Source organism: Phascolarctos cinereus, unplaced genomic scaffold, assembly GCF_003287225.1.
Source record: "Phascolarctos cinereus isolate Bilbo 61053 unplaced genomic scaffold, phaCin_HiC Scaffold_5;HRSCAF=322, whole genome shotgun sequence".
In the NCBI taxonomy this organism is placed as follows: domain Eukaryota; kingdom Metazoa; phylum Chordata; class Mammalia; order Diprotodontia; family Phascolarctidae; genus Phascolarctos; species Phascolarctos cinereus.
In genome coordinates this window covers 221,083,052-221,155,140 of record NW_027555958.1, presented here as the reverse complement: position 1 = coordinate 221,155,140, position 72,089 = coordinate 221,083,052, and positions in this window count along the sequence as shown.

Here is a 72,089-nt window from a genome sequence, read left to right as displayed (position 1 = left end):
GAAGAAACTGAGCTAGGAGGATACCATCTTAGACTGAGGCTAAAATTTTCCTCTCAACTTATCTCGATATAGACTTCCCACCAGTATCATATTCTCTCTGAGTAGCTTGTGGCATTTGTCTCAGAGATGGTGGATTATTGATTATTGATAAATTATTATGATCCATCAGACAACTCAAAATAAAATAATTTACAATCCTATGAGCTTTCACTTCAAACAGCAAGTTTCACTAATCACAACTTAGGAAAAACTCTTCCAGGATCTATGTCTCAAATTTAAACTTGTCCTGGTGTAAAAAGCCAATTGTTAGAGATTATTTCTATATACCTGCAAATTCTCAGCAAGCCATAACTCAAACAAGCTTTTTGGCATGTTTACACATTAAAGCAATAACCAACAATAGCTAAATTGTTTTAGCAGTAGTCAAATTATGAAAAGTTGCTTGACATAACTGATACAAAAAGTTCACCAATTTGAAGCTTGAAACAAAACCATTATCAATCAGGTGACTTCAATTTTGTTAAATGCATTTCCAAATGACTTTGCACAGAGAATCAACATCTCACCATTAACAGTTTAAACTCAACCTTAAAAGAGCATGCTTACCCAAGTTACAAAGCTAGCTTCTTTACCTTGACCAATCCTCCTTCCCTCTCTCCCCATGGCTACTGGGGGTTGAGGTGGGAGTGAGAGGGTGAGCAGGATGTGCTGAACCTGGGTGATGCTTCCAGGCAAAGGTTGCCCAGGGCCCGAGGCCATTGCCAATGGGGCCCATGCTTTAGCTGATGCTCCTCCCCACTCTTTCCTTTCACCAGGTGGTGGAGGGTGAATTAGAAGGTAAGGAGGGGAGGGTGAAACTCTCTTCTTCTATGAGAGGGGTAAACAAAGATACCCTCTTGACTCAAGGGAAGGGAGTGGGAGAAGGGCGTGACCAGGGTTGGAAAGAGATGTTTCAAAATTCCTTAATGATCAATCACAAAACCTCCAGAATCTGCTAAGAGATTTTAGCTGTTCTAACTTTCCCCTGTAGCCTCCTTGAAGGAGGGTCCCCAGTGTAGAGAGAAGGGAGTAAGTAAGCATCAGGGAACCAAAAAGCACCTGCAGTTTTAATAGTTCCCTAGAGAGAATTGATAGATAGGGTGTCTGTCGTTATCCTTTGTGCTGCAGAAGGTGCACACAGGTCCACGGCCTTGAACCGAGCCAGTGCACTGAGAGCCTTAGAGTGTCAGGTTGAGTGTGAGTCAGCCTCATAACTGTTTGCCCCAAAAGCACCTCCAAGCACTCCTAGGGGCTTGGAGAGTGACCTCAACTGCAGGGTAAGAAAGAAGGCAGGGAAGGCTTACACACCTTCCAGTCTTGTCTGGAGAAGAACTTGGTGTTAGGTCCCATACAAGCCACCAAAATGTTGAAATTTAGAGGTTTAAGGGTGCTGGGACCCCAAAATCACAATATGTGGGTCCTGCCCAAATGAATTGACCCAAGCCTTCTTTCAGCCAAAGACAAAGTTTATTAAAGATCTGCCATATTGGCCAGACTCTTAAGGAATCTAAGCATTTGAATTTGCTAATGCAAACAGGACAGATCTTAAGAATCTGAGCCTGTTGCAATTTCTAAATTAGGTTTTTGGGGTTATCCTCTGCAAAGTCAGTACTTTATTTCTTCAGCTAATCTTCTTTTAAGGCAACTTTCTTCTCATAGCCTCTCTTTCCCTCTTTTTCAGGCTCCTCCCTTTCCCCTCCCCTCCACCTCCTCCACTTCTTCTTCTTCTTCTTCTTCTTCTTCTTCTTCTTCTTCTTCTTCTTCTTCTTCTTCTTCTTCTTCTTCTTCTTTTTTCTTCTTCTTCTCCTTCTTCTCCTTCTTCTTCCCTGCTTTCTGTATTTAGAAGTTCTGGGCAATTGTCTTTTATGACTTTTATTATTCCTTGAATTGTGGTTTTCAGGGGGGGGGTTGTTTGTTTTTTGTTTGTTTTGTTTTTTTGTTTGCATTTGTCCTGTTCTTCAAAGGAATTTACTATCCTTAAAAGTAGTGGTCTCTTTAAAATTGTCTTTATGTATCCTGTCCTGAAGATCAGTATTTTTTTGCTTGTACAAAAGTCAAGTTTTTAAAAAAACATTATTACTTTTTTACTTCTCTTCCAAATTGTCCTTTAGTTCAGCATATTTACTTTCTTAATCAGTTTTCCCCCTCCTTTGTTTCTGTTGAAATATACCATCGTAGATTTAAGGTTTTTTCCCCCTGCAAATTATTTCTTCTATGTGGGCCATAAATATTTCCTCCATAATTTTTATTTCTCTCCTGAAGTACTTGGCAATATCCTGTTGTGGAAATGCAAGTGATCTTGTGCTTCATTAGGTACTGATTCATTTTCTTTTGTCTTTAATATATATTCAAAGATCCCTAGGCTTTTTTAGGTGACTTCTGGGCCATAATTCTTTTTGTTACAAATACCTTCCCTGATGTGTTTATCTGTTTGTAGTCAAAGTGTTTAACTGCTTTTTTTCCTTCTGAGATGTTTCATAAATGTCGACCTTTTCCCATTATCATTTTCCTTCTGTTACTTACTTTCTGACTCCTTTTTTGATGATGGTTTCCCTGGAGGATAGACCTCAAAGTAGTCTCAACCTTGTATTTCCTGGGGAATTTACTCTTCACTGACCTTGGTCTGTGCCCCAATTCACTTCTGGTGAAATGAAACTAGTCTGAACTGGAATGCCAGTTCTTTTTCCTTTAGGTCTAAGGTGCTGCTCCATGATAATGCCATTGCCCAGTTCTTTTTCTGTTCTTCATTTCTCTGACTTAGCACTCTCTCAGTATATAATGCCACTAGTATGCTATAGAAGGTAGTTCAAGCTTTTGGATTTCAGCTTTGCCAGGAATAGCATGTGTGTGTGTGTGTGTGTGTGTAGTTGATTTCTGTTTTAAGCCTGTGGTTGTGTATCACTGATAGTCAAAAATGGAGCACTCAATGAGAGTAATAGGGATTAAAGATTAGCCTTCTTTATTTAATGTTTTACCCCTTTATGGCTGTTGACATCAGAGACCACGGAGGCAACTAAAATTGCTCTATCATTTGCACATAATCCCTGCTTTAGTAGGGATTAAGAGGTCATGAGGATTGGATAAAATGTTTAGTCCTTTATATTGATGGTCATGTGATCCTGAAACCCAGTGATCTCTTAATTACCAAATCTAAAGGTATTTTCTTATTCTACATCCTTCTTGATCCTTCTATAAATTTTAATGCTGTCAATCATCATCTCCTCACAGGTACACGTTTTTCTAGTTTTTTACAACATGTCTCTCTCATAGTTTTCACATTTTCCTGACTACTCTTCAGTCTCTTTTTCTAGATTTTCATTAGGGCCATGTCTGCTAAACATGGATGTCATACAAAGCTCTCTATTGGGCAATAGCCTCATTTTGCTCTATATGAATGTTTTTGATCTCAACAGCTCCCATGGGTTAATTTTCATTTCTATGCACATGATTCCCAGATTTATATATGCAGCCTTAATCTCTGTCCTGATCCACAGTTGCAAATTAGCAACTACCTTTTTAACATGTCAAATTGAATGACTAATAGACATCTCAAGCTCAACATGCTCAAAACAGAACTTCTTGTTCCACACCAGTCCTCCTCTCTTCCCAACTTTCCTATTACTATCAAGATAACCATTTTCCTTCCAGTAATCCAAACCCACATCCTCGGTGTCACCTTTAATGCCTAATAGAAACTCCACCCACACATCCAATCTGTTTTTAAGTCCTGTTTCTACATTCACGTGCCTCCTGTAGCCCCTTCTCTCTACTCTTACAGCAGCCGTTCCAGTTAAGAACCTCATCATTTTTCACCTGGATTGCTATAATAGTCTTCTGTCTAACTCTCTCACCCTTCTGATGCATACTCCACTCAGCAGCCAGTGATTTTCATGAAGTTTAGGTCTGATTACGTCCCTACCACCATATGTCCTTCTACCTCCACAACCATGCAATAAACTCTAGTTGTTTGTGATTATGATCAAATATAAAATCGTTTGATATTTTTATATGTACCATATTTTATATAGATGTATTATGCTTTATGTTTATACATATTATACATCATGTACATATACACATTCTATATACATACTATATATTATACACATATACACATTATACATACATTTATACATATATACTTTATTATATGCACTTTGAGAAAAGGGATTTTTTTTGTTATATTTTTCTTTAATCCCCAATATCTAGCATAGTATCTGGTAATAGTAGTCACTTTGTAATCATGTCTTATTGATTTATTGATTGCTTTATTGAATCCAGTTATTTGTGAACATGTTTATTTGGTTTTAACTTGATTCTAAGTTCCTTGAGGGGTACAAACCATATTCTTCTTATATCTTCCATTTGTGCTAACAGCACACATTGAAGGCAAATCAGTAAACATTTACCAAATTTATAAATCCATGATTTACTTTATCCATATAAAATAATATGTATTTAATTCTGTTATTAATTTAATGCATTTATATTTACTTTTTAAAGAAGTTTTATTGATATCCTTTTTTGGTAATATCAGTTATTTGATATATTTTTTTTTCCATTGCAACTTCAAACTAGGATGTCTTCCCTTATAACACAGAAAAATAATAAAGTAAAACCGATAGACACTGATATGGCTTCTGAACTTGGAGGAAATATTTGGCAACAAATTCTCCAACTCTCCAAAGTGATGTGATGAAGTACGTACTCTCGTATGTTCTCTAGGAAAGTAGTTATACTTAATTTGTTATTCTTTAGGTTCATATTAATGGAGCCATTCTGTATATTGCTTCCCTGGTTCTGCTCTCCACACTTGAATCAATTGATGCAAGTCTTCCTACATTTCTCTGAATTACTCATATTTATATTTTCTTGTAGCACAATATGGCTGATACTTTCATATACCACAACTGTTCAGTCATCTTCCAATTGGTGAGCACCAATTTCATTTCTAGTTCTTGCTAGCCATATTTGTGTGTGTGTGTGTGTGTGTGTGTGTGTGTATATGTGTGTGTGTGTGTATGTGTATATATGTATATACATATATACATATATATATAAACAAATATATGTATATACATATATACATATATATATATGTGTATATATGTATATACATATATACATATATATATAAACAAATATATGTATATACATATATACATATATATATATATATATATATATATATATATAAACAATCAGAAAGATAATTGTATTAATAGAAATGAACTATATCAGAGTTGGCCAAGTGTAAATAATCAAGTTACTAAAAAGATATCTTGGGTCAAAGTTGATTTGTTGGTACTAGAGGAAACAGTTCTATTTCAGCATTAGAGCAAAATTCCTGATCCAAATATATGCAGGGTTTTTTTTTGTTTTGTTTTGTTTTAACATGTTGGACCAAGATATAATTGTTCTAGAAGATTCATATATCCAGGAATTGGACTATGTACAGCCTGCACATTATCTGAAACTGATGTTTCTGCCGGGGGGCAGCCAGAAGGAAGACTGGCCCCTGGCTAAGCCAGGAGGTGCTATGCAAAATTGAACTTTTCATACCTTGGAAATCTTTGGGTTGTGCTTTAGACTTCTTCCTCTAGATTTATTGAGTGATAGTGAATGGAGGGATTCAAGCAGCAAACAACATCAGTCAACACATTCATGGATTATTAACGAAATTAAGAGACTATAACATCATCAAAAAAGGGTAAATATTAGAATAGATAATTTTAGAGAGTAAGTTTGCGCTGCATGAACTTTGAAGACAGAACTGACATTAATTAGGAAAAATATTGGCTTGCAAATTGGAGGAATGATCATTAACAGTTATCTACAGGCTTAATTTCAAAAGGTACCAAATTCTATGGAATTTCACTGTGCACAAGTGTGTAAAGCTACAGAGTCCTAATATGGGAGGTCCTTGCTCCATTCAGCCCCATACTTGTCAGGCACCTCTTGAATAGTAAAAGAATTGAGCTTAATGAGGCTGATTCTCCTCCAGGCAAAGGGTGACTGGTGCAAGGTTATGCTGTTAGGAAACTTATGTCCTTCCCATACTCAGAAGGCTTTTCTTAGACCATGTGCTTCCTTGTGGAAGAGATGGAGGGGGCAAAGACATGGACTATATGTAATGTTCACTCCCTCCTTACCCTACCCCATCCTCCCACCTACATTTAATGCATAGAAATCTTGACATGAAAAGAACATTTCATATCATGGGCTACAGTGGCAAAATCATTCTTGGAGTTCACAGGACTTATGCCTGGATTGAAAGTTAGGAAAAGATCTCATGTGCTCACTGTTACTATATACACCATCATTCCATCTGTTGCACATACAGGCATGAAAGAAGTATTTTTTGAATTGAATTATTTGTAAGTAACTATTATTTATTGATGCTAAATATTTAACTCCAATTTATGTTTTTGAATTATAATGGTCTATACATTTTTAAAAAATCTTTTAAATTGTTTGGCAAAGTAGAAACCTATGGTTTGTTTACTTCTTGTCAGAGTGGGAGTTGCAGGAAATAACTTCTTTACATAAAATAAATCATTTCTTTCTTTCCCTGCCTCCCTCTCTTCTCCCTTTCTTCTTTTTTCTTTCTCACTTCTTTCTCTTATCTCTTTTTTTCTTTCTCTTCTTTCTTTACATTTCTTCTTTTTTTTTTTTTTTTCTGTCTTCCTTCTTCCTCTCTGGCTCTGCCTCTTTCTCTCTTAGAATCTGTCTTCCTCTGTCTCTGTCTCTCTATCTTTGTTTTTCTATCTCTATCTCTGTCTCTTTTTCTCTCTCTGTCTGATGGTTGTTGAAGGAGAGCATTCTTGTTAAGATTGATTTTCTTTAATGGACACATTGATTTCCTATCTAAACAAAATTATGAGCAAAATTACCTCATATGTCAAGTCATTTTCAACTCTACTCTATAAAAGTTTTCATTCTTTCCTAGGGGAAGATTTTGAAACTTGCAGTTTACCCTGAAATTCATGAAAATGTAGAGCCCTTTGACAAAAATATTACATTAGATAGAAACTGTCAAGCCCCTATACATAATCCAGTGGAAAAAACAAAAATATCTTTACGTTTGCATCAATGCAATCATGGGGTGGAGTTGGAAGAAGAAAATGATTTTTTTCTAATTATGTCTTTTCTCTATATGATTATTGTTATCTAAATTTCCTGCTGAATTTCTGTTTTATCTAGGTAAAGAGGAATTCTGGAGGTTGGTCTTCTGTCTTTGCTGTTTGGGTTGTGTTTGTATGATGTTTTAGATTATTATCGTAAGCTCTCTCTCATGGGGAATCTCCATATTGCTTCTTTGGGGATTTAGCAATTTATCACTTTTGCATCATTGCACAAATTAACCACAACATTCCATCCTTCTCTGGTTACCTTTGTGGTTGTAGATGGATAATTTCCTTAATGGATTGTGCAAACCGTTAGCTAGGGAATGTCTTAATGACTGCAGGGTGATAATTGTCTTTCATAAGCAAATTTAGCGGGGATGGGGAGGGCCCAAGAAAGTCTGAAAGGCGATTTCATTCACCCAGGTAGTCTAGGGAAAGGTAGCGCTTAGGGCACTGCTGCTTTGAAAATCTCTCCAATGCAGCATTAAAAGAAAGTAACATGTTTCTTTCCTAATGTGGATCGAGTATTGGTGAAAGGTAACAAACTGCCAATTCCAGAGAGAAGAGGTTCGTGTCCATCCCAAGAAAAGTTACAGGATTGATCGTGTCAGAGCAAGCTCCTGTCTATCCGAACCCCGCTCCTCACCCCTTTCTTTCCCTGTCCCAGCTCCCACTAGCCCTTCTCAACACTGCTCAGAAGAAACGGAGTGCCTTGGAAAATCCAGCCCGGGATCCATTCCCTGCAGCCTGATCCCTTCTTGGCCTCTGCTGAGACTACCAACAGGGGAACTAATTAGTGCCAATCCGTGATGTGCACCCCGGTCCAGGAGGACTTGATCTAAGGTCACTTCTTTCACAGCTATTTTCAATTCACAGCTGTGAACATCTCTTAACCAGCCAGAACTTATTCCAGTAATGATGTGTCTTGCCGCGGATTCGAACCGGTGACCTAGAGGTAAAAGGCTCAGTAATGAATCCCAGGAGCCACCCCACAACAGCCTTAGTTGAGACTTGCAAACCTGTGACAGAAATCATGCCTCCTTTCCCAGCTGCATATTTTCACCCTCCTGGCCTGTTCGCCATTTCTCTCAGCATAAGCAGTTGCAGACTTTACTTAAGTGTTGCGTCTCTCCGCGTGTTCATGGCTGTGCGTGAAGCATCACTCATGCCTTATTTCAGCAGGGTGAAGAGTGGGTAATTAGCATCTTTCACAATTAGCCGCAGATTTGCTTTGCTAATTTCATTCCATGATGAAGGTGCTAACTTGGCGCGAAGCTGTAATGTGCTGGGTGATTTATTGAATCTCCTCTGACTGAGAGTGGAAATCACCAGCTCGGTCTTTACTATCTAGAAAGTTAACAGCATCCATTCATTTGTAAGAGATGGTATTTGAAACCGGGATGCTGGTGTGATTGAATGCATGGATATGTAATGAAGTCAACTCAGATCGGAACCTTCCTGATTAAATTGTATTAAAATGATGTTGCAGTTCTCAGAAAGAGGCTCTTAAGAAAGAAATATAGGCATATCCTTGAAGAAAAGTTGCTTGTCATTAGCAGTGTCACTGGGGGCTATGGGGAAGAAAGGGGTACCTGTTTCTGAAGCAACAGATAGGAGGTAATATCAAGTTATGGAGTCTTTTACCCCAAAGTGGTTATATAATTCTTTTAGGGGCATACAAGGAAAATGTGTCAAGTTGTAATTTGGTCCTTATTCCATTCATCTACAGCAAAGTTGTTTTGTATAGCTGCTGAGAATAATACTAATCTTCTAGTCAAGAGAATATTGCCATTTCATATACGCCGGCCTGACAGCAAGAGACCTGTTGCTTTTCCTCTTCTGCTTTGAGTTATTCAATTATCACTCATTATAATGGAAGGAAAGAAGGAAAACAAAACAGAGAAAAATAAGAGCAAAGTACAGGATAGGAGGTGACCACTAAGTATGGCAGAGTAAGAGAAAGCAATATATTCCAGGGCTCCTGCACAATTCCAATAAAGATTGAGGAAGCATGTGCGAATATATAATTATCAGAAATATGAGAAGAAATGTTAGTGATTCATTTTTGGTATCCATGTCAGAATAGGAAGACAGCAGAGGCCTGCAAGCACCGGAAGGGGTTTCAGATCCAGGAAGGCTTCATACAGAACTTTCCTGCCCTGGGATTGGAAAGGGGTTTGTAATTATTTGGTAGAGCAAGGGGTGGTCATGGATTCAACAGAGAAGGGACCTCATATTGTGTACCATACACAATATAGGGATAAAAGCTAGATCACAGAACTGTTGCTCGTATTCCAGATATAAGTTTGGGATTCAACATGAACTAATGAAGGGAACTACATGTAGTAGTGGACTCTTACATGGGCCTTGCAGCTATGCCTATCAGAACAAAGAGTGTTCCAGAGGGGATCAAAGAGAAATGGATCCCTGCAGCCACATATTGACTTAGAAAAGCACCAATTAACATTATCTGTGGGGTATTACATTTTTTATTTATTTTGTTAAATATTACCTAATTACCTTTTTGTCTGATTGGGCTGTACTCCAGAGTTTTCTCTCAGTGGGATATGAGTTCGATTCCTCTGCTCCAGACACCTAGAGCTGGGTCAACAGCAGCCTACTGAAGCTCCAAGCAAGAATAAGCTCATAGTAGTATCAGCTGGACCCAAAGTGCTATATAGAGCTTGCAAAGCCCAGATTAGGAGAGAAGAAGTCAGACTTTGTTTTTGCCACAGACAAAACTTCTTAGGGAGTATAGAAAGTTTGCAAATCCCCAGCCTGAACCACCTTGACATTCTGAAAGAATATAGCACTTAGTACCTGGAGGAAACAGTATCAAAACTCCAGAGAATGCAAATCAAGAACAAATAAGACCTCAAATACTGAACTAAATTTCCTCAAGTGGGGAACTGATCCTGGCCCTAAAATGAAGTTCCTGTTCAGGAAATATGCCTGAAAGAATAAGGAAATCAAAATGACTCTCATTATGAAGAATATTATGGTGTCAGGTACATCCAAGACTTACCCTCAGAAGAGAATAACTCTAAATCTATAAATAAAAGCCCAAAGAAAAACGGAGAATGGACACACGGTCAACTACAATTTCTGGTACAAATGAAGCAAGATGTTTTGGCTTTTGGATTTAAAAATGATGTAAATGAAATAGGATTATTAAAGAAAGAACTGGGAAAAGAAGTGAGAGATTTGGAGGAAAACTTCAAAGAATTAACAGCTCAGTACAAAATGTTTATTCTTACCTAAGTAAAAATTAGAAGGAAACATAAATTTATCTTAATTACTAAGGAAAAAAATAGAACAGACTTAAAAAAATTATTAAGGAAGGAGAAATAAGTTAAAACTCATTTGACTACTAGAAAACTGTGACCAGAAAAAAGATATCATATTTTAAGTCATGAAGAAATAAAAGGTATTGATAATCCTTTGAAAATAAATGAAATAATATAAAGTGAGAAGAAACAGGAAAACAATTTATACACTATGAATAACATTGTAAAGACAAACAAATTTGAAATAGGTAAGAAGCCCAATCAATCAATACAATGATCAACCAAAATTCTACAAGGCTAGGGGTGACGAAAGGTGATGGACTTAAGATGAAGATCAAGACATATATTTTTGCATGTAGCCAATGGAAGAATTTGTTTTGCTTGACTATGTGTGTTTTTTTCTTCTTCTTTCTTTTCTATAAGGATGGAAGGAAAAAAGATGAGAGGGAAAGGTCCTTTAGATTGTAAGCTCTTTGAGGGCAGGGATTGCCTTTCAAAAATGTGTTATCCATTGTATAGCACAATGCTTGGCATGTTGTTGTGTGGTTTGTTCTTCATGCTCAAAGAAGACCATGACATCATGGAGATGAGGACATGAATTCTGACTGAATTGAACTTGAATGAGAGAGAGCTGTGCAGTCACCAGCCTCACTTCCTCCTCCAGAGCCATCTGGGTCAGTTGGCCAGATACAGATCAGAACAACTGGAGATGGCCCAGGATGCAGCAGGAGACCTTGGAAATTTTAAACTAAGGTCTTTCCGAGTTCTCACTTTGAGTGAGGCAATGCTCATTCAGTGACTAGGCCTATTTAAGAAATGAGTCAAGGGATAGTCCTTTCAATAAAAAAAATAAAAAAGGCAATTTCGAGGTACCACATAATAACTATCAGATTGGCTAATATGCCAAAACAGGAAATGATAAATGTTGGAGAAGATATGGGAATAATACCTTGTTGGTGGAGTTGTGAACTGATCCAACCATTCTGGAGAACAATTTGGAACTATGCCCAAACGGCTATAAAACCCTTTGATCCAGCAATACCATCACTAGGTCTGTATACCAAAGAGATCATAAAAAAGGTAAGAAGATCCTCACGTACAATACACACACACACACACATACACACACACACACACATATATACATAGACATACACATATATCTATACATACATTATATACATTGTATATACAATATATGCAAAATATATAGCAGCTCTTTTTGTGGTGGCAAAGAAATGGAAATTTAGGGGATGTCCATTAATCGCGGAATAGCTGAAAAAGTTGTGGTATATGAATCTAATGGAATATTATTGTTCCATAAGACATTGTGAGCCAGCAGATTTTAGAAAAACCTGGAAAGACTTGCATAAACTGATGCTGAGTGAAGTGAGCAGAACCAGGAGAACATTGTACACAGTAGCAGCAACATTGTGCGATGACCAACTTTGTTAGACTTAGCTCTTCTCTTGGCATGTCATAGGCATTTAATAAATGTTTAGTGGATTGGATTGTTATCTATGGAAGGGAATGAGAAAAAGAGTATTTGTGTGTGTAACGAAGTATACCTTCTGGAGGCTTTTACATATAAAAAGCCTATGCATATGTTTATGTCACTGCAAGAACATGACCCTAGGAGAAATGGTTTCTCATTTTTAACTATATGGTTCCAGAAAGAATGACTATAAAGATGTAACCCAGCCCAGGAAACAAAATGTGGTCTCCCACTTTCCCACTACATATGTGTGAATATAGAGATATAGATATATGTGTGTATATGGATACTTGCTAAATAAAACATTTAAAAGAAAAAGGACAGAGAAGTAGAATAATGTGAGAAGGGAAAGGAAATGTGTAACACATTTGTTGAAGATCCAAAACAAATTGTTTCACTTCAAGGGTCCTTAAAAATGGTCATACTTTGTTCAATTGTATAAATGCATGACACATTGTATGTTGACAAAAAAAACCCTTTTAATTCTTGAGTTCTTAGTTTTTGGAGGGAGTTCTTTTTTTAGGGGAAGAAAGGACATAGGTATCTTTAGACTATGTTCTTTTTATTTATAATTAATAATGGCTAAGTAGTCACATGCATTGGTTCAGAATCATCCGTACTTTAAGTCCAAGTTAATGAAATCTTACCTGCACAAGTCACAATCTCTACATATCTGTTAAACTCTATTTCGGATGGTGAGTAAGAAGTTTTAGAAGAGGGGTATTTGGGAGGAAGGTAGAAGGAAATGAGTTGAACAAGATATTGGGTTCTCATTCTATTATCTCCTCTGAGGTACCAAGAGTCAACTGCCTCGCTATACAATAAGAATCATATCACCATAGGCCTGGTAGTTCAGCTCTGTTACTATTCCCCTTCCTAGCCTATTTCCTTTGTTCCACTCTAATCTGAAAGCTTCATTTCTCACTTCTGTTCCCCAGGATCAATTAGTCCTTGCCTTTGAATTTAGAATGGCAGAGTTGTAAACTGACATGTTTGAATTCAGGTAATGTTTGTATCTTATTTTTCCACATCAGAAACAAGGTCACGTTCTGTTCAACTTATTCAATGAACATTTATTAGAAACTTATAGTGTTCAAGGAACTATTAGAAAAGGAAGGTACAAAGACTAAAAACTGCACAAATCTGGCCCTCAAGAAGCTTATAGTTTAAGGGGAATGGGGCAGAGGAATGGCAAGTATGCCAAGGAGCATGATACAAAGTAGAATATAATAAAGGCAAAAGAAGGGCCTGGACAAAATGCTCTAATAAATGTGTATTTGATGAGATCATTTCCAGCTCAGCACATTAGGAAACTCCTCATTTTGCAATTGGAAAATTGAGATCCAGGGCAATTAAATGATAGGCAGATAAGCCAAGATTTCCCTGACTCCAAATCCAGTGCCTTTTCCATTATATGCACTGACAAGAAGCTCCATGTTTATTTATTAAACTACTTAGGGAAAGAGATAGATCTGGACCTGTAAGTTCATTGGTATAGGGGAAGCCTAAATGAAGAAATTCCTTCTACAAAGGGAGATTAGCACTATATCTGCAACAGTCTTAGTTGTCTAGCAATGAGATTTTCATTGTCTTTCCTAAGATCAATAGTCAAGACAGTATATATCAGAGAGGGGACTTAAACACGTATTTTTCTGATTTGGAAGACAACTCTATCCACTGTGCCATGCTTATCAAACTACTTAATCAGTTATAGATCACATGCCCATACTCTGCCCCAAATTAAAAAAAAATATTCTGGAGTGTATGTAAGTCAGGTAAATAGAGCAATATATCCCCAATCACAATTTAAATTAATTGGTTTAAAAGATCTCTTGGTGAGGATTTGTGAAGTTCTGGTGTTGTAGGTGCATCTATAAAGCCAGAACCTTCTTAGTTCAGGTTTGGTGTTAAGAAGAAACGAGGCACTCACAAGTCACTTAATATTTAACAAAGGAGGACATTTGTTGTAATAATCCTTGAAACAAGGATACAATGACATCTAGCTTCTCTGGATACAAGTCCCTTTGTCTCATCCGGAAATGCCTCTGGTCAGTCAGTCATCTGGGTATAGTGACTGTCATAGTCTTAAGTACCTACTAAGACTTAGAGGCTCTAACGAAAGGTAGATTGGACCATTTTTGCCCCTAGACCAGGGAGCTGCCTCAGGGAAGTTGGAGCTAATCAGGCTGCATGGAGGGAGGAAGATTTCTCTTGGAAGTTAAGGAAGCTGCAGCAGGAAACCACTGGTTCTATCAGATCTGGAGAGGGGCAGGAAAAATATAGCTGAGTGCCTTTGGAAGTTTGGCTATGCTGGAAACTTGGACCTGAAGAGATCTCTGGGAGGAGAGATAGATGGGATAAAGAGAGGTCTCTTAGGGCCCTGTGCCAGAAGATTAGAGCTTTATGTGCCAGAGCACATCAGGAAACAAACTGACTGGGACATAGTTTTGAGCTGCCTTCTGTAAGAGGCATAAGTAATGACTTGGGTGTAATTGGCAGAAAACTGTAAGTGTGAATTGCAGTTGCAATGCCAGCTGAGGCCCATTAGCCTAGCATAGATGAGGTGAGTTTGAAAAGCAGACAACTCTCAGAAATCTCTGGGCCAGCAAGCATTTTCTAAGGTGTTGCCACTCCACAGACTTCCATTTGACTCCTTTGTATCCCTTATGACCCAAGGCTGGCAAATTGAATGGCACCCTTCATCTGCTCTTTTTGGCATGTCACATTCAGATTCCCTTTCTTCCATTAGGGGCTGAATCTTGGCAAAGGATTACACTTGGTAAGGCCCTAGCTCTGCTCTAGTTTTAGTACTTCTCACTTATGCTCTTGCCTCCATTGTATGTGTTGGCAACTTCTAACTGGACCAGGTTGTAGCTCAGGAAACCTTGCCCACTCCTCTCATCTGTCTCTGGCCAGGCTATTCTTATAAGTCATGGCCTGCTTTTACTCAGTGTAAGAATTTATCAAATATATTGCACAATTACTGTCAGGGAAATTAGGAGAATCCTGAAAAAACAGTTTGGGATTTTTTTGGTAGGTCTGGTGGAGTATAATCATGATTATTAAGGACAAAAATATAAAATAAAAAGGTGGATAATAAATTCAAAAGCTATTTCATAGGAAACTCTAGTATTGACATATTGGCTCCCCCCAATTTTTCCTATTGTAGTACTCCAAGCCCTTGTCTATGTTTCACTTCCATCTGTCTCCCTGGTCTCTCTAACATGAGTGCCTTATCTAATGTAATGGCATGTACTTCCTTTATTCATTCATTCATTTAAGCATTTATTAATGACCTACTGGGTACCAGGAACTGTCAGCTGCTAGGGATAAAGTGAAAATGAATTAATCTCTATGCAAAAGCACAAAGATGAGAGATGGAGTATTATGTATATAGAATAGCAGATAGGACAGTTGGGCTACCATGTAAAATGCAGGAGTTGGAAATATGGCATTCAATCTGTAAAGATAATTTGGATTTAGAATATGAAGGGCTTTAAATGTCAAAAGGATTTTTAATTTTTTCATGAATCAATAGAGAGTCACTGAAGTTTCAAAATAGAGGAGAGAATTGGTAAAACCTAGGTTTTAGAGATATTTTAGTACTGTGGGAAGAATGGAGTAGAGAGGAGAGAAAGTGAAGGCAGACAGAATTAATAGGAGTATATTGCAATACTGAAGTGAAAGGTGACAAACGATTGAAATAAGGTGTCATTTTCTTCAGTGGAGAGGAGGGGATAGGGGTGAGAGATGTTGTGGAGATAGAAAGGAGAGAACTTAGAAACTGATCGGTTTTGAGGTTGAGGGAAAGAGAATAGTCAAAGGTGACTCTGAGGCTCTACCCCAGCTCTAAATCAGCATAGCATCCTTGTTTTTTTCAAGTTGGCTCCCTTAAATAAGAATTCATAGTGCAAGCAATATACTATGAACAGCAGACTGTGTGTTTAAATGCAAAGGATTTAGGATAGACATAATAGGGCTTGGATGGTTTGATTAGAAAAAGACTGAATTAGACAATTGATTCCAAAGTGGGATAATAGAAAGAACACTGGGTTTAGCATCAAAAGCCTTGGCTTCAAAAACTGTCTCTGTGCCTTGTTAGCTGGGTGAATCCGGCAAAGTCACAACTTATTACCCCATTTTACAGATCAGGAAACCAAAGTAAAGAGGAGTTAAGTGAACTACCTAGAATTTACACAGCTATTATGTCTTAGGCTGGATTTGAATTCATGTTTTCCTGACTTCAGTCCCAGCTCTCTATTCACTGCAACACCTAGGGGCCACTGCTTATCTGTAAAATGAGGATGATAATAACTGTATCATTGACCTCACAGGATTCTTGTTTTAATATGTGTTGAATTCTGTGTATCATAAATCAGAATCTAAATGCCAGATGATATTATAGGTCAAGACATTTCTGATATCAGCACCTTTCTCTCTACCTGCACTAACAGAATTTTTAGACTATTCCTTTTACTTATAAGTAAAAATGGTTAATTAGTACATATGTTGGTTCAGAATCATCCATAATTAAAAAAAAAGGTTTTAAGTCTAAATTAGAATAGAGAAGCAGGGGTGTCTTGGAGTTTGTACCAAGGCTGAAGAGCCAATTTTTAAATTTTCAGTGTGAGTACATGCATCTCTGAAGTTAGAAAAAGATACAAAGTGAGTATTTATTGTTTTATTGGTTGTAGACTTAAGAAAAAGGTGGAGAAAACGATGATCATGCAGACTGAGTTTAAAGGTGCATCAATGTACTTTTTTTCATAGATCCAATTCTTAAATATTTACCACCACATTACTGGCATACCCCAGTGATCTCTAAGCTTTCTTTGAATTTAATCAATAAAATGTGTTAAGTACCTACTATGTACCAGATACTCCGCTAATGCTGGAATTTTTGATCCTAAGATTCAATAATTTTTATTTTCTAATTCATCAAGAGAGAAACACTAAGGTAAAGAAGAGGATCTCTGAAGTATTCACTTTCTTTTTGTTATGATTATTTCTAATTTATTTGTTTATAATAATTAAAAAAATAAATTCTGAATTCCCTCCAGTCCTCCTCAAGAAGGCAAGCAACAAGATATCAATTACATATGTAAAATCATGTTTATCCATGTTTCAGAAAAAAGCGCTCAGAGTTCATTAGTCATCTCACTGGAGGCAAATAGCATTTGAGTCCTTTGGAATAGTCTTAAATCATTGTATTGGTGAAAATAGCTAAGTCTTTCATAGTTGATAATCATTAATTATTGCTGTTGCTATGTACAATGATCTTTTTGTTCTGGTCACTTCACTTTGCATCGTATAAATTTACATTAAGTCTTCCCAGGTTTTTCCTGAAGCCATCCTGCTCTTCATTTTCAAAGAAAGAATAGTATTCCATCACAAACATGTATCACAACTTGTTCGGCTATTTCCCAATTAATGGACATCTCAGTTTCCAATTCTTTGCCACCACAAAGAAAGCTGATATAAATATTTTTGTACATATATGTCCTTTTCCTTTTGGTTTTGATAGGGATACAGATTGGGTAATTGTATTATTTGGTCAAATGATATGCACAGTTTTATAGCCATTTGGAATTACTCTCAAGGTATCATCTAGTTGTTGTTGGACCAGTTTACAATTCCACCAACTATTCGTTAGTGTGTTTACCTATTTTCCCACATCCTCTCCATCATTTGTCATTTTTAATAAATGTGATATGGTAACTCAGAGCTATTTTAATTTGAATTCCTCTAATAACTCGTGATTTAGAGCATTTTAAAAATATGGCTTTAGATAACTTTGATTTCTTCTTCTGAAAACTACCTCCTCACATGCTTTGGCCATTTATCAGTTGAGGAATGGCTCTTTTCCCTAAAGTCGACTCATTTCCCTAAATATCTGAGAAATAAGGTCTTTATTTGGCTATAGTATCTTTTAGCAAAATATAGTTTCCCTGATTGTCTTTTAATTATGTCTGTTTTTGCTTTTGCTTTATCTGAGATCACAATTGCTGCCTTCTTTTTTTTTTACTTTAGTTGAAGCATAACTAGATTCTGCTCCATCCCTTTATTTTAACTGTGTATATCTTTCTATTTTAAGTGCATTTCTTTTTTTTAATTTTTATTTATTTATGTATTTTTAGGCAATTGGGGTTAGGGCCACACAGCTAGTAAGTATCAAGTATTTGGTCTGAGGTCGGATTTGAACTCAGGTCCTCCTGACTTCAGGCTGGTGCTCTATCCACTGCACCACCTAGCTGCCCCTTAAGTGCATTTCTTGTAAACAACATGTTGTTGGGTTCCAGTTTCTTAATCCGTTCTGCTATCTGCTTCCATTTTAAGGGTGAGTTCATCCTTTTCACATTCACAGTTATGATTACTAATTGTGCATTCCTTCCATCAAATTTTCTTCTGTTTATCCTTCTCTCTCTTTATCATGTCCCTCCTTAAAAGTCTCTTTTGCTTCTGATCACTGCCTTTATCTGCTCTCACTTTTATCAACCCTTCCCTATTTCCTTTTCTTCCCTTTCCCTCCTACTTCCCTGTTAGGTAAGATAAATGTCTTTTTTTTTTAATGAAACCAAAGATTTTATTTGAGTTTTAAACACCAGCTACTTAGAATTAGAATAGATTAGCTCTCAGCTGGTCAATTTGGCTTGAGGTTGCTATTTTGTCTGGGGATCTAAAATTGGGTGAATTTTCAATTTTATACTTGGAGTACTGGTTAGCCCAATTTTTTTGGGGGAGGCTGGATAACCTAATCACCTCTATGTAGGGTACAGTTGAGATTAAGTGTTTTTTTTACATAGTCATAAGACTATCCTTCCAACAAAATAACAAAATCACAATGTGATTTAAGAGGAATTGAGAAACACCCAGCTTTCTTATCTTGCTAGGTATGATGGATTTCTATACCTAAATAAGTGTGTATGTACATTTTTACTTCTTTGATACAATTTGGATGACAGTGAGATTCAGTCATTTCCTGCCAACCCTCTACATTTTCCCCTTCACTGTAAAAATTCTTCCTCACATAACTCTTATGTGAGATAATTTTCCCCATTTTTCCTCTCCCTTCTCCTTCTCCTGTTGAATCCACCTTTCTCACTCTTTCATTTTTTGTGGTCCTCCTCACATACTCAACTCATACCAATGTTTTCTCTTTATGTAGACTCCTAACTGCCCTAATAATGATAAAGTTCTCAGGAGAACTTTTTTTTTTCCAAAATAGTATTGTATACAGCTTATCTTTATTGAGTCTCTTATGATTTTTCTTTCATGTTTACATTTTGATGCTTCTCTTGAGTCTTGTATTTAAATTTCAGATTTTCTATTCAGCTCTGGTCTTTTTACCAGGGATTCTGGAAAGTGCTTTATTTAATTTAATATTCGTCTCCACCCTGAAGGATTATTCTCAGTTTCGCTGGGTAGGTGATTCTTGGTAGTAATTCTAGCTCCTTTGCCTTCTAGAATATTATATTCCAAGCCCTCTGCTCCTTTAGTGTGGAAGCTGCTAAATGTCATGTGATCTTGATTGTGGCTCCATGATATTTGAATTCATTCTTTCTGTCTCTTTGCAATATTTTCTCCTTGACCTGAGAGCTCTGAAATTTGGCTATAGTATTCCTGGGAGCTTTCATTTGAGGATCTCTTTCAGGAATTTCTACTTTACCCTCTTTATCTAAGATATCAGGGCAGTTTTCTTCTTATAACTTCTTAAAATATGATGTTTAGACTCTTTTTTTATGAGGGCCTTCAGGTAGTCCAATAATTCTGAAAATTTCTCTCCTCAATCTATTTTCCAGTTCAGTTATTTTTCCCAGCACAATATTTCACATTTTCTTGGATTTTTTTTCTTTCTTTTGATTTTGTTTTTATTTTATGTTGATGCCCTATAGTCATTAACTTTCAGTTGCCCAATTTAAATTTTTTAGGAATTATTTTTTCAATGAATTTTTGTACCACCTTTTCCATTTGGCTCATTCTACTTTTAAAGGATTTTTTTCCTTGAGGGAATTTTCGTGCCTCTTTTACCATTAGGCCAATTTTGTTTTTTGAGGTGTTATTTTCTTCAATATTTTTGTGCTTCTTTTACCAAGCTGTTAATTTTCTTTCATTGTTTTCCTGTATCACTCTTGTTTCTTTTCCAACATTTTCTGTACCACCCTTATCTAAGTCTCCCTAGAATTCTTGTTGGGTTTGTGTTCAATTAGTATTTATATTAAAAGCTTTACTTGCAGCTCTTTTCAAGTTATTGCCTTCAGAGTTTTTATCTTGGTCTTTCCTGCCACCATAGAACCTTTTTATGGTCAAGTTCTATTTTGTTATTTGCTCATTTTCCTAGTCTATTTATTGATTTGGAACTTTATCTTGAAATTGGAATCTGCTTATCTGGGAATGGGGAGGCACTGTCCCAAGCTCCAGGCTTTTTTGTGCTGTGATTTTCAGGGCTCTTTTTGGGGGGAGGGGGCTGAAATTTTTGGTGTTTCCATGGTAGTATTATCCTGTGAGATTTATAGTGATTCTCTCCTGGTCTGCACCATGATCTTTACCCAGAAAAGGACCTTGATTTCCTATGGCTGCAAGAAGTAGCACTCCTCTCACTTTTGGAACTGTGCCTATAGCCAAAAGTGTTGGCATTCCTGTCTGCCTTGGAATTCCAACCAGGGCCCTGGTCTCTTCTCTCCACTCTGGAACTGTGACCCAGAACTGCATGTGGGCAATAGAGATGCCAAACAGTGCCAGGTCCTACACTCAGTGCCAGTAAAGGGTCCTCTATAATCTGTCTGACCAATTGTCCAATCCATTTGCCATCTCTGGGTTGAGAGCTTTAAAAGCTGTTGTTGTTACTGTCATCACTACCTCCAGGGCCCACTGCTGATGCTGCCACTCCATGAGCTGCAGGGCAGCCTCCACCCCAAAACTACAGACTTCTCTTCCCGACCTCCTAAGTTGTCTTAGGCTGGAAAAATATCTCACTCTGACATTTTGTTGACTCTGCCACTTCAAATTTGATGTAAGGTGTTATTTTAAAGTGTTTTGGAGAATAAAGTTGGGAAAATTTGGCTGGGTTGCTGCCTTCATACTTCCATATTTTCACTTTCAATACACTCAGACATCATGGCAGTGATAAGTTGACTGATGACATATACAGAATAGAAATATGAATGAGGCCACTTAGGGTACTCTCAAAACAAGTTAGTAAGAATCAGAAGTAGCCATTAAATGCAGCTATAGTTTTTTTTAATTATTATTTCCCTAAATCATAATCTTTGTCATATACATAAAGTGTCCCTTTGGTGGTCTCATCAAGCCTATGTGCCCTTCCTCAGAGGTTTCATGGGAGTATAATATTTTTAAATGCATAAAATAAAATATAGAAGACTACAAAAGAAAACAATTATATTGGAATCAAGATGCACTTTTCCCAATCAAGTTAATTGGCCCACCTAAAATCTATCCATGGACTCATTGTCTGGTCTTTGGATTCCCATATGTGAAAGAATCATAGCCTTTGAGACCAGAGTGTGTGTTTATGTATGCACATGCATGTGTGTGTGTATATGTGTGTGTGTGTACAGACTGACAGACAGAAAGATAGAGACAGAGACAGGGAGAGACAGAGAGGTAGACACAGACAGAGAATAGGAATTAAGGCAGTAGCTTTTAATGTTTAGTAGTGGACACAGGTAGCAAGATGAGTGCCATTGTTGAAGGATGCTGTTGCTACCCTCCACTATATATTGATGCCACCACCATGAATACTGATACTTCTGTTGTTGCTGTTGCTGTTCCTGTTGTTCTTGTTACTGTTTAGGTCATCCACTTGTGTTTTCAAGGTTTCTGCTACTTAACTACCTGTATTACGTTAGACATGCTATTTAACTTCTCTCAGCCACAGTTTCCTCATTTGTAAAATGAGAGAAATGGACAAGGTGAATGAAAAAAGCCCCTTCCAGTTTTCCATCTATGATCTTTTGACTTCTTTTACTTAAAACTTTAAGTTGCTTTTATGAAAACAGAAAAGAACATTTTGGAATTATTAAGTGCTTTGGAAAGACTGGATAGAGATTTTTTGGTTCTGCTGCTTTTGCTTTGAACTCTGGAAATGTGGTGGCTATAGTGAAAAAAAAAGTGAAGGAAAGAAACATCTAATCTCTGTTCTAGAGCCACAACCCTTCCTAAACTAGCTGTGTGGCCTTGGGCAGGTTATTTAATTTCACTGGGCCTTAGTTTTCTCCTCTGTAAATGTTGGAGCTGCACTAAATAAAACAGTTAACATTTATATAGCTATTACTTTATATATCTTTTTTCATTTGATTCTCACAATACCCCTATGAGGTAGATGTACTTATTATCTCAGTTGTGACTTGCCCATAGTCTGAGCCAAGATTTGAACACAGGTCTTCCTGATTCTAAGTTAAGTGTTCAACTTCTATTTAAACACTGAATATTCACATTGCTAGGTCAAATTCAATCTCAAAGCAGAAAAGTAGTCAGAGAACTCAGGATACATGTGCATTGCTCACTGATGATATGAAATATTATGGCAAGTGATACAGAGAAAGTCTGCTCTAGTTAGGTTCAGTTGTGTCAGTGTAATAGTGATATAATCTATCTCTAGGAGAGAGACATTGCAGTAGGACTCAGGTTTGGCAGCCAAAGCCACTTTTGGATGTGGGTCAGTGTTGACTTCTCCACAGAGTTCCGAAATTGGATAGGGGAAAAATGTTTCTTTCTAATATCAGTTTGTGATACCTCAAGACCTTTTATTGATTACACTAGACTGGACTCTCTGCCAAAGGGACAATTTATAACATCCATAATGTTAGTGCCCAGTGGGGGTGGGCGGGTACAAAGGGAGGAACTAGACATTGGTTGTAGAATGCTAGTTACAACTCTGCCAAGAGATAGACTCTGGGTTGCACCATGCTAGTTGCAATTCTTCCAAGAGAAAGGATCTATCCCCTGTGCCACTTCACATACATGGCCACAGGTATTGAGACAGCATGTGGCAAGCTAACCTTGTGGCCCAGGTCAGTGAACAGCAGCACATGCTCAGCAATAAGGATGCTATGCTAGAGTCTATGAGGAACCAGTTCTGTTTGCCTGTTTTGCACAGCAATGTCCTCAATTTCTAGATGCCTTGTTCAACAGAAGGAACTTTGGACACTTGGAGTATTTTAGCATTGAAGGGAGGTCAAGGTAATACAGATTAAAATCCAAACTCCTCTAGTTTGGCTTTCAAGAGTGGATACAGATTTAAGGAAATGAATAGAATTTTAGATAAACTAGATTTGATAGATATCTGGAGAGAACTGAATGAAAACAGAAAGGAATGCACTGTACATGATACCTTTACAAAGATTGACCATATATTAGAGCACAAAAGTTTTATAGCTAAAAGCAGAAAAACAGAAATATTAAATGCTTCCTTCATAGAGCACAATGCAATGCAATTATATTTAATAAGGGACCACGGACACATATAAAAAAGCTAATTGGAGACTAAACAGCCTAATCTTAAAGAATATATGGATTGAAAACAAATAAGAGAAAGAATAATTTAATGAAAGAGAATGGCAATAAGGAAACAGCATATCAAAACCTATGGATGTAGCAAAAGCAAAGGAAGATTTATATTTCCGAGTGCTTATAACAATAAAAAGGAGCAGTGAATTGAGGATGCAATAAAAAAAATATGCAAAGAACAGGTTAACAATCTCCCAATTGAACACTAAATTGGAAATCCTAAAAATTAAAGGTGAGATTAATATTATTCAGTGTAAGAAAAACATTAAATTAATAAATAAAACTAAGAGTTGGTATCATGAAAAAAAACGATAAAACAGATAAGCCGTTGACTAATATGATTAAAAGAGAGAGAGAAAAAAATCAAATTACTAATATAAAAAATGAAAAGAGGGCCTATATCAATAAAGAAGATGAAATCAAAGCAATTATAAGGAGTTATTTTGCCAATTATATGCCAATAATTTTAACAACTTAAGTGAAATGGAAGAATATTTGCAAAAATACAAACTACTTAGGTTAGTAGAAGAGGAAATAGAATATGTAAACAGACTTATTTTAGAAAAAGAAATTGAAGATACCATAAATGAACTTCTTAAGAAAGAAGCACCTGAACCAGATGGATTTACAAATGAATTCTAACAAACATTTACAGATGAATTAATTCTAATATTAAATAAATTATTTGGAATAATAGGCAAAGGAGTCTTACTAAATTCCTTTTATGAATCAAATATGATAATGATACCTAAACCAAGAAGAGTAAAGAAAGAGAAGGAAAATTATAGACCAATTTCATTAATTATGGATGCAAAAATCTTAAATAAAATACTAGCAAAAAGATTACAATGATATATTACAAAGATCATACATTATGACCAAACAGAATTCATCCTAGGAATGCAGGAATAGTTTAAATATAAGGAAAATTACTAACATAATTGAGTATATCAATAATAAAAGTTACAAAAATTGTATGATCATATCAATAAATGTAGGAAAAGCATCTGATAAAGTACAACACTCATTTCTACTAAAAACACTTGAAAGTAAAGGTGTAAATGGACTTTTCCTTAAATTAATACGAAGTATTTACTTAAGACCATTAGAGAGAATTCTTTGCAATTGAGATAAGCTAGAAGCCTTCCCAGAAAGATCAGGTGTGAAACAAAGATGCCCACTGTCACCAATATTATTCAATATTGCATCGGAAATACAAGCAGTAGCTATGAGAAGAAAAAATAGAAGGATTCATAATAAGGAATGAGGTAATAACACCATCTCTTTTGCAGATGATATACTTGGAAAATCCTAAAGACTCAACTATAAAGTAAATTGAAATAGTAATTTCAGCAAAGTGGTGGGATATAAAGTAATCCCACATTAATCATCAGCATTCCTACATATCACCAAGACGACCCTGTCAGAAGAGATTGCTCGATATACCCATTTCAAATAACTTGACTATATAAAATACCTGGGACTACACCTACCAAAAGAAACCCAGGATCAATATGAACAAAATCATAAAAAAACTGTACACAAATAAAATCAGACTTAAATAAATGGAGAAATATTACTTGTTAATGGGTAGTCAGGGCCAATATAACATAAATGACAATTTTGTCAAAATTAATCTGTATATTCAATACTATCCCAATTAAATTACAAAAAAAAAATTACTGTGCTAGAAAAAATAACAACAAATTTATTTGGAAGAACAAAAGTTCAAGAATATCAAAAGAAGTAATGGGAAAAATGCAAAGTAAAGAGGTTTGGCAATATCAGATCTTAAACTATATTAGAAGGCAGTAATTATCAAAACTATCTGGTACTGGCTTAGAAGTTGAAAGATAGATCAGTGGAACAGAGCAGACATACAATGTGGAGCAGCAAATGAATATAGTAACCTAGTGCTTGACAAGTATAAAGACAAGTTTTTGGGATAAGAATTCATTATTTGGTAAAAAAAAAAATTGGTAAAGCTGGAAAGCAGTGTGGCAGAAACTGGGCATAGACCAACATCGTTCAACATTTACCAAGATAAGGTCAAAATGGATACATGACCTAGAAATAATGGGAGACATTACAAGAAAAGACTTATGAATAGGTGAACAATTAATGAAAAAATGAGATAGAGAGAATTATGGGATGTAAAATGAGTAATTTTGATTATGTTAAATTGAAAAGGTTTTGTACAAATAAAATAAATGTAGCCAAAATCAGAAGGAAAACAGGAAACTGGGGAAATTTTTTTTTCAGGTGGATAAATGGGAATCCTTCCCCAGTACTTTATTTTTTTTTGATTTATCAATTTATTTTGATTTATCAACAATAACTTCCATATGCTTTTGAGTTTAAAATTTGTCTCCCCCTTCCTCCCCAGCATCCACCCCAAGACTGTGCACAATGTAATATAGGCTATGCATTTACAATCCTATTAAACATATTTTCAAATTAGTGAAGTTGTAAGTAAAAAATTAAAACCAATAGGAGGAACCATCAGAAAGAGGAAACAAAACTCAACAGAAGAGAAAAAAAAAGATAGTGATTCACCTTTCACAGTTATGATTACTATCTGTGTCTTTTTCTCCACCCTTTTTTCTCCTGTTTTTACTTTTTTTCTCCTCTCTCCCTTCACCCCCTCACCAGTACTTTGCTTTTGACTACAGCCTCCTTCAGTCTCTTCTCCCTTCTATCATCCCCTTCCCCCCTCTTCCCCTTTGCTCCCACTGCTTCTTCCCTCCCTTCCATCCCCCTCCCTTTTCTTTCCCCTTTTCCCTCCTACACCCATAAGGGCAAGTTAGATTTCATACCTAACTGATTATGTTATTCCCTTCTTGAGCCAAATCTGATGAGAGCAAGGTTCAAACAATGCTCACCCCCTCCCTTCTTTCCCTCTGCTGTAATAGGATTTTCTGTCTTTTCCTGTAATGTAATTTACCCTTGTCTGCCTCCTCCTTTCTCAGTATTTTCTAAGATCAGACTAATCCACTTACTTGGATCCATTTAACACACTTGATTAGATATTTTTTATCATTACATCAAAGTCAACTAATATTCACCCCCTTTATGTATACTCCTTTAACATGGTGTAATAACAATACAGTTCTCAAGAGCTGCAAGTGTTGTCTTCCCTTGTAGGGATGTAAACAGTCTGCCCTTATTAACAATATTTTGTTATCTTTCTGTCCCATTTACCTTTTTATGTCTTTCTTGAATCTTGTACTTGAAGATCAAATTTTTTGTTGAGCTCTGGTCTTTTTATGAGGAAGTTTGGAAGTCCTATTTCATTGAATATCCATCTCCTCCCTTGAAAAATCATGCTCATTTTTGCTGGGTAGTTGATCCTTGGCTGCAATCCAAGCTCCTTTGCCTTATGGAATATCATGTTCACACCCTGCAGTCTTTTAATGTAGAAGCTGCAAGGTCCTGTGTAATCCTGACTGTGGTTCCATGATATTTAAATCGTTTCTTTCTGACTGCTTGCAGCACCTTCTCTTTCATCTGGTAATTTTGGAATTTTGCTATTATATTCCTTGGCGTTTTCAATTTGGGATCTCTTTCAGGTGGTGAGTGGTGTATTCTTTCTATGGTTATTTTACCTTCTGGTTCTAGGACTTCAGGGCAGTTTTCCTTTATGATTTCCTGAAAGATACTGTCCAGGCTCTTTTTTTCATCATGATTTTCAGGTAGTCCAATAATTTTTAAATTGTCTCTCCTATCGATTTTCCAGGTCGGTTTTTTACCATGAGGTATTTTAGTTTTCATCTATTTTTTCATTTTTTTTGTTTCTGTTTGACTGATTCTTTGTCTCTCATAGAGTCATTAGTTTCCATTTGTCCAATTCTAGTTTTTAACAGATTGTTTCTAGTTTTTCAGATTGTTTCTTCTGTTTTTGTACTTCCTTCTTCAATTGGCCAATTGTGTTTTTTAGGGACTTGTTTTCTTCAGTGTACTTTTTTTCCAATTGGCCAATTGTATTTTTAAGGACTCTTCTACCTCTCTCATTAGACTTTTAAAATCCTTCTTGAGCTCTTCTAAGAAGGCTTTTTGGGCTTCAGACCAGTTCATATTCCCTTTTGATGTTGCAGGTGTGGGTTTGTTGACAATGTTGTCCTCTTCAGAATTTCTGTCTTGATCTTCACTCTTCTCGTAATATGAATCTATGGTACGTTTCTTTTTTTACTCATGGTGTTTCTTTATTCCCTGGCCTTTAAAGAGATTGAGCTCTCCTGCTGGGGAACAGAGGGCACTGACCCAAGCTTCTTGTGTTGGAGACCTAGGTCTTGGTCATTGGCTTTGTGTGCTGGGGCCTCTTATGTTGGCAATTGGAGGCTGCAGAGTTCTGGCAGCTTACCTTGTGTTGGGCTGGAATCAGCAAGGCTGGAACTTTCAGGCAATTCTAGGTTGCCTGCTTTTCCTTTCCTTTAGCTTTCTTCAGCTCCTTTTAGATGGGGGTGTTTATCTGCCTGGGTCCCCTTGCAGTGCTGTCTCCCTCATTTCTGCTAATGCACTGGGAGATTCCTTTGAGGTACAGTGCTGAGGCACCTGGTGGTTTTATGAGCTGGTTTTCACCAGTTTGCCCTGCCCACACTGAGGTACTGGGAGGTCCAGGTGTTGGTGTTTGCCTGTGGTACCACCTGGGCTTCAGGATCTCTTCCTGGTTGACAGTTGGAGGTTCTGACAGCTTACCTGGTGTTGGGCTGGAATCAGCAAGGCTTAGACTTTAGGAAGATGTTAGGTTGCTTTCTTCAGCTCTTTTCAGATGAATACTGCAGGGTGCCTATCTGCCTGGGGCCCTTTGTAGTGCTGCTTCCCTTATTTTTGCTGAGGCACTGGAAGACTCATTTGCTGGGCTGCGGCACTGCTGCTCCCCGTCTTTCTTCTAGCTCAGGTGTTCCAGAGTTTTTTTTTTTTCTGGAGTGATATTTTCTGGATTTTCAGAGGTTGATAGGGGAGAGTAAGAGCGACTACCTTTTTACTCAGGAAATTTTTTATAGATACTTCTTCAGATAAAGGTCTAGTATCTGAAATATATGAAGAATTTGGTCAAATGTATAATAATGTGAGTCATTCCCAAATGATAGCCAAAGAACATGAACAAGCAGTTTTCTGATGAAGAAATCAGTTTATAGTATTATGAAAAAATACTCCAAATCATTATTGATTAGGAAAAAGCAAATTAAAACAACCTTTTGATATCATTTTATACCTATCAGGTTTGCTAAAATGATTGAAGGGGAAAGTGACAACTGTTGGAGGGGATGTGGAATAAATGGAACCTTAATCGATTTTTATATTCACAGTACCAAAATTCATGGAATATAGCTAAAGTAATGCTTAGTGGAAAATTTATATCTCCAAATATATACATCAATAAATATATAATGAACAAATCAGTGATTTGAATGTGTAGCTAAAAAAAAAACAACAGAAAAAGAACAAATTAAAGTCCCTAGTAAAGAGAAAAATGGAAATTCTGAAAATCAAAGAAGATAATAATGATTGAAAGTTAAAAATCATCAAACTAATAAATAAAACTTGGAGCTTGTTTTAGGTAAAAGAATAAAACAGATAAGCCACTGGTTAATTTGATTAAAAAAATAAGAAAACTAAATTAACTATATCAAAAATGAAAAAGGTGAATGCACCAATAATGAAGTTGAAAGTAAAGCAATTATTAGGAATTTTACACAGTTACATGCCAGTAAAATTGACAACATAAATGAAATGGATGAACATTTACAACTGTATAAACTGCACAGATTAACAGAAGAGGAAATAGAATACTTAAAGAGCCCTAACTTAGAAAAATAAATTAAACAAGCAATAAATGAGATCCCTAAGAAAAATAAATCATAAGCAGATGGAGTTACACGTTATTTCTATTTACAAGTTATTTAGGGAACAATCCCAATACTATATAAACTATTTGAAAAAATAAAACTAGGTAAAGGAGATTTACAAAATTTCTTTTACTATACAAATACAGTTTTGATACCTAAACTAGGAAGAAAAAAGAGACAGGCAATTATAGATCAATTTCTTTAATAAATATTGATTCAAAAATTTAAATAAAATATGAACAAAGATATTATAGCAATATATCACAAATATCATATATTATGATGAAGTGGAATTTATACCAGGAATTTAGGGCTGATTCAATATTAGGAAAACTCTCTGCATAATTAACCATATAGTAACAAAAACAAGAAAAATCATATGATTATATCAATAGATGCAGAAAAATCTTTTCACAATATACAACATCCATTTCTATTAAAAACACTTGAAAGCATAGAAATCAATGGAGCCTTTGTAAAAATGATAAATAGTACCTACCAAAAACCAAGAGCCAGCATTACATATAATGGGGATAATTTTGGAGCCTTTCCAATAAGATCAGGGATGAAGCAAAGATGCCCATTATCACCACTATTATTCAATATTGTATTAAAATGCTAGCTATCGAGAAGTGGAGCCAAGATGGCAGAGTAAAGGCAGGGATTCCCTGAGCTCTCCCCTAGACTCCTCCAAATATCTTTACATAATGCCTCTAAACAAATTCTAGAGTGACAGAACCCACAAAAAGATGGAGTGAAACAATTTTCCAACCCAAAATAACTTAAAAGGTCACCAGGAAAGGTCTGTTGCAACAGGTGAGAGAGGAGCACAGTGTAGCACAGGCCATGCCAACATAGACTTTGCCCCAAGAAATCAGGAGCAGGCCTCAGGGTGACTGAATGAGTGGGAGCAAGGGCAGTTTCCAGATCTCTTAACCCACAGAGTATAAGAGGATCAGAAAACAGTTCAGAAGGGAATTTACTGGAGTCCTTTTGCTGTCACTAGGAGCAGGACTTTATTGTGTTGCCTATACCTGGATCTAGGTCATAGTTCTGATCCCTAATCCCAGTGGGAGAAGGGGCATTAGCACAGCAGATCTTGCTGCCACAGAGGAACAGGACCCTAGTCACAGTTCCAAAGTTGAAAACAGTACTTGTGGTCATTCACAAAGCATTGCACAGTACAGGAAAATAGTAAACGCACCTCTCCTTAGATCATACCACCTTGGAAAAATCTAAAAACTTACAGGTCTCCAGAATTACCTCTGAAAATAGTTGCACAAAAATCTTAAGCTTGGGACAGTGCCCCCTTTACTGGGAAAGCAGAGCCCCACTTTAGTATAGAGTTAACAGTCAGGAAATAGGCTGAAAAAATGAAAAAAAAACACAACAGAAAAAATTGTGACCACAGAAAGTTACTATGGTGACAAGGAAGATCAAAACACACACTCAAAAGAAGACAACAAAGTCAAAATTGCTGCATTCAAAGCTCAAAGAAAAAAAAACGTAAATTAAACTCAAGCCAAGGAAGAACTCAAAAGAATTTAAAATATCAAGTAAGAGAGGTAGAGGAAAAATTGGGAAGAGAAATGAGAGTGATGCAAGAAAATCATGAAACAAGAGGAAGCAGCTTGGTAAATAAGGCACAAAAATACTAAAGAAAATAACCCCTTAAAAACCAAATTAGGCCAAATGGTAAAAGAGGCATAAAAATCCAATGAAGAGAAGAATGCCTTGAAAAGCAGAATTGGTGAAATGGAAACAGATAGACATAAATTTGCTGAAGAGAAAAACTCCTTAAAAAGTAAAATTGGCCAAATGGAAAAGAAGGTACAAAAATTCACTCAAGAAAATAATTCCTTAACAGTTAGAATTGGGCAAGTAGAAGCCAATGACTTTATATGCATCAAGAAAGAATCAAAAAAAATCAAAAGAATGAAAAACAATAGATGAAAATATGAAATATCTGATTGGAAAAACATAGATCTAGGAGAGATCATTTAAAAAATTATTTGACAATGAGAAAGCCATGATCAAAAAAAAAAAGCCTAGATATCATCTTTCTAGAAATTGTTAAGGAAAATTGCCCTGATATTCTAGAAGATAGAATAGAAATTGAAAGAATCTACCAATTACTTCCTGAGAGAGATCCCAAAATGAAAGCTCCTAGGAACAATATAGCCTAATTTCAGGCCTTCCAAGTCAAGGATAAAATACTGCAAGCAGCCAGAAAGAAACAATTCAAATGTGATGGAGCAACAGTCAGGATAACACAAGATTTTCTAGCTTCTACGTGAAAGGATCAGAGGGCTTAGAATATGATGTTCTGGAGGGCAAAAAGAGCTAGGATTACAACCAAGAATCACCTACCCAGTAAAACTGAGTATAATCATTTTGGGGTGGGGGATTGATATTCAATAAGATAGAGGACTTTCTAGCATTCCTGATGAAAATACCAGAGCTGAATTGAAATTTTGACTTTCAAATGTAAAATGCAAAAGAAGGATAACAAGGTAAACCTTTATTGTTTATTTATTGTTTTCTCTTTATTAGAAACCATTAGGAATTTGATAAGATTAAACTATTTAAATTCCTTACTGAGAAAATGATATTTATAATTCCTAAAAACTTTTCATTATCAGGGCAGTCAGAAGGAGTATACATAAACAGAAAACAGAGGTGTGAGTTGAATGTGATGGTATGATTATCTAAAAAGTAAAATTAAGGAATGAGAAAGAGGACTTCCCTGAAAGAAGGGAAAATGGAGAGATGGAATGGGATACATTATCAGACATCATATAGGCCTGAAAGAAATTTTACAGTGGAGGGAACAATGGAGGAATTGGGGAGTGGAGCACATGAACCTTACTCTCATTATAATTAGATCAAAGAGGGAATAATATATACACTCATTTGTAGGTATAAATCTATATTAACATACAAGAAATTAGGAAGGGAAGTGAATAAGAGGAAGGAGGAGGGAGCTGGTAGAAGGGAAGGCAGTTTGGGGGAGATAAAAGTGAGGAGCAAAACACTTTTGAGAATGGACAGCATAAAAGGGAAGAGTAGGATAAACAGGGAAAACATAATGGAGGGAAATACATAGTTATTATTAACTGAAAAAATTAACTATGGGCTTGTCTGATAAAGACTTCATTTCTCAAACGTATAGAAAACTGAGTCAAATTTATAGAAATAAAAAGCATTATGCAAATGATAAAACATCAAAGATACAAACAGGCAATTTTCAGACAAAGTAATCTATAGTTGTAAAAAATTCTCTGAATCACCATTGATGAGTGAAATGTAAATTAAAACAACTGAGCTACTACCTCATACCTGTCAGATTGGCTAATATGACAGAAAAACAAAATGACAGATATTGGAGGGGATGTAGGAAAATTAAGACACCAATGTGCTATTGATGAAGTTGTATACTGATTCAACCATTCTAGAGAGCAGTTTGGAACTATGCCCAAAGGGCTATAAAATCATGCATACCCTTTGCAAAGCAATACCACTACTAGGACTGTCTCCCAAAGAGATGAAAAAGGAAAAAAGGTCTATGTGTACAAAAATATCTATAGCTGCTCTTTTATTGGTGGCAAAGAATGAAAATTGAAGGGATGTTCATCAATTGGGGAATGACTGAACAAGTTGTGATATATGACATGATGAAATAATATTATGTTATAAGAAATGATGAGGGTTTTCATGTCAGATATACCTAGGAAATCCTATATGAAATGATGCAAAGTGAAGTGAGCTAGAACAGTACTGTGGATTATCAATTGTGAAAAGCTTAGACTTTGATAAATATGATGATCCATATCAATTCCAAAAGACCTATGTTGAAAAATGCTATTCACCTCCAGAGAAAGAACTGGTGAACTCTCAATGCAGATTGAAATATAGTCTTTTCACTTTCTTATTTATGTGTGTGTTTACTTTTGCAATATTGCTAATATAGAAATATGTTCTGCATCACTTCACATGTATAATTGACATCATATTGCTTGCCTTCTCAAGTGATGGGGGAAGGACAGGAGAAAAGAAAAGAATTTGAAAATCAAAATTAAAATAATGAATGTTAAAAAGTTTTCAAATTTAATTGATAAATATTTAATGAAATAAAATATATATATATTTTTTAATGAGATAATAGATGTAAAGTGCTTTGTACATCTTAAATTACTCTACAGGGTATTCCAAAAGCCTTACTGTATGATTAAATATTATAGTTTAAGACTTAATATTTTTAGTTGTTATTGTTGTTTAAATTCTCTGAACCTTATTGTTTGTAGGATGAAGAAGAGTTAGAAAAAAAAGAAAAGTTCAAATTTTGTGTTACCAGAGTTAGAAAATAAGTAAAATTAAATGTTCCCGGAAAGAAAGGAGCTCTCTGGTCATGGACATTATGAACCTTTCCTAATTTTCTAGTCATAACTTTCTACCTTCCATATACTTAGATCCAGCTACACTGGCTTGTTCTTCAAGTATGATAATCCACCTCTTATCTTTTCAATGATTTTACTCCCTGCCTAGAATGGCCTGCATCCTCATCCCTTCCTTTTGCCTCCAACTTTCCTTTAAGACTCAAATCAAATCCCACCTTCTGTAAGATGCCTTCCTCTCTGATAGTACCTTCCAGAAATTATGTTGATATTTTGTATGTACCTAATTATATGGTATCTCTTTCCATTAGAATTCAGGCTCATTGAGGGTAGTGGCTATTTTTTTGCCTTTCTTTTTATCTCCAGTGCTTAATACAATGGCTGGCATGAAGTAAGTGCTTAATAAATATTTCTTACTGTTGATTGGCTTTTCCAATCTATCTCAATATCATCATTATTCTTCTTTAGAAACTCATTGCTTTATATACTCCGAGCAGTCTTAACTGTGGTCCTTTGCATACAACACTTCCCTCACCTGTAATGCCTTCTTCTGATGATTCCAGCTCATAATGATCTCTCCCTTCTCTGAATTACTAAAAAGAAAAAAGTCAAGGAGGAGGAGGAAAACCTGCATCTATAGTAAGTACTATACAGTTAAGTAGTTAATTGTACTTGCATGCTTTCATGTGTGTTAGATAGTTCTTTCTGACTCATCTGGAGACATGCCCTGATACTAGTGGATTTCAACATATATAATGATTCTCTCTTTTATGCCCTAACTATGCAGTTTTTCAGCCTATTCACACACCATGAGCTACTCCTCCACCCCACCTTAGCCACACATAAAAATGATCATAACCTTGATTTTATTGTCAGCCAAAAATGTACCAACTCTATGTTCAATTAGCCAATCTAATTTAACCTAATTCCAAAATCCCTTTATCCAACTACAATCTATTGGGTTTTCAACTCTCCTTCACAAAATACTACTCTTTTTCTGCACCATGACTTCTAATCCCTCAGTCCTTCAATTCTCTCCCAGGCCATTTCCCTTGCACTAGCCACTCTCTCCTCTTCTCCCCATCTTGACCACTTGATGAACTAATTCAATTCTACATTGTCCTACCCTTGTGAATATCCAGATCCATTATCCTTTTGCAAATTGCACCCAACCAAGCTTTAGCCTTGGATCACTCCTAACATTTACTGCTTTTGCTTCTACACAAGTGCTGCTGAACAAAGATGGGGAAAATCAAGCAATTGTTCTAAATGGATCCATTACAAATATATGTCACACAACATTAACTGGGCTCTCATTGTTGCTAGACAATCCTGCCATATCTTTCTCTACAACTAACTATGGACTCTCCACAGCAGCTGGATCTCATTGATTGGACAACAATAAGTCCCAGTCCTAGCACCACTTAATAGTTATTTTTGGGCCCTCCTGACTCAGAGTGAATGTGAATAGTAACTGTTTCTCTTTTGGCCAGCAAAACTGAGAGTCTTCCCCTTTCAGTTTGATTTTTTTTATTGAAGTGGTCATCCCTTGACTCACTTCTTAAATAAGCCTATTCATTGAATGGACATTGCCTCACTCAAAGTGAGAACTCAGAAAGACCTTAGCTTAAAAAGGCCAAAGTCTCCAACTGGATCCTGGATCATCTCACAGCATCCACATCTATATCTGGCCACTGGATGGCTCTGGAGGAGAAAGTGAGGCTGGTGACTTGCACAGTCATCCCTCACTAAAATCCAACTCAATTGAAAATTGTATCATCATCTTCCTGAGGTCATAGTCCTCTTCGAGAATGAAGGAAAAACCACAGAAGCTGTTAAAAACATTTTCTTTTTTCTTTCTTTAAGATTTTGTTTTTCCCCAGTCACATGGAAAAATAATTTTTAACATTTTTTTAAACTTTGAGTTCTGAATTCTCTCCCTTCCTCCTTCTTCACTGCCCCCCTATTAAGAAGGCAAGCAATTTGATATGTTATACATGTGTAGTTATGAAAAACATTTCCATAAGTTATGTTGTGAAAGAAAACATAGGACCCCCACAAAAAACTCTCAATAAAATTAAAGATAGTAAAAACATATGTTTCAATCTGTATTCAGACACCATCAGTTCTTTCTCTTGTGATGGAGAGCATATTTCAACATAAGTCCTTCAGAGTTGTCTTGGATCATTGTATTTCTGAGAATACCTAAGTCATTCACAGCTAATCATCTTACAATATTGCTATTAATTTGTACACAATAGATTTCACTTTGCATCACCTCATGTAAGTCTCTCTAGGTTTTCTGAAAGCATTTTACTCATCATTTCTTATAGCACAAGAGTATTCCTTCACTATCACCACAATTTGTCCAACCATTCCCCAATTGATGAGAATCCCCTCAATTTCAAATTTTTTGCCACCAGAAAATAGCTGATATCAATATTTTTGTATATATAGGTACTTCTACTTTTTTTTTATCTGTTTGGGGATACAAACCTAGTAGTGGTATTGCTAGGTCAAAGGGTATGTGTGGATTTATACCCCTTTAGGCATAGTTCCAAATTGCTCTACAGAGTAGTTGAATCAGTCCACAACTCCACCAACAGTGTATTCATGTCTCTTTTCCCAAATCCCCTTCAAAATTTGTCATTTTCCTCTTCTGTCCTATTATCCAATCTAATAGGTATGAGGCAGTACCTCAGAATCATTTGAATTTGCATTTCTCTAATCAATAGTGGGTTAGAGTACTTTTTTCATATGGCTATAGATAGCTTTGGTTACATCATCTGAAAATGGTTCATACCTTTTGATCATTTATTACTTGGGGAATGGCTTTTAATTTTATAAATTTGACTCAGTTCTCTATATATTAGAGAAATGAATCCTTTATCAGAGAAACTTGCTTCAAAATTTTTTTATTCTATTCTCTTTCTTTTTACCCTATCCCTCTTCAAAAATGTTTTGCTTCTTAATACCCCCTCTCCCAATATGCCCTCCTTTCTATCACTCCCTCTTTCCTATCCTCTTTCCCTCCTACTTTCCTGCAGGGTAAGAGAGATTTCTATGCCATATTGAACGTGCATGTTATTTCCTCTTTGAGCCAATTCTGATGAGAGTAAGGTTCACTCACTCTCCTTCAACTTCTACCTCTTCTCCTCCACTATAAAAGCATTTTCTTTCTTCTTTTATGAGAGATAATTTATCCCATTTTACCTCTCCTTTTCCCTTTCTCCCAGTACATTCCTCTTTCACCCCTTAATTTTATTATTATTTTTTAGATATCATCCCTTCATAGTCAATTCACACCAGTGCCCTTTGTCTATAAAGACTCCTTCCATCCACCCTAATAATGCAAAAGTTCATATGAGTTCAAAGTATCATCTTCCCATGTAGGAAAGCAAACAGTTTAACCTTAGTAAGTCCCTTATGATTTCCCTTTCCTGTTTATCTTTTTATGCTTCTCTTGTATCTAAAAGTATCTAATGTATCTTGTATTTGATTTCTTGTATCTGAAAGTCAAATTTTCAATTCAGCTCTGGTCTTTTTATCAAGAATGCTTGAAAGTCTTCTATTTCATTGAATATCCATTTTCCCCCTGAAGGATTATACTCAGTTTTTCTGGGCAGGTGATTCATAGTTGTAATCCCCACTCTCTTGCCCTCCAGAATAGCATGTCCCAAGCCTTTTTGTACTTCAGTGTAGAAGCTGCTAAATCTTGTGTCATCCTGACGGTTGCTCCATCACATTTGAACTGTTTCTTTCTGGCTGCTTGCATTATTTTCTCCTTGACCTGGAAGACTTGAGATTAGGCTGTAATGTTCCTAGGAGCCTTCATTTTGGGATCTCTTTTAGGAGATAATTGGTAGATTCTTTTAATTTCTATTTTACCCTCTGGTTCTAGAATACCAGGGCAGTTTTCCTTGATAATTTCCTGAAAGATGACATTTAGAATCTTTTTTTTGATCAAGACTTTCTGGTAGTCCAATAATTTTTAAATCATCTCTCCTGGATCTATATTCCAGGTCATTTGTTTTGCTGAGGAGATATTTCCCATTGTCTTCTTTTTTTTCCCCATTCTTTTGGTTTTGTTTTATTATTTCTTGATTTTTTCTGTAGCATTAGTTTCCATTTGCTTCATTCGAATTTTGTGATTTTTTTTTTCTTCAGTGAGCTTTTGGACCTTTTTTCAGTTTGGCCAATTCTTGTTTTTAAGGTATTTTTCTCCTTATTGGGTTTTGTACCTCTTTTACCATTTTCCTAGTCTATTTTTAAGGTGTTATTTTCTTCAGTATTTTTTTTGTCTCCTTTACCAAACTGTTAACTCATTTTTCATGATTTTCTTTCATCCCTCTCATTTCCCTTCCCAATTTTTCCTCTACCTCTCTCAGTTGACCTTCAAAATATTTTCTGATCTTTTCCATGTCCTGAGACCAATTCATTTTTTTTTCTTTGAGGCTTTGGATGTAGGATCTTTGACTTTGTTATCTTCTGAGTCTGTGTTTTGATCTTCCTTGTTCCCATAGTAACTGTCTATGGTCAGAACTTTTTTCCTGTTGTTTGTTCCTTTTCCCAGCCTATTAGTTGACTTTTAACTCTTTGTTAAAGTAGGACTGTGCTTCCAGGGTAGAGGACACACTGTCCCAAGCTTCAGGAGTTTTGTGTAGCAGTTTTCCAAGATACTTCTAGGAACCTGTAAGTTTTCAGTTTTTCCAAGGTGGTATGATCTAAGAAGAGGTGTGTTTACTGTTCCCCTGGCTTGTGCTCTGGTCTGTCAGTGACTGCAATTACTCTTTTCTGCCCTGGAACTGTAGGGAGGGTCCCTGCTCAACTGTGGCCTCAAGCTCTGGTTTGGCTAGTGCTCCTCCTCGCCCTGGGACTGCCACCCAGGACTGAGACCCAGATCTGAATATGGGCAAAGCAACTGAGTCCTGTCTCAGTGCTAGCAAAGGGACCCCTGTGATCTTCTGACATATTGTTCAACTTCCTTACCATCTGTGGGCTGAGAGTGCTAGAACTGCTAATTTAGTGGCTCCCAAGTCCTGCTTCTGGTTTTCTGGGGCTAGGGCTGTGTTGATGTGGCCTGTGCTGGACTGTGCTCCACTCTTACCCAGGTGTGATAGACCTTTCCTGCTAACTTTCTAAGTTGTCTTGGGCTGGAAAATTGTTTCACTCCATCCTTTTGTGGGTTCTGCTGCTCTGAAATTTTTTAGAGTCATTATGTAAAAGTATTTGAAGAGGTTTGGGGGATAGCTCAGTGAGGTCCCTGCTTTTATTCAGCCATATTGTCTCTGCCTCTCCTCTTCTAAACATTATCATACCTCTTTAAACTTCCTGTAGTTATCTCTCCCTGTACTCTGTCAACTGAGAACCTCACCTCATATATTACGAGTAAATTGAGGTCATTCACTTTGAGCTGTTTCTTTTCCCATCTTTCTCTTCCCATCTTTCTCATCCCTATCACTCAAATGTCTTCTGTCACTATCTCCTCTATGATCTCAAAGTGGCCTTACTCCTTAACAAGATTAACCCCCCAAGTCTCTCCCCACTGCAATCTATCATCCATTCAGCCACTAAAATGATTTTCCTAAAGCACAGATTCAAACATGTCACTCCTCCTACATGATATACCCCAATGACTTTGTTTCCTCATTAAAAAAATTACAAAATGCTCTGCTTGGCATACAAAGCTTTTTCATAGCCTAACCTAACCCCCTTCTGCCTTGCCTAGATTCTTATATCTTCCTTCCCAGCACACACTTTTTGATCCAGTGACACTGGCCTCCTTGATGTTTCACAAACAAGGCACTCCCTCTCTCATCTCTGGATATTTTCTCTGGCTGTCCCCCATGCCTGGAACTCTCTCTTTCCTCTGTGCTGACTACTAACCTCACTGGGTTCTTTTAAGTCCTAACTAAAATTGACCTTTTACAGTAAGTCATCTTCAACCTCTCTTAATTCCAGTGCCTTTTGTCTACTGTTTACCTCCTATTTTTCCTGCATATTGTTTGCTTTGTATATATTTTTTGTATGTTGCTTCCTCCTTTAGATTGTAAACTCCTTGAGGGTAAGGTCTATCTTTTACCACTTTTTCTATCTCCAGGACTTAGCAAAGTGTCTGGCACATAGTAGGTGCTAAATAAATGCTTACCTATTTGATTTGTTTATTGATTTGTTTTGATGTTAAGGAGAGACCATAATAACTTTTTTTGTGTCCCCACCAGCTCTTACCATATTACTAAACACACATTTATATTTATCAAGAAGTCTGAACTCTGAAGCAATACAGCACAATAGAAAACTATCTTTTCTATTTATAATTTTGAGAAATCAGATTTTCAGTTTAATAGTATTAATAATAAGCTGAGAAACTAGTCTTAATTTATTCCATATGATGGTTTATGGTTTAGCAAAGATCTGAGTTATTCTTGGGGGGAGTAGTGGCTCTATGCTCTCCCCCCTTTTCATCTGCATATTCAAGAGCAGCCGTTGCAGTCATAAATTTTCAGTCATGAGATTCCTATATTTAGTTATAGAAAAAAAAACAAAAGGGATAAGTAAGTGAAAATAAGATATTTAACTAAATCCCATTTTAATGTTTCTTCCCTAAAACTTTTAATTTAACTTTAGCTTTCTAGTTTATTTCTGAAACATGAGAAAGATATATTGGGACAGAGCCATAATAACAGATTAACGAACCCAAGCCAAGAGACCAGATATTCTACTGTTCTACTTGCTAGATATGCTTAATGAAACATTGCAGCCCATGGATTTGATGATCAGGAAAGAAACATTCCAAAAAGACAAGAAGCAAGAGTAAATGAGAATGTAGCTCTGCTAGGGGAGCTGAAGTAAATGTAAAGATTGAAGTCCAGAGAAAATCAAGCTAGTTATTTGAGCAAATAGGATGAATCCACATATATTACTTAAAAACTAAAGGAAATAGAGGGTTATTATGCATTTGTGCCAATCTATAAGACTGATTCTTGTCAGGACAGTGGATGTCTGTGACGTACTTGGCCAATGTCCATACTTGGTTAAGACCGGATTCATCTATCCAAGCAATAGAAAATAATTATAACTACAATAATGAGCTCCCTAGAGGCAAACTGGGCATTAGTTTAGTGCCCTCAGAGGTAACCAGCTTTTTATTTATTTATTTTTGTTTTGTTTTGTACTTCTCCAAGACAGGAAAGGGAATTATAATGGCCCGCTGCCCCTGGAAATTCTCCCAATAGCCTGGCAATATAAAAACATATATAATCTAACTACTTGTGGCGGAAGTCCAGACCATGGCTTGTCCTACTGCTATTTTCCTCTGCTATTAAAAAAAAATAAACAGGCTTCTTCTTATGAGCTTCCTCACTCAAACTATTTACTTGATATAGGAAACCTTCAAAACCATACAAATCAGAGGGTTTAAATCTCTGGGTCCAAATCAAGAAAATCCACAGAACTGCTCAAGCAGTCAAAGGCATGCATATCCAAAAAGGGAACAAGGATTTGAAAGTTTTCACACTAAGGAACTTTGTGTCCTATACCTTGGTACAGTGGCAGGCCTAATAACCAAGCTAAGCAATAGGGTCAGACATAGTAATGTTGGTCCTCAACGAGTGCCGACTTCTTGCTGTACAAGATTAAAAAATACCAGGGGAAATATCTTATTAATCATATTCAAGTCATTATGTCTCCAAAATATATAAACATTCTTAAAGGTCTTCTGGACAAATCAACCCAAATTATGAGCCCCCCTTTCACATATTCAAAGTATACTCTGCAAAAGAACAAACAGATTCTTCCTGAGCCAAAAGAAGATTGCTCAAAAGGAAGGAAATAATAATAAACAAATTAAAATAAAAAGATAGCCTAAAAGAAATTGAAGAAAAAAGTATGCCATGGACATAAATATAATATTAATATTCAGGTAAAAGTGAAATTAAAATTAAAAAAATGAAGAAATAGGGGAGGAGGAGGAATACATTACAGCTTTCTTTCATTGATTTCCTTTACTTATTCTAGAAAAGTTCAGTTCATAAGCTCAAGGAAATTTTTCTGGGCTCCAGGCAACAGAATAGGTCCATATCTAGAAAGCCGGTTCATTCCATGACATCAGAGGAAACAAAATCAAGGCACCTTTAGGAATTCATTTATTGATTCAATAAACTTTTAACTTTCTGCTTTGTATTTTGTGCCGATATAGTAGTGGCATATTGGTGGGAGGGAGGCACATGATTTAGATAAGATACAGTCTGATCCTTGTCCTCAATAAATTCAATAGTAGGTACATATAAACAAACAGAAACATCATAGATATTATTATTATACTATGCATTTCAGAGGCACAGAAGAATTGAGGTATGATAATAACAGATAAGAAATACCACTACAATAATAACAATAGTTAGCATTTCACAATACTTTGAAACTTGAAAGCTCTTTGCATATATTATTTTCTTTGGGCTCACCTGAGCACTGTGTGCTACCTACTACAGTACCCTCAATTTACAGATTAAAAAAAAAAACACCTGAGACTCAGAGAATTAAGTTGACACAGGAATTATCAGAGATAGAATTTGAATTCACCGTCTTCTTAATTTCAAGACTAGTAGTCAGTACACTACACCTAGGTGTCCACAGTTAAATGTTAGTACCAACAGGAGTAAATCATAGAAGTCTGCATGTCTTGGCTTTAAAGGACATGGAGGAGAATTTCAGGTATAGGAAATAACATGAACATAGGCATGGGGTGGGAAAGGCACAAAACATGTTTGATAGACAGGGAATAGTCCAGTTTTGCTACAGCACAGAAGGAAGTTGAAAGAGATTAAATTGGAAAAAAGATAATGCCAGATTCTTGAAGTCTTTGAGCATCTGGAGAAACCATCTCAGCTTTACTCAATATACATTAAAGAGTCACTGAAGATTTTTGAAAAGAAGTGATATCACTCTCTCTTTCCTTGATAAACTCCTTGAAAAAGCTGTATAAATGCACAATTTCTACTTCTTTTTCTTGCACTTTCTTCTAAATTCTCTGATATAATTCATTCAACTCAGACATTTAACTTAAACAAATTTCCAAAATTTTGATGATCTCTTAATTGTCAAATTTTTCTTAGGCATCATACTTCTTGATCTGTCTGCAGCTTATGAGACTGTTGGATACTCTCTTCCTAGATACTCTTGTCACTCTGGGTTTTTGTGATTTTTTTGTTTATTCTTTTTTTTTTTTGAGGTGATCTCCCCTTACCTGTTTGGATTTTTCTTTTCAGTGTCTTTGTCACATCTAAATCCATATTATGCTTATCTTTCAACTATGAATCATTAATAAGCTCTCCAACTGTGGTTGTCCCCCAAAGAGATCTCCTGGGACAACTCTTTTTTTTCTATACTTTCTCACTGGTGGTCTCAAAATTTTCTATGGGTATAATTATCATCTTTATGTAAATGCTTCCTGGATCTATATATTCCAACCCATTCTCTTTACTGAACTCTAGTCTCACATTGCCAAATACCTTTTGACAATTTTTAACTGAATATTCCATAGGCAACTAAAATCAATATGTGCAAAATAGAGCTTGTTATCTTTTCCTCTGAGACCAACCTTCTTCTGAACTTTCTTGTCCACGTCCTGGGCAAATGAAGTGATATTTCTGTTGACCAAAGTTAACAATTTCAGTGCCATCCTTGACTTTACATTCTTACCAGAGCCAGATTTTCAAACAGTTGCCATGTCTTTGTTTGTTTCATTCTTCCCAACATATCTCAGATACCTTTGCCTGCCATCCACTCATACAGCCACCACCTTACTTTTGGACCTCGTTCGTTACAAGACTTTTACAAAAATGCCCTAATCATTTCCTGCTTCAAGTCTGTCCTCCTTCCAACAGACTTTTAAAGTTCTTCACACCCTGTCCACTGCTTATCTTTTCACTCTTCTAGCAAAATAGTCCTTTCCATACAGTCTATGTTTCTCCCATATTGACATGCTAGTTCTCCATCACTTAAAACTTGTCATTTCCAATCTTCATGTCTTTCTACTAGTTGTTTTCCATACCTGAAATGCTCTCCATCCTCAAATTTGCCCTGACTTTCTTCAAGATTCAGCTAAAATACCACCTTCTGCTGGAAACCATTTTCAGTCTTTCCAGCTGCTGGTGATTTCCCCCTCTAAGATTACCTTTCAGTAAATAGACACACACACACACACACACACACACACACACACACTAAAAGGTATATATACATATATGCATATGTATATACACTAAAAGTATATATACATATATGCATATGTATATACATATACATTCACATATACATACATATACATATACGTAATATGTAATATAATACTGTATGTATGTATGTATGTATGTATGTATGTATGTATGTATGGCCTGCATAACCACTTATGGCCTGCAGCCTGCCAGTACACCAAAGAATTTTGGGCAGCCCATGAAGAATGTAGAGGAAAACATTCTCTACATTTTTGTGGGCTACCTGAAATTCTTTGGTGTACTGGCAGGCTGCAGGATGTGCAGGAGTGATATATACATACATGCATGCATGCATACACACATATATGCATTACATGTATATAGACAATATAATATATATGTGCCATATTGTATACTATATGCATATAATATGCGTATACACACACACACACACATATATATGTATATGTATAGCTATTTATAGATATGTTGTCTCTCTCGTTAAAATATAAATTCTTTGAGAACAATGATTTTGTTACTATTATTTGCTTTTACTTTGTACCTCCAGCACTGGGCACAGTGCCTGGAACATAGTAAGTACTTAATAAATGTTTGTTAACTGATTGATTGACCCAAATGCCTTATGGCAGACTTGCTAAAGTAAAGAATATAAAGAACCTGAAATCATGGAATCATCATATTAGATCTGGAATAAAAACAATAGACATCACCTAAATCAACATTCTTATCTTACAGACAAGGAAACTGAGTTCAAAAGAAGTGTGCATATGGCTTTGAGGTAGCAGAATCAAGTTGTCAAAGTAAGACCAAGAATTGTTACTGAGCTCCAAAACAATCTGAAAAAAAAAAAGTACCAAACCAAAATCTGACTGAGAAAGTAAAAAAAAAAATGCACCCATGACCTATTTTTCCAATCTGCGTCAGCTTAGTAGGACAGACAGAGATATCTTTAGACACTAGGGTCAGGGCTGTCTGGGAGGACAATGCAACAGTAGTGGTGGTATCACAACAATCAGAAATTTCAGTGAGCTATGATTTATCATACTAGCAGAGCAGAGCAGCTCAGTACACAGGCACATCAAGGAGAATTAACACCTGGACAGAAAGATACTAGAGGAGTGCTGTAATAGTGCTCAGTGTAGGATCCCATGGCATCTAGCAGCTCTTTTCCCATTACCCAGCTCTGGGTCACATTTCTAGAGCAAAGGCAAGCATTCTTGATCCTAAAGGAGAAGGGACTCTAAATGTGTAAAGTTCAAAGAAAAAGTACCAGAAATACAGCTCTGAGCCCAAGAACGGAATTCAAGCTCAGTTCTAACCCTGCAGTGAAATGTAACCAAGGTAGGAAACTAAAACCAAGGGAAAGCCAACACTTCAATTGTTCTGAAACTTTAGAACCACCTAGCAGGCTGAGTTTGAAGGAGTAAAAAGAAGTCTATAGAAACTCAACCAAACTAGATCAGAAATTTGTAGACCAGGATGGTAGACCTCTACCTGATTCACACAACTTCAAAAGCATAAAAATTGTATGTCCTCAGACTGAGCTGTGAAAGAAGCAGAATCTCAAGCCATACCCCTACCCCAATCTCTTGAGGTGAGCAGAGTTCACCACAACATAAAGTCCAAAGTCAATAAGTAGGCTGGAAAAATGAGTAAATGACGAAGAAAGAACCTGATAAAAATATAGAGACTAGGAACCTCAAGACACCATCACAGAAAAAGGTCTTGAAAGCATTTAAAAACAAAGCCTCAAAGAAAACTTTAGATTAGACCCAAGCTCAATAAGAATTTCTAGGAAAAATAACAAAAGAAATTTAAATAAGAACAAGATAAAATACAAATCAAGAAATAGTGATAGAGGATGATTTGAGAAAATAATGGAAAGCTTTGCAATAAAAATATGAAAAGGATAAGTTAGAACTGGCTAAATGCTTAAAAAAAAATTACAAAATCTCACTTCAGAAAATAACCAATTAAAAATTAAAATTGTCCAAGTGGAAGCTAATGATGCTATGAAACATCAAGAAAAAAGTCACAGAAATAAAAAATAATAGTAAAAACCGGGAAATGTCGACCTAGGAAGAAATCAAGGAGAAATGATTTAAGAATCACTGGAATACCTGTAAACCAATGAACAAAAAAGGGGGCTTAGACATTTCAGGAGATTATAAAGCAGAACTCCACAGATAGCTTAAAACTAGAGTACAAAACAGAAATTGAAAGAATTCACTGGTCACCTCACCCTCAATTTAATAGATTAAAAGTGGTGATCCAACACTCATCTGAGTATAGAAATCTATCTTACTCAATAGGGAAGAGGGGAAGGGGGGAACAAAGGGAAAATAAAAGGGAGGGCAGATTAAGGGAGACAGTGATGAAAAGTAAAACTGATTTTAGAGGAGGGACCGGTTGAAAAGAGAGAGCAAAACAAATAGGATGGAAAGAAATGTACAGTTAGTTATCATAGTTATGACTGTGAATGGGCTGATCCTTGATATAGAAACAGATACCAGAATAGATTAGAAACCAAAATCTAACAATATGTTGTTTACAAGACACACACTTGAGACAGAGAGACACATAAGGAGATAAGGGACTGGAGTACAATCTATTATACTTCAGCTGAAATAAAAAAGGCAGGCATAGGAAACATGATCTAAGATAAAGCAAAAAAAAAAGATTAATTGAAAGAGATAAACAAGAAAACTACATTTTTCTAAAAAGTACCATGAAAAATGAAATAGTGTCAGCACCAAACATACAAATCAAATGACACAATATTCAAAATCTTAAAGAAAAAGTGAAAGAAGTAGCAGGCGGGAAATAGATTGTAAAACTATAATAGTAGGGACCTCTTCTCTTAGAACTAGATAAACCTAACTATAATGCAAAAAAGGAAAGAATTTAAAGAGATGAATAGAATCATAGAAAACTTAGATCTGATAGAGCCCTGGAGAAAAATAAATGGGAATAGAAAGGAGTATACTTTTCCCCCCCTCAGATGTACGTGGCACCTTCACAAAAGTTCACCAGGTATTAAGGCATAAAAACTTCACAACAAAATTCAGAGAAGCAGAAATATTAAATGCCCTCTTTTCAGACCATAAGACAATAAAAAAATTACTTTCAATAAAGGGCCATGGAAACATAAATTTTAAAAATTGGAAACTACGTATTCTAATCCTAAACTATAATTTAATATTGTATTAAAAATGCCAAACTATATCAATAAGGCAAGAAAAATAAGTTGGAGAAATAAAAATAAGCAATGAAGAATCAAAACCATCAAATTTTGTAGATAATATGATGACATACTTAAAGAACCAACTAAAAAAAACTAGTTAAAACAATTAACACTTTTAATAAAGTTTCAGGAAATTAAATAAGCCTACATAAATAATCCACATTTCAATATATAACTAACAAAACTCAGCAGGAAAATATAGAAAGAACAATTCTATTTAATATAACTTCAGACAATAAAAAATACTTATAAGTCTACCTGCCGAGACAAACTAAAGGACTAATATGAACACAATTACAAAACACTTTCACACAAATAGTGACAGATCTACAAAACTGAAAAAATATTAATTGCTCATGGGTAGGCCAAGCCAATATAATAAAAATGACAGTTCTGCCTAAATTAATTTACTTATGCAATGCCACACCAATTAAACTACCAAATAATTATTTTATAGATCTTGAAAAATATTAACAAAATTAATCTGAAAGAACAGAAGTTCAAGAATGTCATAAGAATCAATGAAAAAAATGTGAAGGAAGGTGGCACCAACAAGAGGAGATTTCTAACTGTATCATAAAGCGGTAATCTTAAAAAAACAATCTGGTACTGGCTAAGAAATAGAGTTGGATCAGTGGAATAAATTAGGCATAAGATACATTTTGTTAAATAACCACAGTAATCCAGTGTTTAATAAAACCAAAGATTCAAGCTTTTGAGACAGAAAAATCACTATTTGACAAAAATTGGCAGGAAAATTGGAAACTAATTTGGAAGAATGCAAGCATGGCCCACATCTCACACACTATACCAAGATAAGGTCAAAATGGGTACATAATTTAGACATTAAGGGCCATATCATAAGAAAAATAAGGGAACCATCAACAAATTTGCCTGTCAGGTATATGGATAATGGAAAAGTTTATGATCAAACAAAAGAGGGAGAGGAACATGGGAAGTAAAAAAAAAAAGAAATAAAAAAAGTTTTCACCAAAAAAGTCAACTTAACTGATGTTAGAAAAAAAGTATTTCTGATTTATTTATCAAATACATAGAAAACTGAGGGAAATTTATAATAATAATTGTCATTCTCCAATTAATAAAATGCAAAAAGATAAGAATGGCTAGTTTTCCAACAAAGAAACCAAAGCTATCTATAGTCATATGAAAAATGCTCTGAATCACTAACAGAGAAATACAAATTAAAACAACTTTGAGGTGCTACCTCACATCTATCAGGTTTCCTAACATGCCAGAAAAAGAAAATGACAAATGTTGGAGAACATGTGGAAAAAAAGACACCCTAATCCACTGCTGGTTGAGTTGTGACCTAGTCTAAGGATTCTGCACAGCAATTTGTAACTGGGCCCAAAGTGTGATAAAATGGTGCATACTGTTTGATCCATCAATGGCACTGCTACCTATGTATCCCAAAGAGATTTTTTTAAAAAAAGGACCTAGTTGTACCAAAATGTTTCTAGCAGATTTTTCCTGTTGTTATTGTAAAGAATTGGAAATTGAAGGAATGGCCATCACTGGGTGAATACCTGGACAAGTTGTGGTATATGACTGTGATGGAATATTATTGGGCTATAAGAAATAGCAAGCAGGATGATTTCAGAAAAACCTGGAAAGACTTACATGAAGTGATACAAAATGAAGTGAGCAGAACCAGAAGAACATTGTATGCAGTAACAACAATATTGTACAATGAGAATTATGAACGACTTAGCTATTTTCAGCAGTACAAAGACCAAAGAAAACTCTAAAGGACTCATGATGAATGCTATTCACCTCCAAGGCAGATAATTACTGAAGTCTGAATACAAATTGAAATATATGTTTTCACTTTATTTTTCTTGCTTTTAATTTTTTAAACATGTCTAATATGGAAATATGTTTTGCATAGCTTCACATTTGTAAATGTCATAATATTGCTTATCTTCTCAAGGATGGGAGAGGTACTGAAGGGGAGAGATTTTGGAAGTTAAACTTTGCAAAATGAATATTATGTGTATATGTATGTCTGTGTATATATATATATATATACATATGTATATATATACATATGTATATATATATATATATATACACACACACACACACACACACATATACACATATTATATATTTCCATTGGTCATTTCCTGAAAGAAATACCAAAATGAAAACTGCCAGGAACATTATAGGCCAAATCCATAACTTCCAGGTTAGGGGGGAAATACTGCAAGTAGTCTGAAAGAAATAATTCAAATCAATGTTACAATAGTCAGGATCACACAATATGTAGCATCTATCATAATGAAGGAACTGGCTTGGAATATGATATTCTGGAATACATAAGAACTAGGATTACAATCAAGAATAAGCTACTCAGCAAAGATTGAATATAATCCTATTGGGTAAAAATATGACTTTTTAATGATAGTACTTTAAAATATTCTTGATGAATAGACCAGAGTTGTATAGAAAATTTATCATATAAATACAGGACTCTGTCAGTTACTAGCCATGTGATCATGTGTAAATCATTTTAGGTTTCTGAACTTCATTCTCCTTATCCATAAGTCAAGGGCTTAGAGCAAATGAGTTTCAAGATCCATTACACCTTGAAATCTTTGATCCTTTGATTTCACACATTTTTGTTTCTCTTTGAAGTAGTAGAGGAGGATTGAGTAGCCAGAAGAAAAAAAGAGAATCTTTGTACATTTCTGTAGCCCCCTTTGCTAGTATATGGAGATTATCAGGGTGGAGCAGTGTATTGTGTTCAATCTTTCTAGTATCCCACTCTCTCTCTTTTACCCTAAATCTGGAGGAGGAATAAAATGCCTCAAAATCAATCCATATTTCAATGTGAATTTGACATAGTGTCTTGCCTACTTCTGTAAAAAGTGAGTTAATTATGGTCACATCTGAGTACTTCGGGGTGAACATGTATAATGAGGTCAGGAAATACTCAATACTAAGCACACAAAAGTCCAGAAACTCCATTCAGAGATACATTCAAACATCAGCCAAAAAGTGGGTTGAAATGGCTTTATGAACCTTTTGCTGCTCTGGCATAGGCAGACCTCTCAATTGAATAGATCACAGTTTCTCACTGTCAGTACCTTATGTCCATGAAAATAAAATTAAATCCAGAGCCCCTCCATAACCTTGATTTGCTATTCCACACAGACAAACATTATGCTCATACTAATTCCCCTTCCACCCATGACAATCACTTCCTCACTTTGCTCAAATGAGATAACTATTTTTAAAGTACTTCATGAACCTTAAAGTGCTACTTAAATGTCAGCTCTAGTTATCATTATAGCAATTGTAATTATCATCAGATTCTTCTTTCGTTTTACAATGAGATTCAGAAGGAAATGATCCTGGCACAGTTTGCCATCATGATGCACACACACACACAGACACACACACACACACATACATGTGTGTATGTATATATATATATATGTAGTATGTATATATGTATTTAAATTTATATTATACATGTGTATACATTATATATGTGTATATGTTTATATTATACATGTTTATGTGTGTATATGTATATGTGTGTGTATTTATGTTCTCACTATTGCATAGGCAAATAAAATGCCTTTCTAGTAATTATATAACATATTAGTAAATAATCTTATTTTAATTATTATGTTTTTGTTCTCATATGTTTGATAGTACTCAGAAATGATCAAAGAACCAGTCATTATCACGTCATTTATTTGTGCTTGGTTTTCTGTGAACTGTTGTGTAAATTGATAAAATGACTGATTTCTATTAATAAATGAAAGTTTGAGGGTGTTGGCTCATCTTATGAAGACTCATTGAAAGCAAATTTGGGATGACCAGCAACAAACAGTATGACAGGAATGATACATATGCCATTCTATTTCTAAATATGTTACTTTTCTTTCACGAGGTCTCAATATTTTAGGGTCAATATATTTTAGAGAAGTTGAGTGTTTGGTACAGCAACATACATTAAAATGTTTTTTTTAAAATATTTGTTGTAAGTCAATGTAGTGTCTAGTTAATTGTCAATAGTTTCATTTCTGAAAATGCTATCCTTCTAATACAGTTTATCAGTTCATTTCTCCTGGATATTGTAAGATTTATATTACTATTTTGAAAAGAAATCCTTATTTTTGATGAATTTTAGATGAGTGTGGTTATTTTTAATATTATTATTCTCTCATTCTCAGCTTTTTACATAGAATTCAAATAGCAATGTCCTAAAACAAGTCATTTATTTGCTATCACATTTTTATTTTTAATGCTGTACACAGTATTTTACAGGTAGCTTTTAAAAATTTATTATTAGTACTATTGCTAATATTATTATTTTTACTTTTGCTTCAACTATTGCTCCTACTTTGACTGGTTTTCATTATTTTTGTTATTATTTTGTTTTGGATTATTGGTGGCAGTTATCTGTAACAGTAGACCTAAACTATGAAGTGGGAGGGAGTTTGAGTGAGGTTGAGGAAGATGCATTTTATCTGGTAGGAGATATGGATTGCTGTGGGAGGACCATGTTAAAAATCAGCAAAAGTGGGAGAGGATGTCAGGTAGTTTGTGATGTTGCAACTCAATGGTGATATTGGGAGGCAAGGAGGAGCATGCATGCATACATACATACATACATACATACATACATACATACATACATACGTACATACACACATACACACATGTATGTGTATGTATGCATATATAAGCATATATGTGTTTATATTATTTATTGTATTGTGTGTATACATGTATATTAGAACAGCAGCATTGAACAATTCAGGATGGTCTATATCAACCCGGGAAGAAGAGCAGAATAATTTCATGACATAGATGTCTGAGAAAAGGTAACTCTCTTTAGACCTTAACTTTGGCAGCTAGGTGATGCTGTGGGTAGAGCACTGGGTTTGGAGTCAGGAAGAATCATCTTCATTAGTTCAAATCTAGCCTTAGATACTTGCTAGCTATGTGACCATGGACAAGTCACTTAACTGTGTTTGTCTTAATTTCTTATTTGTAAAATGAACTGGAGAAGGAAATGGAAAGCTACTTCAATATCTTTGCCAAGAAACCACCCCCCTCCAAAAATGGGGTTATGAAGGGTCAGACTTGACTGAAACTACTCAACAGCAGCAATAATAACTTGTGCAGACTAGCAAGTGTCAGAAAAATTACTGAGAAAGGAAGTTATAGCTCTGTCAGCCAAGTAGAAGTGTTGTGAAGCTATCCACTCCATAAGTCTTGTGCTGTTCCATTCTAGACCCTTGCACAACTGGAATACGAGGCTCTTGTTTCTATAATCAGTCTTGTGACAATTAGAATTCCCTACAGTCGTAGAACTCTATATCCCTGAACAAATCTCAGTTTAGACATCAGTGTTCAAAGAATATAAAAAGGTTAATTATGTTCTACTGTTGAAATGTGCATTGTGGAATACTGGAACTCTGCAAGGTCAGTGCCATTTAATGACTGATGTCATTACAATCAGTGTTTAGCTATTTTAATTACATCAAGAGCCATAATCTCATTTTTTGTAAAACTGTTACAAGCTTACAAGGTTGGATAAATCAACAAATGTACATTGAGACCTCTTCTGTGCAGGTGATGTGCTTTATGTTAAGGGTGATATGGAAGCATAATACTTAGACCCTCTCCTCCAAGAGCTTAAATTATTGTTTAAGGAGAGAAGACTAGTTAGTCAGTAAGCATTTATCAAATGCCTATCATGCCAGACACTATACTTAGCTCTGGGGATACAATATACAGAAAAAAGAAAGGCAGTCTCTGACCTCAAGGTATTTATGGTGACAATTCACAAAACAAAGATAAAAGACGGGGGAGATACCCAGAGGTGTGGTGGAGAAGTCATAGAAGTCCAAAATGAGCGTGAGACAAGACAATTTGCAAGTGAAAAGTAACTATCTAGAATAACTGACATTTTTATTTATTTCCACACATTATCTTACCCAAGCCTCAAAACCTGTGAGGTAGAGAATTCAGGTATAGAACACTTTTACAACTGAGAATACTGAACTTCAGAGCAGTTGAGTGATTTGCCTATGATCACATAGCTGGCATGGATCAGAGGTGAGATTTAGACCCCAGTCCTCCTTCTCCCAAGTCCAGCACACTATCACAAATATGAACAAGATAAAATTAGTGCTAAGATGAGGGCTGCAGGTAGTATCAATCCAGGATTTCTGAAGAGGAAGAGGTCAGCTGAGACTGGAAATTCCAGAGAAGACTTTATGGGATTGTAGATTTCAGAGAAAGCTTCATGTATGGTCCAACTGCTGGAGAAGGAAATGGCAAACCACTCCAGTATCTTTGTCAAGAAAACCCCAATGGGGTCGCAAATATCCAGACGTGGCTGAAATCACTGAACAAAAACCACAAATAGTTTAAGAGAATGATCAATGAATGTTGAATAGTTGGTATTCGGATTCTGATACTTACTAGCTCTGTGACATTGGACAAATCATTTCCCCTTTCTCAGCCTCAATTTCATCAATTGTAAAATGGGAATGGTGGGCCAAATTATCCTTAAGGCCCCATCCAGGCCCAAGTATATGTTCCTAAAAATTAAAACTTGAAATAATATTAGAATTAAGGTAAATTGAGAGGAGTAAGGAAAGGCACTCCAGGCTATGAATAAATCTAAACAGAGGGATAGAGATGGGAAAGTTTGGGTGAGTCAGTACATCACACTGGCTGATTTTGATGCAGAGGAATAGTGACATGGTCCAGTGTTTTGTTTAATTTAATTTTAATTTAATTTTGTTTTTATTGATGTCTTTTTTTAAAAACATCACCATAGTTTCTCCCAACATTACTTGCACTTTCCCTCAGAGGGAGTCATCTCATATAACAAATAATGTTGGTTACAGACAAAAATGTGTGAAAATTCAGCATCAGTGATCAATACATCAAAAAGGTAAAAAAAAATATACGCACAATTTACAATACTTGTGGACCTCACAGTCCTGCAAGGCAGGGATAGAGAGTTGCAAATGTCTCCTTGTATCTCTTTCAAACTGTGCTGATTCTTTATAATTTTATATCATTTACTTATAATGTGTGTGTGTGTGTGTGTGTGTGTGTGTGTGTGTGTGTTCTTTCCATTGACATTATGATACCCATTGTGTATGTTATTTTTTGACGTGGCTTCACTGTGCGTCAATTCTTACAGAGCTTTCCATGTTTCTCTATATTCTTCACATTCCTTGTTTATTACAATACAGTCATATTCTTTTACATTTATGTATTATAATTTGCTTGGTCATTCTCCAAAAGATGGACATCTGCTATGTTTCCAATTCATTGTTTTCTGAATATGTTGGTATGTGAGGACATTCTTCTTATCGATGATCTCCATGGGATGTAAGCTTAACGGAATCTCTGAGCAAAAAGATATGACCATTTTAGTTATTTTATTTGCATGATTCCAAATTAATTTCCAAAATGGCTGTACTAATTCACAGCTCCACCAATAATGTGTTAGTGTGCCTACATTCTCATAGCACCTCCCATATTGACTATGGCCCAATGTTTAGTGACTAGTATTATTTTAATGGTAAGTTTACATTGCATGAGGAATTATATCAGTCCTTAATAGGAATAATAATAGCCCATATTTTAATAGGTTTTTAAGTTTTCCAAAGTACTTTATGATATTATCTCATTTGGTCTGTACAACAATGTTCTGAAAAGGGTATCATTATTTTGATGTTTAAAGAAAAGAAAGTGTAAGTAAAATGCCACAGGTCAAATTGGTAGTAAGTGTCTGAGGTAAGATTCAATTCATTTCTTCTAGACTCCAAGCCCAGGGTCCTATTTAGCATGCCAAAATAGCCAGAATTTGGTGCTTAAGAGATACTTGGGAACCTGGGGATTAGAATCAAGACCTTCCTTGAATTACTTTCTACTATATCCATCATTGGTATATGTCATTAGTTATGATCTATGAAATTAATTCGTTTTCTTAATCTGAGGACCTAGCTGGAAAGGAAGGAGAAAAAAGGGGAAAGGAGAAAAACAAAATCTCTGATCTGCTCAAGACAATGGAATGAGAGAAGGACAAACCCTTTTCCCATTTTTTTAGCTTCTTACTGAAAAACTACAGCACATCTTTTCATCAGAACTCCAATGCCATCTCTCCCATGAATCCTTCCCCTGCTGTACTAATCAGAAACATTCTTCGCTTTTGTTCAGGCCTCATGTAGCACTTCTTTGTCTCCCTTGGCCACTTATTTTCTATGGTATATTATAGTCATTTGTAGATCTACTCTATCCAGAACTGACGCACAATAGATGTCTATTACCTAGAACAGTGTTAAGACATGTCACTTAATAAATAAAAAAAAATGCATTTATAAAAAGTAATAAAAAGTAACCCTGATGAACTTCCCCTGTATCTTATGCCCAAGCAGAGGCTTACCTCCTTTCTTCCTTTAGTCCTTTTAAGCTCGAAATCTATGATATTTAGGTCCCAGAATTGATTTTATCTCCCCTCCTAGAGTTGAAGCCTGATGAGATGGGCACTGTGTTTTACACCTAACTGCATCAATAATAGGTCAGTAAACACAATGGACATTCTGTAAATGTTTATTGAAAGTTTCCACACTTCTCCAGTTCATCCTTCACTCATTTAGTAAAGTGATTTTAACATTCATGTCTGACTGTGTCAACCCCTCCTCCACATACACACCCACCCCCCCCCACACACACACACTCATAAACTTCAGTTCCATTCTATGAGTTACAGAGAAACATAAACAGACACATATACAGGGAGACAGAAAGACTTTCCCAGTGTGGCACTTTTAAAGAAGCATTCCATTACAGCTACACTACCAATGGAAGGGAAAAAAAAGGCTGCTGAAGTATGCAAGTATAAGACATCTCCCAGAAAAAGATTGCTGCTTCCTCCCGCATGGTTGTTATGTAGGCATTTGCAAATCCCATTACACTCATATGCAATTGATTATTGTGTTTTTAAAAATCTATTAAATTATTCTTTCTTATTATTTTATTATTTAATCCTTTCACATTTGAATTTATGATTGTTAGACTTATTTGACATTTATTTCTTTTGTATTGATTTTCTATTTAAACAAAAATAGAAAATTTTCTATTTCAATTCAGTACTTTGTACCTTAGGCATTTGACGTTTGTCTATTACCAAAGTCTCTGTCCATCTTCTCTGATTTTGTTTGCCAACCTATGCCAATTTTTTTTAATTCCCTTAAAATTTTAATTGTTCTCTCATGCTATTTCTCTCTCCTTAGTTCCTTTTTGTCTACTTCTTTTGCCTCTTTCCTTGTCTAGTTATACATGCAATTCAGAAATTTTCTTCTCCTTTCTAGCTATTTTTTTTTTTTGGTGAAGCAATTGGGGTTAAGTGACTTGCCCAGGGTCACACAGCTAGTGAGTGTGATGTGTCTGAGGCCAGATTTGAACTCAGGTCCTCCTGACTCCAAGGCCAGTGCTCTATCCACTGTGCTACCTAACTGCCCCACCATTTTTAAAGTAACATTCTTTTGTTGTTCACTTTTTCAAACAGATTTCTTTTTCTGACAAAATGACATCTGGAATTTGTATACTAACTCATGGTCATCCAGTGTCAGTCTTTTGCTTGGAGAAATTAAGTTGTACATATAACTAAGCCTAGGAATTTAACTCTGTTCAGACTAAAGCCTGGAAATCAGGTGGCCCAAGGTTATTAGGGGCTTATGTTTTCATACTGAAGCAAAATCAGGGAAGTTGACTCACGGCCCCAAGCAGCAGCTTGATACAGAGAAATTTCTGTAATAGCTTGGGTATACCAATTTTATTCAAGACAGAAAGTGCACATTTTGGATAGGTACAATTTTCTTTGCCCTGGTGTTGCCAACTTCTGTGTATCTACTAGTCTTAGCTCACTGTTATGTTGACTTTTTCTTCCTTTTCTTCCCTCCACTGAGTAGTGGAGAAAGGTTCGAAGAACCTAGATTTCCTTTTTCAAGGCATAGGAAGTGGTAAAAAATTTTCTAAAACACAGGTCATCTGATTCTTAAGTTCCTCTTCTTTACACTCTTCCATGCTACCACTGGTTTTTCTTCTCTTATTTGGTGAAACTACAACAAGAACTATCATCTAATGATAGTGTCAAAAATACCACTCCCAAATGAGAAAGCAAGAATTCATCTTTTCTATGAAAACTAGAGAATCTGATGAAAAAAGAACTACACTGATACCTTTCCTTATCTCCACCCTGACCTAATATTCTCACTGAGCTCATGCAAATTAGACTTCATAGACCATTTGCCACACAACAGAGAATGTGTTGCTTGGTAGATAGAATGCTGAGTTAGAAGTAAGAAAAAAAGATCATGGTTTAAAAATCCTGCCTCTAACATTGATTAGTTCTATGACTATGGGCAAGTTATTTAACTTTTGTATGTTTCAAACAACTTTCTAGCACAATGAAATAAATAGTGTCAGTATTATAATATATGAGATTTTTCAGCTTGGGGAACTCCCTTTACTTAAATATATTGCAACTCATCTATATCTTAGTTGAGAAATTCTAGAAAGTTGACTGAAATGCATAATGGTTAAGTGACTTTTTCAAGGCCACAAAACCTGAAAGTCATGGAGCTTGGAATCAAAAATAGGTCTTGTGAACACCCAGCCAGTGATCTCCCATATGTTTACCTTCTCTGAATTCTCTCAATAACACTTATGTTTATGGCTATTCAATTGCTTTCTTTCTTTCCGTACTTGGATTGATGCGTGGACATTTTATTGTGTCCCTTGCCTTTACACACAGTAATTCTTTTTTGCTGATAGGATCATAGATCTAGAATGGGAAGTGACCTCAAAGGCCACAAATTCCAATCCTCCTCATTTTAGAGAGGAAGAGTTCTATCAGAGCAGGAGTAGAGATTCAATTTCAAAAGAAAAAGTTCTCTCTAGAAAATATCCAGATCCTATTTTTCTTCCTTCCTCCCTTCCCAGACTGACCACTGGCAGAGCAGGTGAGGGCAACTAGCTCCTCACATACTCTTTCATTAATTCTTAAACAAGTGCACAAAGGAAAGAGTTTTGTTGGATGATTTAATTTCATTCAGTGTGATACTGAGCATTTACAAAAGCCAGCATCCAAGAAAAGAAGAGGGAGTGATATTGCTATTCCTTTCTAATTTATTTTCCTTTTGTGCTGTTTCTTTCACTGATATCTTTATTTATTTGTGTTGAAGACAACACACGTAATTAGCATATACACAGTCACCTTGATGGTCCTCATTGGGCAAACACTTGAGTCTGCAGATACCATTACTGCAAAAACATCCATAAGTCCACCTTAGGTTGCATCCAACTACAAAAATAAGAAAGTAAATAAAAGCAAAAATGAGTCAATTGTGAAGATGATCAAGCCATTATGAAGGTTCAGGGTCTATAAATTCAAGTACTTTCAAGGTCTGAAGCAATTATCTAGACCAATGTTTCCCAACTGATTTTTGCTCCTTCAACCTGTTTTAACAACAATAAAATAGCAACAACAAAAATTTATTGTGTGCCCCCAGGTCTACTATGAATATACTATTCTTAACATGTTTTTGATTGATATATTAAAGAAGTGAATCAGATTTTGCCCAGAAATCCAAATTAAAATTATATAATTATAATTATGTTTTTATGATTTCATTCTATTCACGATTATTACAACTTTATATATCAAAGCATGAAATAATTATTTTATGTGCAAATTGTGTAAGAATTAAAAGAAGTAACTCAACAAAACCTCATATGCTTATTATTATCTATGAGACTTCATGTTATATTTATTTTAAAATATTATTGATTATAAATAACATCATTTAAATTTTATTTTTAATTTACAAACAAGCATCTCCTTAATGTAGTACAACAAAAAGATGATTTACATTAAACTGCAAATCTACTATGGATAACTTGCTATTCCTTTCAAATATACAACAAAACTATCCTGTAAATTTCTTTTTTTTCCTTTTTACCCTCCCACACCCTAGAGATGACTACCATTAGACACAAATATATGTACACACACACACACACACATACACACACACGTATATGTATATATAATTATTATATACATAATTCTATTAATTAGTTTTTTTTTCTCTGGATGCAGATGCTTTCTTCCTATGTACTTTGTAGTTAATTTGGGTGTTTATAATAAAAAAACCTTATTTGCTCAAAGTCATTGCTAAAACATTATTACTGTTATTATATCCAATGTTCTCTTGGTTCTGTTCATTTCTCTCTCCATTATTTCATAAAAGTCTTTCCATGTTCTCTCTTTCTAAAATCATTGAGTTCATCATTTCTTATAGCACAGTAGTACCCCCTCATTATCATATACCACAACTTGTTCAGTCATTTACAAATTAATGAACATCTCTGCAATTTCAAATTCTTTGCCATCAAAAACAATGCTACTATAAACATTTTTAGAACATATGGGTTCTTTTCCTTTTTCCCTAATCATCTTTGGAAGTAGGCCAAGTAGTTACATATATACAAAACATTTTAATGAAATAAGTTACAACTTGGAAGATATTTAGCATAATCATCTATAAACTTAATTTCCATGTTGAACTGTTTTAGATGGACAAATTTTTTCAACATTTGGATCAACACCAAACATAGTCTAAATCATGCATCAAGGTTATTTCCATATTTTGATTTAAAACAAAAATAAAGTAAAACTGCTTACTCACAAATATGTGGTAAAAAATGAGAGGAAAGTTTTATAAGCTGTCTTGCTAAAGATGGAAATTCTTTTTAAAATATTTTTAGCACCCTAAGCTAACTAGCTAAAATATCAAATATTTGCTTTGGTAGTAGATTATTATTAGTACCATATTAAATTATAAATGTATTTATAATTAAATTGCATATTTTGCTTTATTTTTAAATTATATACATATATGTGTATATATAGGTTTTTGTTTACAAAGGTTAGCATTATATATATATATATATTAGCTAATATATATATACATACATATATACTAGTTAGTATGTATATATAGTTAGTGTGTATATATATGTATATATACATATATACATATATATACATATATTAACCTTTGCAAGCAAAAAAAACCTCTTTAGATATTAATTTCTCCTCTATTACCACTGCCACTCTCACTGCACCCTCATGGAAACTATGTTGAATAACTAGATAGAATAATATTAACATGAATGGAGGATGAAGCAGTAATACTACAATGAGAGGTAATGTAGGATCTCCTCTGGTTTAGTATACAGAATCAAATGAAGGTATGTGCATGCTTCTTACCATCAGTTGGGAATTAGTTTGTACTCAATTGTGGAACCCTTTGTTGTCTTGGAAACAATTTGATGAAAGACTAAGAAACTACCTTAATATATTGAGCTTAGTCAGAACTAGTCAGAATTGGATCATACTACTACAAAAACACCAAAATCTTTGGGATAATTGTGATGGCTCTTTCAGATCACTGCAGAAACAAATCTATAATCTTTCGAACATATGCATTTGTTGCCTCAGAGCAAAGATAGAGTTAATACTGGTCAAATATTTCTCTTGCTTAAGGTATAATTAAAAATAAATTTATCATGAACTTTTTGGACCACAACTGTATGACCCCAAGGGATTCATTAATCACCAAATGGGAACCACTGACCTAGTTCTTCCTCCTGTTTGTCCTCTCTCTCCTTTCACCCTTTCCCACCTCACCAGTGTTTTCCTTCAGTCTACCACCTCTCCTGATCTGCCTTCCCTTCTGTCAGTCTCCACTTCCCCCAGTTACTTAATCTCCTTCACTTCTACTTCCCTGTAAGGTAAGATAGTTCCCTATATACAACTGATTGTGTATATTATTCCCTCTGATCCAATACTGATGAGATTAAGGTTCAAATGATGCTCCTTGCCCACCCTCCCTTCTTTACCTCCACTGTAGCAAGTCTTTCTTGCCTCTTCATATGATATAAATTACCCCATTCTTCCTCTTCTTTCCTTCTTCACCCATTGTACTCCATTTCCCCAGTTTTTATGTCATTCCTTCAAATTTTTTTTGTCATTCCCTCAAATTCATCTTATAACCACATTCTCTGTTTATGTACATTCCTTCTATCTGTACTGTTAGTGACACAATTTTTAAGAGTATCATCTTCCCATGTAGGGATGTAATCAGTTTAGTTCCACTGAATCCCTTATGTTTTCTTTTCACTTTTTACCTGTTTATACTTCTCTTGGGTCTTGATGTTGGAGGTTGAATTTTTGGTTTAGTTGTGGTCTTCTCCTTATAAAGACTTGAAATCCTTCTATTTCATTGAAGAACCATCATTTCACTTCATGTATTATCCTTAATTTTGCCTGGTATATGATTCTTGGTTGTAGTCCTAGCCCTTTTGCCCTCTGGTATATCATGTTCCATGACCTCTTATTCTTTAATGTTGCACCTGCTAAGTCCTGTGTGATCCTAATTGTGATTTCCTGATATTTGAATTGTTTGTTTCTGGCCACTTGTAGTATTTTTTCATTGATGTGATCCTTCTGAAATTTGACTATAATGTTCCCTGGGGTTTTTGTTTTGGCATCCCTTTCTTAAGGTAATCAGTAGATTCTTTTAATGCCTCTTTTGCACTCCAGTTCCAGGATGTCAGGGCACTTTTCCTTGATAATTTCTTGAAAGATTCTGTCCAAGTCCTCTTTTTGATTATGATTTTCAGGTAGTCCAATTATTCTGACATTGTCTGTCCTGGATCTATTTTCAGGTCAGTTGTTTTCCCCATGAGGTATTTTACATTTTCTTCCATTTTTTCATTCTTTTTATTTTGTTTGATTGATTCTTGATATCTCATATAGTCATTCACTTCCACTTGCCCAATTCTAACTTTTAAGGAGTTGTTTTCCTCAGTTAGCTTTTGTACTTCTTTTTCCATCTGGTGAATTCTGCTTTTTAAGCAGTTTTCCAAGCTGGTGACTCTTTTTTCCTTCTTTCTCATAATTCTCTTGCATCACTCTTATTTCTTTCCCCATTTTTCTTCTATTTCTCTTACATGATTTTTAAATTCTTCTTTTGAGCTCTTCCTGGAATTGAGACCACTTCCTGTTTTACTTTGGGGTTTTGCTCCCAGGTGTTTTGACGTTGTTGCCCTCTTTTGAGTTTGTGTCTTGGTGTTCCCTGTCACCATAATAACTTTCTATGGTCAGATTCTTTTTTTTTCTCATCTTTTTTTCCCCTTTTCCCTGTCTTTTAAATTTGAGCTCTGCATACAGGGTGGAAGGGACATTGTCTCAGGCTTCTTGTGCTAGTGGTTTGCAGGCCCTGGCTGTTTATCTGGTGCTGTACTGATGTTACTCTGAGGCATATGGGGGACCTTCATGTCTGGTGCTGCATGGAGGAGGTAGAGTGCAGGCTGGTGGGTGCTGCTGGAGGCTGTAGGGGTCTGGCAGGGTACCTGATGTTGAGCTGGGTCCTTGTGGGGGTGTCTGGTATGTGCTAAGGCCTTGTGGGTGTGTCTGCATTTCCCAGTAGTTACACTGAAGTACATGGCAATCTGTCCATTGAAGGCTGCCTCTTTGCCTGGGACTACACTGAAGGCTGTTGTGGTTCTTGCAACTGGAGTCTGCAAGTTTCCCTGGTTATGCTAAGTCATGGAGGGGGGGGGTCTTGGTGTTGCTGCTTGCTCCACCATACTGTGGCTCAGTATCCCCCACTGATTTGCTGAGGTGTGGCTTGCTTCTGGCTTCCTGAAATATTTCGTGTCCTAGACTATGCTCTCCTTTCACTTGAGTGAGACAGACTTTTCTTGTTGATCATCCAAGTTTCTTGGGCTAAAAAATGTTTCACCCCATCTTTTTGCTGGTTCTATTGTTCCAGGATTTGTTTAGTGGATCTATTTTATGGCTGCTTGGAGGTGAGTAGGGGAGAGTTACAGCAATTTACTGGTTACTCCACCAACTTGGCTTCCCCAGTGGATTCTATTATGGCATGTTTTTGGCCTCTTTACCATCTTGGTTAGTATGTTCTGAACATTCTTGGGAAATTCCACTTTCTGTAGAATTTCTCTGGACAGGGATATGGCCTTGGACCCCATCTCCATCTCTCCCAACTTAAAGGATTAGAGGAGAATTAACTTCAGGGATAATTGTAGCAATGAAAGAGAGTAGAACTAACCAGTAAGGAAAGAAACCAAAGATAATTGGCAACATAGGAGAAAAGGATGAGAAGCCAAAATCCTATAGATGATATCCTGAATATGAAACTAGCTCACAAGGAGTAGTACTAACAGAGATACTTACAAAGCCAGAAGGAAAAGTGGGAAAAATTTTAAAAAAAACCCACAAAAAAACAAGTGAAGCAGTTTGGACAAGTATTATAAAGGAAAATGAACCATCAAAGAAGGAATTCTGTGCATTTATCAAAGATTCTGGAACAATGACAAGAAATTCTATCATGTAACCAAAGAGAAATAAAACTTTTTTTTTTTTGGTGAGGCAATTAGGGTTAAGTGACTGCCCAGAGTCACACAGCTAGTAAGTGTCAAGTGTCTGAGGTCAGATTTGAATACAGATCCTCCTGACCCCAAGGCCAGAGCTCTATCCACTGTACCACCTAGCTGACTCCAAATAAAACTTTTTAAGCAGTAATTCAACATAAAATTTTTCTAGTACTAAAATGTTCAAATACTCCAATTTGCAAATGGTATGAATAAAAAGTTTTCAAAAAACAGAATCTAAGATATCAACAACCTTATATTAAGACTTCAAAATACTGTTACTTGGAGAAGTACAAATTAAAGGAACACTGTGGTTCCACTTATACCTATCAGGCTGACAGAGCTGACTACTAGAAAATTACATGTATTAGACTAGCCTTAGGAAAGTAGTATTGCTAATTTCATTAATAGAACATTCTTTGGAATTATGAATTGTTTGTCAGTTTTTAAACCAATGGGGAACTATCTCCAGAAGGCATTGACATTTGTTCTTTGACCCAGTTTTCCACTACTATGTATATATTTGCAGTGAGAATAGAGAATGAAGTAAAAAACCCATACTTACAAAAATTTTTATGAGTTCTTTTTGTACTATCAAAAAATTGAAACTTGAGAGGCAGAGCCAAGATGGCAGAGTGAAAGCAGTGACTTGCCTGGGGGTCTCTCCCAAACCCCTCCAAATTCCTGTAAAAATAACTCTAAACAAATTCTAGAGCAGCAGAACCCACAAAAAGACAGAGTGAAACAAATCTCCAGCCCAAGACAACCTGGATGGTCAATAGGAAAGGTCTATTGTGCCGGGCTGGGAGAGGAACACAGTTCAGCATGGGCATACAGGCCTCAGCAAACCTGGAACAGGCTTCAGAGTACTGAATTTCAGGCAGCTGTGGTAGTTTCCAGACTTCTCAACCCATAAACAACTTAGAAGGTCAGTAGGAAAGCTTTGTGACCTCTGTAAGAGAAAAGCTTGGTCCCAGCCCCAGTCCCAGCATAGGCCCGGGGTGGTGGCTGCTTCCAGAGCTCTTGGTCCACAGACTGAAGGGGAATAAAGGGGCTGATCAGAGAGGGATTCCAGGGATCTGTTTGCTGGTGCTGAGGCAGGATTATCTTGCTTTGCCCATGCTCGGATCTGGTTCTCAGTTCTGGGTGGCGGTCCTGGGGCAAGAAGGAGCGCTGATGTCTTGGAACTTATAGTTGGGATGCAGATCCTTCTCACAATTCCAAGGTAGAAGAGAGTGCTTGTGGTCCCTCATAGGCCAGAGCACAGGCCAGGAAAGGAGTAAACACCTTGCCCTTAATCGTATCACCTTGGAAGAAATGAAAATTTACAGGTCCCTACAAGTATCTCTGAAAACAGCTGCATAAAACCCCCAAAGCTTGGGACAGTACATTCTCCACCCTGGAAACAGACCCCTACCTTGATGAAGAGTTTAAAACTCAAGTAATTGGCTGGGATCATGAGCAAACAAAGGCACAAAAAAGTCAGACTATAGAATCTTATATTGTTGACAAAGAAGATCAAAACATACAACCAGAAGAATATCACAGAGGCAAAGCTCTTAAATCCAAAGACTTCAAGAAAAATATGAATCAGTCCCAGGCCATGAAAGAGCTGAAAAAGGATTTTGAGAAGCAAGTAAGAGAAGTGGAGGAAAAACTGGGAATAGAAATGAGAGTGATGCAAGAAAATCATGAAAAACAAGTCAACAGCTTGCTAAATGAGACCCCCCAAAATACTGAAGAAAATAACACCTTAAAAAATAGCCTAACCCAAATAGCAAAAGAGGTCCAAAAAGCCAATGAAGAGAAGAATGCCTTAAAAATCAGAATTGGCCAAATGGAAAAGGAAGTCCAAAAGCTCACTGAAGAAAATACTTCCTTAAAAATTAGAATGGAACAAATAGAAGCTAATGAGAAATCAAGAAATTGTAAAACAAAACCAAAGGAATGAAAAAGAAAAGAAACAGAAGATAATGTAAAATATCTCATTGGAAAAATAACCGACCTAGAAAATCGATCCAGGAGAGATAATTTAAAAATTATTAGACTGTCTGAAATCCATGATCAAAAAAAGGGCCTAGATATCATCTTTTGAGAAATTATCAAGGTATTGGTATTCTAGAACCAGAGGGTAAACTAGAAATGGAAAGAATCCACCAATCATCTCCTGAAAGAGATCCCCAAAGGAAAACTCCTAGGAATATTGTAGCCAAATTCCAGAGTTCCCAGGTCAAGGAGAGAATATTGCAAGCAGCCAGAAAGAAATTATTCAGGTGTTGTGGAAACACAATCAGGATAACACGAGATTTAACAATTTCTACATTAAGGGACCTGGAGGGCTTCTGAAGGTCAAAGGAGATAGGATTACAACCAAGAAGCACCTACCCAGCAAAACTGAATATAATCCTTCAGGGGAAAAAATAGACTTTCAGTGAGATAGAGGACTTTCAAGCATTCTTGATGAAAAGACCTGAGCTGAATAGAAAATTTGACTTTCAAATACAAGGCTCAAGAGGAGCATGAAAAGGTAAACAGGAAAGAGAAACCGTAAGGGACTTATTAAGGTTAAGCTGTTTACACTCCTGCATGGAAAGATGATATTTGTAATTCATGAGACCTCTGTCAATATTAGGGTAGTTGGAAGGAAAAAAATTATATGGATGGATAGAATGGTAGATAGATAGATAGATAGATACATACATACATACATGCATGGATGTATAGATAGAGGGCACATGGTGAGTTGAAGATGAAGGGTTGATATCTGAAGAATAAAATTAAGGGGTGAGAGAGGATTATACTGGGAGAAAGAGAAAGGGAGAGGTAAAATGGGATGAATTATCTTACATAAAACAAGAAAAAGCTTTTACAGTGGAGGGGAAATGGGGGAAGGTGAGAAGGAATGAGTGAATCTTATTCTCATTGGATTTGGCTTAAGGAGGGAATACCATACACACTCAACTGGATATGGAAATCTGTGTTACCCTACAGTAAAATAGAAGAGAAGGGGATTAAAGAGGTGAGGGGGATGATAAAGGGGAGGGCAGATTAGGGGAGGGGGTAATCAAAAGCAAACACTTCTGGGGAGGGACAGGGTCGAAATAGAGAATAGAATAAATGAGGAGCAGATTAGGATGAGGGGAAATATAGTTAGTTTTCTATAACATGACTACTATGGAAGTGTTTTGCATGACTACACATAAAACCTGTATTGAGTTGCTTGCCTTCTGAATGAGGGTAGGTGGGGAGGGAGGAAGGGAGAAAATTTGGAACCCAAAGTTTTAAAAACAAATGTTAAAAAAAATTGTTTTCACATGCAACTGGGAAATAAGATATACAGGCAATGGGGTATAGAAGTCTATCCTGCCTTACAAGAAAATAGAAGGGGAAGGGGATAAGAGAAGAAATGGGTGGTTGAATGGAGGGCAGATTAGGGGAAGAGGTATTCAGAATGCACACTGTCTTAGGGTTGGAGGAGGGATGAAATGGGGAGAAAATTTGGAACTCAAAATCTTGTGAAGTGAACATCAAAAACTAAAAATAAGTAAATAAATATTAAAATGATAAAAAAAATTGAAACTAAGAAAGTATCCATCTTTGGAAGGATATCCAAATAAATTATGGTAGATGAATTTAATAGAATTATATCATACCATAAGATACAGTAAAATGAATAGTTTCAGAGGAAACTAAGAAGACCTCCATGAACTGATAAAGAATGATGTTAAGTAGAACTAGGAGAAAAAATTAGACAGCGATTATATTATTATTTTTTTTAGCCAATGACAAGATTTATTAGCCATCCACCATATTGGGCAGACTCTTAAGGAGTCTGAACATTAGTGAGCTATTGGCTAGATTGTAAGAATATGAACCCATGGCTGGATCATAAGAATCTAAGCACCTTAAAGGGGACAATATGGACCTCATATACAGAAAGACTATGGGAGGGATCCTAAGAGTGGCCAAGTAGTCTATGAGGTAATAGAATTCCAGGAACCTGGAACACATAGCCAAGGGAGAATGGAGCCTAGATAGGATTAAAGGTGGGAAGTGGCCTGGGGCCATAGGGAGGTAAGACAATGGAGGGCTAGGCTAGGTTAAGGGTAATTGGAATATTGGGTGTAGCCACAAGAAAGGCCAGTTGATGGGATTATAATTTATATATTTATATATAATAATATAATTTGTCTGATTCTAGGGCATTCCCAAGAGAGTGGCTCAACCAACCTCTTAACCTAGGTCCTCCTTATCTAGTACACTGTATAACAGAGAAAAGAGAATGGTGAAAACTTTCCAGAGCTTCTTAATTGCACCGAGAGACCACATGATCTGTCATGAAAAAGTACTGGTCTTAGAGTCCTGAAACTTGAATTTAAGTCCTGGCTCTGACACTAACTGTGTGATTATAAGCAATGAACTTAACCTCTTTGAGACCCAATCCATTCCTCAATAGACTGAATATAATAATTTTCATCCTCCCTACTTCACAAGACTTTGTTGAAGAAAGTGCTTTGTAAAATTGAAAAACACTATTAAAATTTGAGTTGTTATTTTTCCCACCTGACTTGGTAAGGGAACCTTATGTGCAATAGAGTCCCTGGATTCTCTCATTTCCCTCCTATCTTTTGCCATTTGATTTAAGGTCCCTTGATTCTGGTACCCACCTGTCAACTTTGTATAGACGTGGTAAAGAGACCCTCCAGGACCAAAACCCTTGTTAGAAACTCCCCGTACGTGAAGGTCCCTCTACATATTGCCTTACTATTGGAGAGTCTGTGAAAATATCTGCCTCCCCATTTGACATTCCAAGAAAGAAGTACAAAGACAACAGGAGCGAGAGTTGGTGGCTTAGTTTCATTCACTGTGATGTTCAGCATATACAGGATTCAGGGTCCAAGGCAAGGGTTAGGGTAGCAATTTCTACTAGTGTCAGTGGTGCTGTAGTCACTCGTGGAACTTCTGATCGATGATATCTTTCTTCATTATGCTTCTCAACCAATTGTTCGAGAAAAACAACAGGTGTCATTCAACTGAGTGCAGGAACCACCTGCATGTTCTAAAGAAAGGCAGTTGTTTTTTCTACATTTGCCTTGCTTCAGCAGGCAGATATATATGCTTCTGTTAAGAGAAAACAGTATATAGAGGCATTGAGCCATTGTTCATGTCTTAGGGCCCTAGACCTAGGAGTGAAGCTGGTCTCTGATGTGAATAAGGGGAAAAAAAAATCTGTCCTTACTTAACTTGATTGTTAAGAAGGAGTCTTATGATAGATTAGTTCTAGGAACATGCCACAATCTCTGATTCTTTTTTCTGACAATTGCTGGCCATGGTAAGACTGATGGTACTTCATGGGGCAAAGGGGATCACCTCCTCATTAGTCACCTCCTCATTCTATTATGCAATTGCTTTCCATCTCCCTATAGCACACACAGACCGATGAATCTCTTAAGAGAACCCTGCTCTCCTTGGCTCTCATAGGAATAAACACTCCTATTCTGATATCTTAGCAGCTATTTAAGACTAATTGAATGCATGGCAGAAAGAAATTACTACATTACTATGGGATTAAATATTTTCAGTTTGAAGTTAGAGATTATTTAGCCTAACATTCTCACTTTACAGATGAGGAAACTGAGGTCAAGGAGGTTAAGAGATTTTATGCAAAGTCACAGGTAGTAAGTGGCAGAGCTCGGATTTAAACCCAGTTTTTTTCCACACCAAGTAACATGACTATGAGAGTTTGCAATCAGCATGTGTGCCCAGAGCTCCACTCTGGTCATTAACCAGTAACAATTCTTGACTTATGAAGAGAAGAATGTCATATTAGGCAGATCTTGCACCCTCCCACAAAGCTGTGTCAGCTCTTCCATTGGAATTTTCATCTTGTTGCCCCTTTTTCAACAGAGAGGAACTTGATCTGATAAAAGTATTCTTGTAGAGATATTCCTAGGCAACGTGTATTACTCCTCCTGGGAGCATCTGCATATTAAAAGAATGATGGTACAATTACAAATCCTCATATCAAGCATGAATTATTAAGGCCCAGTGCTTAGCATAATGATTGGCTTATAGTAGGTGCTTAACAAATGTTTATTGATTGATTCATGTTAAGGTATGATTTTAGTCATGAATAGTGAAGATATTAGGACAAGGATCTTTCTCTTCTGCTTGTAACTTTGCCATATGAAGGCTAGCTACTATGAGTCTATAGAAGTTTGGACCTTGGGAGGAAGATGAGGGGTCTCAGGGAGCCAACAAAATAATTTCTCCTACTTAGGAATCCACCATAAAAAACATACATGTGTATATACATACATACATGTATATATAAAATCTATAAGCATATATACACATACATATGCACACATGTATATACACATAGGAATACGTATACACCTGGAATATACTTGTGTGTATACATGCACACATAAATACATTTATATAAACACATATGTAAATGTTTATATGTGTGTTCATATGCCCGTGTATGCCTTTTATGATAGATTCCTAAGTAGGAGACACTATTTTATTGCTTCCCTGAGAACCCTCATCTTCCTTCCAAGGTTCAAGCTTCTATAAATTTATAGTGGCTGGCTTGCATGTGTGGAGTTACAAACACAAAAGAAAGACCTTTATCCTAATATCTTCACTCTTTGTATGACTGTGTGTGTGTGTGTGTGTGTGTGTGTGTGTGCGTGTGTGTGTGTGTGTGTGTGTTTTCTGGATGTTCTAATCTCTGTCTCCTACTCTGATTACTTTCATTTTTGTATTCCCTAAGAAAAAATTACGAGGCTCAATATTTTAAAACATATGTACATGTGTCTGTGCATATATGTGCATATGTGTATGGGTATTTGTGTATATATGCATGCATGCATGTATGTAATTGTTCCATAGGCAGAACAATATAATACAGAAACTAGATTCTACTTCTCTCTTATAGTAGCTATATGCAATATTTACTTCTTTGTGTTTTGTTCTGTTTTTCAGCAGAGCAGTAACTAGGGTGAGATAGTTCCATAGGCAGTTACAACTAGGGATAGATTATTCTTTCCTTACAATAGTCCAGGATCTGAAGTTCCTGTGTTTCACTGCCCTCTAGAATCCTGTACCCCCTTGGAGCTGAGGGGAAAGGCAGGTCCTGAGAGAGAGAAAGGACTTAGGTACGTATACCAGGGCACGTTAGAGAGGAGAGAGAAAGGGGAACACCCTCTGATGGGAATATCTATAGCCATGATCCATGTGTATCACCTTGTCCCCAGGTGCCCAAATGCCTAATTATAATACTGGTCTTTAGCCTCTGTTTCTGGGAAACTAGGTCCCAGTTGAGATTAAATCATTTTACATGTAGGGCAAAGCATAATGCTATTTTTTCCTCAAGAAGGAATTTTATGACTTTAATCCTATTAAAGGCTTAGTATCACTGAGACCACATAATGGGTGAGACTATATTATAACATGGTCCCTTCATTACTTCTGGTAACCAAGTCCTCTTGGTCAAAAGCCAAGATGAATCATGCCACAGTGGGTTATGTTACTGCAATGCTCCAGTGTACATATTAGCAGTGTTTGCCTATTTATAACATCTAGAGGGATGTTATTTACTGTCTTTGATGCCAGTGGGGAAAAATTATTTCACCAACATATAGTGCATCCACAAATTATCCTGTCCTACATGCAGATGTATGTCAACTTAATTAGAATTTACAAATAACAAGAGACGACAGCTGTCAAGCATCTGCATCAGGAAAAGAATAGCATAATTTGAGAAGAGATGATAACCTGGCTATTTTTTCCTCCAATGGCATCGGGAACAGTAAATAACATATCTCTAGATAACATGGATCTCATTGTATAAATATTCATAATTATGCACAAGCTGGAGTTTCAAGTTTTTCAACTTTCAGATAAAATAATACACACACACACACACACACACACACACACACACACACACACACACAAACTCTCCTGGGTTTCTGAAATGTCAAGAAGGCCATCATGTGAAATGAATTTCAAAAATTAGTGACATGAGGAAACATGTAAAAGAAAGGTAAAATAAGCAAAAGTAACTTTTTGTATACCAAATGCCAAGTACTCTATTGTCCTTTGCATTAAAAAAAAATCCTGGTAGTGTTACTATAAGAACTAAACCTATTTTTTGTTTCTGTTTTTCTATTCATTTTGAGCATAAAAAAATAAAATTTTTTTTTGTCCCCTGAAATTCAGGTAATTTAATTATGGGGCTATACAGATATTCAAGTGTGTGGGTCACTGTCCCATGTGGGTATATCTAAGCCAAAACCAGATGTTCTAATCTTTGCTTCTCTCTCCATTTTCATTTTTGTATTCTCCAA